The sequence below is a fragment of the Electrona antarctica genome, assembly GCF_951216825.1.
Source record: "Electrona antarctica genome assembly, contig: scaffold_203, whole genome shotgun sequence".
Classification (NCBI taxonomy): domain Eukaryota; kingdom Metazoa; phylum Chordata; class Actinopteri; order Myctophiformes; family Myctophidae; genus Electrona; species Electrona antarctica.
Genome location: NW_027636945.1, coordinates 162,949 through 235,037, shown reverse-complemented (window position 1 = coordinate 235,037; position 72,089 = coordinate 162,949). Strand labels below are relative to the sequence as shown.

At 42.9% G+C, this 72,089-nt stretch overlaps 2 protein-coding genes and 1 long non-coding RNA gene across 3 annotated transcripts; 1 reads left to right on the top strand and 2 right to left on the bottom strand.

Moving 5' to 3' along the window:
* Window positions 1-12,404: 12,404 nt before the first annotated feature.
* On the bottom strand, window positions 12,405-19,497 carry LOC306919614 (tripartite motif-containing protein 16-like). The gene is made up of 7 exons (XM_079532372.1): window positions 19,182-19,497; window positions 17,119-17,496; window positions 16,231-16,326; window positions 15,683-15,916; window positions 14,689-14,848; window positions 13,378-13,431; window positions 12,405-13,220 (listed from the first exon to the last, which is right to left on the bottom strand). The coding sequence occupies exons 1-7, from the start codon at window positions 19,425-19,427 to the stop codon at window positions 12,700-12,702; spliced, it is 1,689 nt and encodes a 562-aa protein (XP_079388498.1). The 5' UTR covers window positions 19,428-19,497; the 3' UTR covers window positions 12,405-12,699.
* An 18,532-nt stretch (window positions 19,498-38,029) lies between these two features.
* LOC306919617 lies at window positions 38,030-40,495 on the top strand. The gene is made up of 3 exons (XR_013789582.1): window positions 38,030-38,137; window positions 40,180-40,204; window positions 40,469-40,495. It is a non-coding gene; the product is annotated as an uncharacterized lncRNA (long non-coding RNA).
* Window positions 40,496-59,973: 19,478 nt separating this feature from the next.
* On the bottom strand, window positions 59,974-67,673 carry LOC306919615 (tripartite motif-containing protein 16-like). Its single transcript, XM_079532373.1, has 7 exons — window positions 67,345-67,673; window positions 65,212-65,589; window positions 64,329-64,424; window positions 63,676-63,909; window positions 62,508-62,667; window positions 61,149-61,208; window positions 59,974-60,994 (listed from the first exon to the last, which is right to left on the bottom strand). The coding sequence occupies exons 1-7, from the start codon at window positions 67,570-67,572 to the stop codon at window positions 60,480-60,482; spliced, it is 1,671 nt and encodes a 556-aa protein (XP_079388499.1). The 5' UTR covers window positions 67,573-67,673; the 3' UTR covers window positions 59,974-60,479.
* Between the last annotated feature and the right edge of the window lie 4,416 nt (window positions 67,674-72,089).

The following is a 72,089-nucleotide window of genomic DNA, read 5'->3' as shown; positions in this document are numbered from 1 at the left end:
ACACAAATGTTATTGTATTTTACAGACCTGAAGGAACCTCAAGACCGGCGACCTGTTGACGAAACGGGTGAGTGCAAAGATGAATTATTGTACAATCTAGACTAGATGGACTACTAGTTTATATAGTAACCTACTGTCTAGGCCTTCTACTACTACTATCACAGTTACTACTACTAATACTAATATTACTATCGTTGAAACACCGTCTCACTCCCCAAAAGTCATATCGTCGTATTATTGTGTCGTATTCTTGACCAAACATCAAACGGTGACTTGAAGGGGGTACCCTTCTGGTCAAACGGTGAAGGCTAAGTGCAGTTCTCAGACCCAAGACGGTCCGCTAAAAAAAACATTTAAAACGACGGAGGTGCGCTGTCTCAAGTTGACTTGAGCCACGGGAGGCACTGCCGAGCAAGTCGCCGTGCTGAGTGTTGTGCTTGAACCGACTGAGCACCACTCGAGTTATGTCCCGAATCGATAGGGACAGAATCGTCGTAACTCATATTCCCCAAAAGTCAACATGTGCCTTAGTCGACCCCCCATTCAAGTCAACATGTGCCTTAGTCGACCCCCCATTCAAGTCAACATGTGCCTTAGTCGACCCCCCATTCAAGTCAACATGTGCCTTAGTCGACCCCCCATTCAAGTCAACATGTGCCTTAGTCGACCCCCCATTCAAGTCACCGTTTGACCTTTGGTCACATTTGTGACAGCGTTGACCAACACTACTGCTACAGTTCTTTCAGAGCTAAAGACCTGTCGTTTTTGCTTTTGTTTAAATACAGTTTTTTTTTTTTTGCACTCTCTTAACACACTGTGTAAGATCTTCATACTTTTATATAAAGCATCATTTAATTGCCTTTGTGCTGCACAAATAAGTTTGCCTGCTGCTATTTACTACTATAGTTCTGACAACCTGCTGCTATTTACTACTATAGTACTGACAACTTGCTGCTATTTACTACTATAGTTCTGACAACCTGCTGCTATTTACTACTATAGTACTGACAACTTGCTGCTATTTACTACTATAGTACTGACAACCTGCTGCTATTTACTACTATAGTACTGACAACCTGCTGCTATTTACTACTATAGTTCTGACAACCTGCTGCTATTTACTACTATAGTACTGACAACCTGCTGCTATTTACTACTATAGTACTGACAACCTGCTGCTATTTACTACTATAGTACTGACAACTTGCTGCTATTTACTACTATAGTTCTGACAACTTGCTGCTATTTACTACTATAGTTCTGACAACTTGCTGCTATTTACTACTATAGTACTGACAACTTGCTGCTATTTACTACTATAGTACTGACAACCTGCTGCTATTTACTACTATAGTACTGACAACCTGCTGCTATTTACTACTATAGTTCTGACAACTTGCTGCTATTTACTACTATAGTTCTGACAACTTGCTGCTATTTACTACTATAGTGACAACTTGCTGCTATTTACTACTATAGTCTGACAACTTGCTGCTATTTACTACTATAGTACTGACAACTTGCTGCTATTTACTACTATAGTCTGACAACTTGCTGCTATTTACTACTATAGTACTGACAACCTGCTGCTATTTACTACTATAGTACTGACAACTTGCTGCTCTTTACTACTATAGTTCTGACAACTTGCTGCTATTTACTACTATAGTGACAACTTGCATTCACGCCTTTGCTAATCTCTGTGGAGAACATTTACTTTTTACCCTTTTTCTTACGCTGCAAAACAGGAGCAGTTTGACGTAAGAGATTTGTAATGTTTATCAAAATATATGGTGTGCGTGCGTGCGTGCGTGCGTGCGTGCGTGCGTGCGTGCGTGCGTGCGTGCGTGCGTGCGTGCGTGCGTGCGTGCGTGCGTGCCTTAGAGTATATATGAATAGAGACGTCACCCGAGTTCTCCTCCCATCCACTTGCATTAAGTTGCTCAAAAGCGCATGAGGCGATTTCACTCCTCCTTCCTTGTAGGAACAGAGTGCATTCTGGGATTGATTGGGCCAAACTCATGAACGCGCTGCCATTGCACTGAAACCGCGTTCACGTGTCATCATGAACGTGCGCAATGATAGTCAACGGACCAGCGCGTTCATGTGTTTGGCCCACGCTGCAATACCAAATTCGGCCACTATGTCCATTGCGCCTCAGGGTTTCCTCCAGGTGCCGTCTCTATTCATACATACTCTAAGGTGCGTGCGTGCGTGCGTGCGTGCGTGCGTGCGTGCGTGCGTGCGTGCGTGTTTCAGTAACTGCATGTGTATCATATTTCTTCATTGAGTGGTAAAAATCACTGATCTATAAAAGCTATTGATTATTGAGTTGTAACAACAGTTGACCATGGAGCTGTAAGGATGACGGAAGCTCTGATCTTCATCTGTCACTTCTCTCTTCCCTCCTCTTCATCTGGCATTGTATCTCTCAGGGGCACAGGTTCCCTTGTGGGGTGTCCTTCTCATCGTCCTCGGCATCTTCATCATCGTCAGTGTCAGTGTCTTTCTTTATAAGAAGAGACGACGCATTCTGGGGTTTGGACGCAAATTCTGCAGACGTGCAAATCCAGCTGACACCAAGGACAGGTACAGAAAGTTTCATGTTGGAATTGTATTTATTTGTATTTGTTTTATTTATTTATTCAGCACAGTATAAAAAAACAACACAGTGAACGAAGGGTAAAGTGCTAGGCTGAGGCAAAAAAAGCCCAAGGGGCTTATACGAGGCCTCTACCTGTAATGTAAATCACAATGAAACATTGTACAAGAGATATAGAATATCCAGCAAACATGATTGCAGTATATAAAACAACAAAACAACAACAAGAATTCATGATGTCATTTACCTCAACATTTGTTTTTGCAAATGGTAGTTCTACACTTCTACTACTCCTATATCTCCTTTCCATTATTAACCGCCCTCCTTGTCACTCTATCTTCTGTCCAGGCCTATGGATGGTGTCTCTGAGGTCAGTCCTATGAACGGAGTGTCAACAACTATAGTGGACCATGCATAGTCCACTATAGATAGGTGAATGTGCTGTATCTGTCTGTGGGCAGGCATATGCTGTGCCTGTGTGTGCGTGAGTGTGTGCGGATGAGTGAGTAGAGGACTATATATATATATAGGCACTTTTGTTACACTGTGATACTGTTGTCTTTTAGCATCAGTGTATTTTGTAATGTATTTTTGAAATGCAATGTATTTTGTAATGTAATGTAATGTATTCTGTAATGTTAATGATAAAGGTGGGTAAAGATACATTAATTGACTGCATATAAATCAGAAAATGTACCAGATTCAGACGAGGAGCTCAATGAGTGAGTGAAAACCAATGAAATGAGTCGGAAACAGGGATTAAAGGTTAACTGAAACATTATTATTAAACTTCACAGAAAATAAACAGCTTTGAACATTCATGAAAAACAAACAAATGGGGCCCACTTTAAGTTGTTGAATTGAAAAGTCCTAGTTCAGTTCCTATTCAATTCAGGGAAAGCAGTCTCTTTCTCCAATTTGGAGAACCAGATTGTGGGTGAAGGGGGGGGGGGGGGTTCAGAGTGCCGGGTCGGCTCGCCAGGTCTGGGTACCATCCGGTACCAGAACCATCCATGCAAGGGAATCCTTTCAGGACACAAAAAACCTGAACTGAAAGGCCAGGTGTCCAAATCAGTCCTCGTTTCAAAATCACTGTTGTACAACATCAAATAATCTATCAATTCATGAGTAAAGAACCTGATTTGATCAGGATCAAGTTCTTTATACATGTTTCTCACTAAACAAATCAGTTTCTAGCATTGTTACGGCCCTTTAAACTTGGCTCAACCAAGGGCTAACATAAAAGGACACAAAGTCAGATCAAAAGTTTACAAAGATATTACACATTTATTTAAAATCCTGCATTGCAAAACAGGGACTGATGTACAAGAATACTTACGACCAGCCCATCTGAAACTTAACTAATAACAGCAACAAAAAGGGAACACTTTCAGTTTGGGTGTTTGGGAGACAATGAGCTGCTGGCCACAGGTCCACTTATATAGCCTGCAACTAATCAAGAACAGCTGACTAAGGGTGTGGTAGCCAGATCTCTCAGGTGATTGACAGGTGAGGCACTTTAGACCTAACCTGACTCCGCCAGATGGGGCAGCAGAGAGTACACTGGGTTCCCCCCTCCTGCTCCCATCTGGGAACTCTCAGGCAGACTTGATGCCCGGGCACAAAACGGCCTGGCCAATCAGCAGCAGCTAGAGGCGGGATCAATGCAGCACTGTGAATGCCTTGATCCCGCCTCTAGCTGCTGCTGATTGGCCAGGCCGTTTTGTGGCCGGAGCATCAAGTCTGCCTGAGAGTTCCCAGATGGGAGCAGGGGGGAACCCAGTGTACTCTCTGCTGCCCCATCTGGCGGAGTCAGGATACTTTAGACCAGCAGAGGTCAGCAAAGCCACAGGCACTACAACAGAACAAAGTAAAGACAACATTTCACAAAACGGCAATTTTCATTGGCTCATAAAACCTTCATTTTGTTCACTTAAAAAAACGTACTATACTTTCCCATGTCCGTATAGGTCCAAAGTTCACGTGTAGAAGTTTTCGTGCATTTTGATCAAAGATCCTGGGAGATGCATTTTAATTGATTTTCATATAATTCAAAATGGCGGGTGATCTAGAGGTCAGAGGTCAAAAGTAACAGCACTTGTTCGGCATGAGGAGACGCATATGTGTGTCGAGGTTTCATTGCCGACGGTCAAACGGTTCATGAGCTATGCCTGGTCAAAGTTTGCATTGTCAATATAGCGCCACCCTTTGGCCAATGGTTGTGGGCTTCGCATCCTCACCGTTTGGCATGGCCCTCCCCCCATCTCCAAATTTCGCGAAAACCGACTGCACGGTTCAGCCAGAACTGCTATTTTTGGCGGAAGAAAATAAATTGCAGTTTCAAAAAAGGACCAATTCCTTTCAGGAATGCTTGGTCCTTTCATTATTTTTTTTTTAAAAATAAAAATCAAATCGAAAAACAAGGTCATTGATGGAGAGAGACAGACAGAGAGTATGAGGATGAGAGACTCACGCATACACGCACGATGGTGGAAAATGTGTACAGCATACGTCATAGCAGCCACTTCTTTGCGTCTTGCTGAATTGCAGCTATCCCATGTACAGTACTGTATAATGTATGTCACACCCAACATCTTGAACGTGCTAGTTTCCATTGATTCAAATGCATTAATCATTAACATATTAAGTATACATTTCTACAGGTCTACATGGTTTAAGCTTCTCTGATTTCTAGAGTTGCTACTGTCCTCTTATTTATTTTTGTGTTCCCTCCCAAAGGTCAGTACAGTATTTGAAGAAGAGACAGAAAATCACATTTTAAACAGCTTTATAGATGCAAACTATAATCAATGAGAAAATACATGATTAGGTGCTATGAATCTACATGTTTCATATACTGGAGAGAGAGAGGAGAGAGGAAGGGAAGCGTGTGTTCTGTCACGGAGCCGACTTGGGGACCCAACGCTCCTCCAAGGAAAACAAACAAATTAACGGAGCTGAACGTGAATCCCGCCCACCCCTTTTTTCCCCCTCACTGTATATGTTTCTTTTCCCTTTTTACCTCCTTTATGATGAATTCCTGTTCTGTCTATAGAAGTGTCTATTTGTACGTCTCTAAATGTTTTGATGATTTGAACATGGTGGACCCTATTGGAAACAAGTGTAATGCTTAATTGGGTCGTCCACTCACAGTTAACAGCCTTTGTATTGAGTTTGTGCTTGAAATGTACTGTAATTCTGCAAACTGTTAATAAATTCTTCAATCAATCAATCAATCAATAGAAAGTGGTTGTGGAGAGGAGTGTTATTATGAATGGGGTGAGTGGGAGTGTCCATGGAATGACTCAGACATTGTGCTACTGTATTGTACTGTACTGTATGTATTACTTAAGTGCCGTCTGTTATAGCAGGTGGAGTGTCACATATGTAAATACATAAAGCTCTCATAAAGCACTTTAAACAAGGGACACAAATACAGACAGATGGAGAAATGCATAGAACAAATTGCTAGAAAAGTGACAGCATTTGAGTTCATAAAGTTACCATAAGTATAACTAAATGCATTTGAAATTAAATAAAAAATGTAACTTTTCAGGATTCCAATCTAAAAAATATATATATGAAGAAAAATAAATCTGGATTTCAATTCAAATATAGCAAAAACAATAGCAGATCTACAGGCTCAAACCGTGACGCGTTTTGAGCTTGTAGATCTGCTATTTTTGCTGCAACAATATATGCAATGTGGCCCTCTGGAGTGAATGTGGAAATATAGTGGCCCTCCATATTCAAAGTTTCCCACCCCATGGTGTGGACTGTAACTCGAGTGCTCCGAAATATCCAACCGGATCAAAGGGGTTTGAACTGCATGGGGTTGGAGTTGAACTGGGTGATATTCTGGTGGCAGCTAGGCCTGGGTGATTTATGACATGACATCCTGTTTATGTTTTTCACCTTCCCCAATGCCATGGTAACAGTCCAGTTACAGCACAGACAGATTAAAGACAATGATACACACGCACGCACGCACACACACACACACACACACACACACACACACAGACCGTGACAATGGTGAGGAATGCAAAGCAGCCAACTTTCTCTTGTTGAGAGACGGAGGGCATAACAAATAGTTTTTATTGACTATTTGCACACTAACGCATCATATAATGACGTATTTTGCTACACTATAATGCTTTATTCCCTTACTGCATAAGAATAATAAGAACAATAACAATACAATATGTTTTAATGTAATCTTTTAAGAATAGAAAACCGTCACTAAAGGCTGTCTGAAATAACTCCTTGTTTAGGAACACTAATATTATGTATTGTATAGCCTAGTAAGCATAAAATGTAATAGTTTAGCCTCATAAATCCCTACACTCAGAAGACTACTTCCTGTTCCAATGAGTCAGCCACAATAGTGATGTAACCAAAAAAAGAAAAAGAAACACGTGTTTGTTTTCTCCCTTACTTTCACAGTGGTACAGTTGTGGTCATGTGTGTGTGTTGCGTCAATGTGTACGTGAGAGAGAGAGGGAGAAGAGAGAGAGTGGGGGCAGGGGTGAGGTTGGTCAATAATTGCATTGTTTGAGCTGCAGTGATGTGCTGAGGTATACTGTATGTTACATGCGTATATATGGGACTGGCCGTGTCCTCAGGTGACCTGCTATAGCTTGCACAGTTGTCCCAGACGTAGTGTGGTGGAATGTCTGGTTTTGTCTGACTCTTATAAAGGCTGGTATGTTCAACAGGCCAGCACTGCAGAGGAGAGACAGCTATACTGTAGGTGACCCACGAATAACTTAACTTCCACACAGTGTCAATTAAAACCCTTTCAGCCCTTGTGTGTGTTTACTTTAAAATGTCACATACATACACATGTCTTTGATTTGGGCGTGTATGTGTGTAGGGCACGGGCTGCCCCGTGACACTGTTCGTATAGCCGGGCCTTTAGCCTATATAAGTCGGGAAAACTTCCGTAATATAATGCATGTCTGAAAGCAGATGAGAAGACAGAGAAGGGGGACGGGGGACGACGACGACAAAACAACAATAATGACCCAATAATAACGCATATGTTTTATATGGGGTTAGGGTTGGAGTTAATCTGAGACCTGACATGAAAGAAATGCCTCCAACTTTCACTCCAGGCATGATTATTCATCCACTAACATACGGTATTAACCCTAGAACACTAAACATGGGTGATTTTCACCCGGGTGATTATATTTTTGCCATTTTCATACTTTTGCTGATGTCTGAGGTGGGCAGGTCTTTCAGTACCTTCATGATGCTCAGTGACATCATGATGTTGCTGATGTCTGAGGTGGGCGGGTCTTTCAGTACCTTCATGATGCTCAGTGACATCATGATGTTGCTGATGTCTGAGGTGGGCGGGTCTTTCAGTACCTTCATGATGCTCAGTGACATCATAATGTTGCTGATGTCTGAGGTGGGCGGGTCTTTCAGTACCTTCAGTACCTTAGTGGCAGCGGTGGCCGAACGGATAGCGGAGGTGGTCTTGATACCGGAAGGTCGCCAGTTCGAATCAGCGGTCCGACACGTTAAAATTACCACCGCTGAAGTGCCCTTGAACAAGGCATTGAACCACTACGATGAAATGTGTTCTATGAGCAGGGCCTGGCTGGAAACAAGTTCTTGAGCTTAGCCCAGATACCCTGGGTAAATATAGTAATCATTTCATTTCATTTCATGCTCAGTGACATCATAATGTTGCTGATGTCTGAGGTGGGTGGGTCTTTCAGTACCTTCATGATGCTCAGTGACATCATAATGTTGCTGATGTCTGGGGTGGGTGGGTCTTTCAGTACCTTCATGATGCTCAGTGACATCATAGAAGGTAGAAGAAGAGTACCTCAAGGTGCTATGTATTTGCTGTACTTCAATATATTTGGGTGAGAAATATTTGTTATGGAATATTTTACATTGGCTAAAATATACCGGTGTTTAGTGATGGTGTAACAAAAAATCAGACCCGTTTGAAGTGAGTGGTACTGTACTGTACTGTACTGTACTGTACTGTACTGTACTGTACTGTACTGTACTGTACTGTACTGTACAAACCCGCAAAACGGCCGACAGCCGCGCACGTCTTGCGCTGGAAATTAAGCTCCACCTCCGCGGATGTCTTGCGCGGAGGAGAGCGTTTCCGGGAATCTGGCCGTCGCGCAAGTCGTCCGCGGAGGTGGAGCTTAATTTCCATCCACCAGCTGTCTAAAAACCCGGAAAAAGAAGCTGCGCACAGCCGAGAACGTGCGCGGCTCTTTAGATAGTCTGGCAGCACCTACACACACGGCCCAGACCCAGACAGACTATAGGCCTGCGGCCGTAACATGATATAAAACATAAATAATGGATGGGATTATTACCAGTATTGGAAAGTATAACTAAAGTAACTTTTAATGTAATATTATTACCTTTAGTAGGCCTACCTATAGTAATACCAGTAAGACGCCTGAGTGTACTGGCCATATATGGTGTACATGCAGGGTGTGATGAGGTCAGATCAAGATATGGAATGTCAGAACAGGTCAGCTCCATATATGGAGATCTAAGGTTGGCAGCGGGTGTAGTGTATTGAATGTACAGGGTTTGATGAGGGCCCACGTAGGGCCGGGCCTTCATTTCCGGGCCTGTTGTTTAATGTTTTGATGTTTAATTTACGTCATATTTAGCGTAATTATCAGCTCTTATCATCATACATCATCATGCATCATCTCATACTGGCCAACATGGAATGAATTCTGTACTTCCCATATAAGGAGCATGTCTTGAGTGTACAGGGTTTGATGAGGTCACATCAACATATGGAATGTCAGAAGAGGTCAGCTCCATACAGCATATGGAAATCTAAGGGTGGTAGCGGGGACATTCTCTTGAGTGTACAGGGTTTGATGAGGGCCCAGGTAGGGCCGGGCCTTCATTTTCGGGCCTGATGAGAACTCTAGTTTTCGCCGGCTGCACTAATAACTTTTGGGCAGACCCGTCTAGAGTTTAAATGGACAGGTATAAGTCAAAAGGGAGACATCGAAGAGGAAGGATGGATGAAGAACATTATGGAATGTCAGAAGAGGTCAGCTCCATATATGGAGATCTAAGGGTTTGAGGTTTTTAGGTGAGACGTAGAGTTGCTGGCCAATAGGGATCTCCATATATGGGCTTAATATTGATGACATGCATGAGTGATTGACATATCACTCAGTCACTTAGGCACATAGGCCCGGAGACCCCCACACAGAGTTGCACCACTCACTTCACACAGGTGTGATTTTCAATAACGTGTGGTTGTCTCAAAATCCCAAGTCACACCTGGACCAGTTTGACTTGAGAACACTTGACTTAGTTTTCTGTGAAAGAAAACCTTTATGCAGAGAACTCTCGCTTCTCATGAATTATGTTTAGTGTTAATATACTTGACTTATGTTCATCCCTCGACTTTCTTTTCTTTATAATACTCCTGTGCAGTAGGCACTCAACTGGTCATTGGTCTTTTGGGCCGCTAGAGGGCAGTGTAAACCCATATAATGGTCCAAGTGTACTGGCGTGATGTAACAGGGATAATACTTGGCAGAATGGAATAGTCTTGTTTGTAATACAGCTATTATATTAGCTGAGAAGTATAGTGGCTCAATTCAACATGTCAGCTATGTAAACAATAATCAATAGATGGATGATACTACAAATATTATATAAAGCTACCAACTGTCATTAAGACATGTGAATCCCTTGACTCATTCAAAACCCTCTCAAAGGGCACCTACAGGGCTGCAATTCGAAACTGGCCCCCGTAAAATCTGAATCCCCCCCACCCCTTTTTCCCCCTCACTGTACAGCATATGTTTTTTTCCCATATTAACCTCATTTATGATGATTTCCTGGTTTTGACTATATAGTCATGTATTTTGTTCATCTCTAAATTAATTGAACATGGTGGACCCTCTTGTAAACAAGTGTAATGCTTTATGGTGTCGTCCACTTACAGTTAAGATTTTGTATTGAGTTGTGCTTGAAATGTACTGTAATTCTGCAAACTGTTAGTATAAATACTTCAATCAATCAATCAAAAAAAAGCATTGTGTTTTCTTTCTATTTGGAAAGAGTGGAAATGAAAGCCTACAGCCATCGTTGCCAACAGCAGAACCTTTGGTGAGCCAGCCCATTAAAAAATGCCTTCTCAACCACATTCCACTATTTGAAAAATAGCAGCTCTACAAGCTCGTAGCGCGGCACTCTGTGCCGCGCTACGAGCTTGTAGAGCTGCTATTTTTCAAATAGCTAAAGTATAACATAATGCCTTAAAACACCAAAAGGGGTTCCCGTCCTGAATGGGTTAATAACAGTCTGCACTGTTTCAACAGACACTCGGTCGAGTCAGACATATTTTTATGGCTCCCTTTAGTTTGTGTTTCCTATACATTTAGTTTATTAATTATTATTACTTAAATTGTATTTTCAAAAAAGCTAAAATATTCATGAACTAATGAAGAAATAAACGCAAAATCTAAGAAATCCCTTCAACTAGAAAACACATAGTAAGAAGTAGTGAAAATAGCCGATCTACAAGCTCACAACGTGGCGCAAAGCGACGCGTTGTGATCTTGTAGATCTTGTAGATCTAATTTCCCTTTTGGGTCTCGTCCTGAAAGGTTTGGGAACCACTGTGAGCTACAGCAGTGGTTCCCAAAGTGGGGTCCGGGGACCCCCAGGGGTCCTTGAGGGAGATCCAGGGGGTCCCCAGCTAAATGATAGCTAGGAACCAAATGGACCCTTATGGGTCTGGAACTCTGAGAGTGTACAAATGGAACCAAATGGACCCTTATGGGTCTGGAACTCTGAGAGTGTACAAATGGAACCAAATGGACCCTTATGGGTCTGGAACTCTGAGAGTGTACAAATGGAACCAAATGGACCCTTATGGGTCTGGAACTCTGAGAGTGTACAAATGGAACCAAATGGACCCTTATGGGTCTGGAACTCTGAGAGTGTACAAATGGAACCAAATGGACCCTTATGGGCCTGGAACTCTGAGAGTGTACAAATGGAACCAAATGGACCCCTATGGGTCTGGAACTCTGAGAGTGTACAAATGGAACCAAATGGACCCCTATGGGTCTGGAACTCTGAGAGTGTACAAATGGAACCAAATGGACCCTTATGGGTCTGGAACTCTGAGAGTGTACAAATGGAACCAAATGGACCCCTATATGGGTCTGGAACTCTGAGAGTGTACAAATGGAACCAAATGGACCCTTATGGGTCTGGAACTCTGAGAGTGTACAAATGGAACCAAATGGACCCCTATATGGGTCTGGAGTGTACAAATGGAGTGTACAAATGGAACCAAATGGACCCGCTCTCTGAGTTAAATTTACATTAATTTTACAATATAAATTGGGGGTCACAGAGATAGAAATGCCTTTGGGCGGGAACCCCTTTTGGTAGATCTGCTATTGAAAAATAGCAGATCTACAAGCTCATAGCGCGGCACCGGGTGCCGCGCTACGAGCTTGTAGATCTGCTATTTTTGAAAAATCTCCAAAAACAAACAAACATTGTTCACCTTGTTAAATTATATTTTCATAAGCGACAAAATCAATAGTTTTTGATTAACTCTTTAATTCAATTTAGACATTGAGGAGTAATTACACCTGAGGACCACTGAAATCACCAGCTGCAGCGCACCACATTATTCACATTTGAACTGGAGACCCCACAAACTTTACTTACTTTTACTGCACTACAATTATTTGAAAACTTGAATTACTACTAATTACTTTGTAGATTTAGATTATTATTACAAACCATACATTAACCACTTCAGCCCTACTGTATATACATTTGAATATATCCGATCTACAAGCTCACAATGAGGCATAAAAGGCTCCACAGCCTGACAGAGGCTCTGTAGTGACATGAACAAGATAACAGACATACTGAATAACGATTGATCTGCAAAGAAATGCAATGAGCAGAACACAATCAATGGGTTTATTGATCATGATGGTGACACATCATTCTAACACATGCTTCATCTAGAAGGGAACAACTACAGTCTAAATGAAGAAAACAAAGTGTTCAACTGAACATCCTCATCAGTATTCTTAACATGTCTACCATGTCTTACACAGCTCTGCTGTATCTCCATAGTCCCAGGCCCAAAGCCCTATCCCTGGATAGAGAGGTTGTGTGAACGTGGTTTGAACTGTGTGGAGGAGGGTCATTGTGTCAGAAACACTGTAGAAGGACAGAGTGCCTGCCTTGTGGTCCAGATACACCCCGACTCTGGAGGAGACAGGCCCTGACACTTTAGTCTCAACACTGTTGTGTCTGAACCAGCAGCCGTCACTATGGCACTCTAAAGACCAGGATTTATCATCGCCTCCAAACCAGGCTCGTCTGTTGGTGTCTTTATAACAGACTGCTATAGCAGCCCCTCTAACACTCCTCTCTACTTCCCAGTAACGACGTTCAGACAGACCCTCTGTACACAACACCTGACTGTACTGAACAAATCTCTCTGCATTATCAGGGTAAGGTTGTTGTTGTCGTGTTCTAGTCACCTTCCTCTTCTCCTCTGACAGGGAGAGATCTCTGTTTATTGTGTTGATGTCCAGAGACAGAGGACAGGAATCTGTGAGAACACACGACAAAAGAAAATCCAAACCTCATGAACCTCATTGTGTTTAGAGTTAATATTCTCTCAGATCAAACTCATTATTAGACTGAGCTTCAAATAACATTTCAGGTTGAAACGTCAACGTTCAGAAACAACATCAACATGGACTCACATTGTAAGAAGTCCTTTCTGGTCTGAGGCTCCGCTGGATCATCAACTGCACACACTGGAGACACAAGAAAACAGTAAACGTCATCATTCTGAAGGATGGATTCAACTGAAGGTCCAAAAAGTTAAAGCTATTATAGCTCGATAGTAATCATTGCTTTAGTAAACAGAAAATACATTTTCAGGTGGTTTACAACTTTCAACCAATCAGGAGAGAGAACTCCTGAAGATCATTAAATAACAAAAATATAATAATAACAACAATAATAATAATAATAATAATAATAGATGGTGCATTTATATAATGTACTGGGTGATATGAAACACAGGTAACACAGCACAGTCCCGCTCCTGCGAGGACACCAGGAAATAATTCCCCATTCATTTTCCCCATAGACGTTTCAAAAAGTATTTATTTAACCCATTTAGGCCTGACGTCGAAATTTCAAAAATGTCTTCAAAATCCTGACAGTTTTCTGAAAAACCTTATGTTTCTGTATCAGTGGTGCTCAATATTTCATGTCAAGAACCCCACAAATTATATGTAATATGCCTCCGCCCCCCCATCTGAAAATATGTTCTTCCAGGGACCCCACAGAAGCAAAGATATGAGTTAAAATGTTCACTCTGTAAGTCTGTAATAATATATATTCAAAGATTTGAGGCACATTTTCACAAATTTTCAAAAATAGCAGACCTACAAGTTCGCTGCCACGCTATGAGCTTGAAGATCTGCTATTTTTCCATAGTTAAAACACCAAAAGGGGTTCCCACCCCAAAATGGGTTAAAGACCTTTAAAGCCTCGGACAAAGCCAACAGCCCAGTTGACAAATCATCAACATTAGAAAGACGAAAAAAGGGCAGGGTACAACACTTTTTTTGTTGTTTTTCTTCTTTCTAATTATTTGTTCGTCCCAAAAATATGTGTTTATTGTCCTTATATGTCAACTTGGCTGTTAGCTTTGTACGAGGCTTTTAAGGTTTTTAAATAAATACTTTTTGAAATGTCTATGGGGAAAATGAATGGGGAACTATTTCTGCGACGCTCTATAGACATACTTCCACCTTTATAAAATCCATTCAACCCTTAGAAATGTACTGTGCAGTAGAGGGTGCTTAGAAACACTATAAACCCATTTCAATCTCATCTCTCCTTTGAGTAATATTCTTGCTTAATTCTTATTTTACTGTCCAATCTGACAGACAGCCTACTGTGTACCATCGGTCTGTTTCTAGTTCAAACATCTCCAGTTTCCTTCTGGCTTCATCCATCCATGTTTACTATGAAAAACAATAAACACTTTTAAATCTCACCTCGGTTTGATATCTGTGGCCAAGTTGTCGTCAGGAGGTTGTCTAGTTGGTCTCTCAGACCAGACACGACATCAGTCACATCTGTGAAGGACCTCAGATGACAGACGACCACACTGGGTGAGACTGGAGATCCAGTGGAACTGGAGAGAGACTGGAAACTCTGGAGAGAGACAAGCAGAGAGACCAGTAAACCACTTTAGACAGGGATGATCAATAGATCAGTGCATTGATCACAATATTGTAGAGTTGAGCTGATGTCCTTGTTGTTCAACCAGTTACTTAATGTACGGATTGTATGCGCACGCACGCACGCACGCACGCACGCACGCACGCACACACAATAGTGGAAATAAGCTCACATGCTGATCATTTAGCAACTAAATGGAAAATAAAAGACGCAAGACTGGCTCAGATGCAATTTCTCATGTTTATTTGAGAACGCCGACACGTTTCGGCAGAGCCTTCTTCAGAGAAGACTAAAACGTGATGAAGAAGGCTCTGCCGAAATGCGTCAGCGTTCTCAAATAAACATGAGAAATTGCATCAGTCTTGCATCTTTTATTTTGGGGTGCTGGTTTTTCCATTTAGTTGGTTTATGAGTTATAAGTTATTTTAAAGCTGAGCTCCCACTGCCTTAAACAAAGGACAGTCTCCAGAGGAAGCACACCTGTTTTTTCTTTCTTTATGCTGATCGTTTAGGTCTGCTAGTTTTGGAAAATGTTTGTACATTTTTTTTAAATGGAAACAATTATGCACTTATTGTGATTATCTAAAACTATTGTGATTATGTAATAATTACTGTATACTAGAACTATATTATTATTATTATTATTAACTACCAGCATGAATAATGTCATGTTATGCCATGTCAAGTAATCTACTATAATGTAATAAATCAAATTACAACGTAATGTAATCACTTGATGGAATGGGATGAAATATGAAGCCGATTTGTTCTTTCAAAACCAAAGTGTCAAAAAGCCACGTGTGGAACCTGAATGAATGTGATGATGTCATCGGTGTTGGACAGCTCCTCCAGCTCAGCATGTCTCCTCTCCAGCTGATCCAGGGTCTGTTCCTGCTGTCTCAGGAGAGCCGCAGTCTGAGCCACTGCATTCTGCTGCTGATCTCTGATCAGTTGTTTGAGCTCACCACGTCTTCTCTCAATGGAGACCTTCATCTCACTGAAGATCCTGTCACTGGCCTCCACTGCTGCATCTGCAGACCTCTGCTTAGCACGCACACACACACGCACACATGAGCACACGCACACGCACACGAGCACACGCACAATGATTTCAAGTTCATATCATGTCACTTGGTGCCGCAATATGAGCTTGTAGATCTGCTATTTTCGAAACAATCTTGAAAATGTCTGTAAATCTTTGAATATATTTGTAAAGCAAACATTTTGAACTTAAATCTTTGCTTCTGGAGGTCCCTGGAACAAAATACTTTGAAATGGGGGTCCGGTCAGCAGATATAATATAATAAATCTCATTTTAGGGTCCTTGACATTAAAGAGTTTTGAGAACCACTCACGTTCAGGCCCTCCAAGACCTGTCTCAGGTCTTTCAGCTCCTTCTTTTTCTCCTGGATCTTCTGCTGGACTTCCTCCTGACTTGTCACCAGCTGTTTCTGCAAGAAGCAGGAAGAGAGACAGTTTGGTTGGAAACATTGTGGACTTTTTCATGTCGGGACACCAATTCTATCCAATCAGGAGAGAGGGAACTCATACAGGATACAGGGTAAAACAGGGTGCGTACGCTTTTCCGACATGTCAATAGTCTGACATGCGAAAAACGACCGGATTAAGGTTGGCGAACATGCGCTGCTCTGTGCTTGCAGATATGGTTAGGTTTTGAGGTAGGTCGTCGTTGTCGGACCAATGACTATTAATTTTGTAACTTCTCCAAAATACACTTTTGAAGGGCAAGATTAATGGACGTGAAATATGATTCTGTTTTTTAATTGGGTCCAAAATTAGTGTACTTCATCCTATAATTAAAACCGGGAAAGCATCTGTGCCATTTTAGATTTTATAACATACATCTTTTAGAAAACTCTGTTTTAGAACAGTGGTTTGGAACAAGTGGTTCTCAAGCAGATCTACAAGCTCACAGCTTTGTGCCCTGCTGCGAGCTTGTTAATCTGCTACATTTTAACATTTCTAAAAATATTTTGTTTTGATTTTTGATATTTACTTTCTTTTCTGGGGGTCCCTCGCCCAAAACATTTTCAGATGGGGGTCCGTGGCGAAATATATCTGAATTTGGGGGTCGTTGGCACGGAAAAGTTTGAGAATTAACTACTGTTTTAGAAAGCATTTGTGATGTGTGCTTTTTAATGTCTCTGACAGATATTAAAACTATATTTAGTCTTGCTTCCATCTTTAAAACATGATCCATCTTCAAGTGATGGTGGTGCTACCTGTTTCTCTGCCTTCTCTGCAGCAGCTGACACCGTGTCATGGCCCTTGTGTTCTTCCACGGTGCACAGATAGCAGATAGACTGTTGGTCTGTGCGACAGAACAACTCCATCAGCTTGTCATGACTGGAGCACATCTTCTCCTGCAGTTTGTCGGTGGCTGGGACCAGCTTGTGCTTCTTCAACACAGGAACATTGTAGTGAGGCTGGAGGTGAGTCTCACAGTAAGAGGCCAGACACGCCAGACAAGACATGAGAGCTTTCCGACGTCTGGCTCCGGTGCAGAAATCACAGGCCACGTCTGCTGGACCGGCGTACAGCGGAGCAGCGGAGGCAACAGGAGACTGCTGAGCTGCTGTACTGCTCAGCTTCATCACCAGCTGGAAGTAAAGAGAAGGAGAGCTCACTCACTGAGGAGAAATACAACACAGCCATTTTGAGCTTCATGGTGATAAACGCATTGTAACATTATCTTATTTATTTTATTTGGCTTTTCTGCCTTTATTGATAGTCAAGTCAACATAGACATGAAAGAGGGAGAGAGAGAAGGGGAGAGACACGCAGCAAAGATCGTCATGAATGGGACTCAAACACGCAACACACTGCCAGGCCAGAGCCTACAGTATGTGTGGCATGCACCTGCACCACTTGGCCAGCAGGCACCCACAACATTATCTTAACATCTAATTATCTTGTTCTGAACTTTGCATTTCATAAAGTTAGAGTTTCCTTTTTAAAAATGTAGCCTACAATGTGAGCAGACATTCTTAACCACTAGGACTAGAACTTGCCTAAACTGAATAGACAGGAACAGTCAGGTATACGGAATCAAATAACTCGGTTCTAAACGATATATCAGGTTAGCTTAGTAGAGTATATTGAAAAGCAATTAATTTACAGAAAATGAAGAGATGCAGCCTCCGGTCGCACTACCAAAAAGGAGCCCCGAGCTCTTTCTCAGAGCTTTTATAGCATTCTGAACCACATCTTGCCTTGAACTTTATTAATAAATTGTACCCATTCTTCTTGGTCATTTTTCATTATTTTGTGACCGTGATTTTCATATCTGGCAACCTTGTGGTACATCTCTGGCAACTCTGTGGTGCACAATGGCTGGGAAACAAACATGTCTCATGTTGCCCATCTGGCTCTGGGCTTTGTCCCAAACACTTGATGATCTGTGTTTTAATAATCTGTGCACTTCTTGAGAATGTATGCTTGTGGCCTCGAACTCATTTGGTTGTAGACAGATGAGTGATCGCCTCTCCCTAGCTGTGTATGAGAGATCCCTCACTGTGTACTAGTGAATCACAGTGCGCGTGCATGTGTTCTCACATGTGGGACACGTGCATTATTGTGGTTGTCTTTCGGGTGTGCCTGGCCTGCTTTGGGAGGAGTTGATCATTTCTCTAGTACACGTATTGGTTGCCATCTTCAGAAGGGAGGAGTTTCAGACGGCATTACGATGTAGGCCCAGATCATTCTTTTTCACCCCTACAAAAGGCTTAATGATTAACCAGTGACTAACAAAGTCAAAGATCAGAGTAAATTACCCTAGTCAACAAAATGACAGAATAAAGTACTAGAATACCATCAAACCTTATACCTAGCATCTGTTTAAACCAGTGGTTCTCAAATGAATATGCATTTGTCCACAGACTCCCCTCCCATCTGAAAATATGTTGTGCCACAGTGCCAGGGACACAATATTGCACATCATGTTTAGATGCATTGTGAGCTTGTAGATCTGCAATGTTCAAATAGCTGATGTATACTGTAGGTTTACAGTGGTTAAACAGACTGTGATGCTCTATAAACTCTTTTTATGGACCCCCTTTAACCGCCTCATGGACCTCTGGGGGTCCCCAGGCCCCACTTTGAGAACCTAACACATAATAAATAGTTATTCTTAATGGACAAACAATGTAGCCTATATCATTATCAACACAAACATACAATGTGAACAAATAACCATATAGCCTACAGCATGTGCATATAGTAGAACTGCTGTGGCAGAACATGTAGTTTCATGTATAGTTAATTGTATCTTGTAAGGTCATCTTACCTCAGCCAGCAATGTGTTTTTCCTCAAAACAGGTCTAGGACTGAAGCTCTCTCTGCAATGGGGACAGCAGTAGACTCCAGTGTCCTCATGGTCCCAGTAACCCTTGATACAGCTGCTACAGAAACTGTGTCCACAGTTTAGAGTCACTGGTTCCTTCAGAATGTCCAGACAGATAGGACAGCATAACTGGTCCTGGTCCAGCTCACATCCCTGTTGTTGTTCTGACATTTCACTGACAAAACACATTCACAGTGAGAGAATAAAAACACACGACACAACACAACACAACACACAACAGCTCTGATATGAGTTTCGTTTCTTCTGAAGAGAACTGGCTAAGAGGGTGTGGCTTCCTGGGTATTTGCAGATAGCAGCACTTGGTTTTAAAGAGACAGTGAATGAATGTGTAGCACAGATAAGTTCACAGACAGGTTCAGCAAGGAAGCCTGGTGACGCTGCCATTATTTTTTAAATATGTATTTCCCAGGAAAAACATGAAACATAATTATTCTAATGATTACATATTGCATTACATAGGCTATGTCACCTTCTTCATTAGTTATCTGCTCATGTTAGTCCCCTAGTCTATCCTGGTGTTATTGTCATGTCAGGTTTTAGTGTTGTCTCTCATACAGTGTCATTGTTGTCACAGCCTTGTATTCAGAGAGAGAGAGAGAGAGAGAGAGAGAGAGAGAGAGAGAGAGAGAGAGAGAGAGGAGGGAGGGAGAGGGAGAGGGAGAGAGAGAGAGGGAAAGAGAGAGGGAGGGCACGTGAATGGGAAGGAGAGACACACACGCGCTACACACACACACACGCACACGCACGACACACACGCACACATGCGATGCACACGACACACACACACACACACACACACACACACACACACACACACACACACACACACACACACACACACACACACACACACACACACACACACACACACACACCACAATGGGGGGGAAAACAACTTTCTCTTGTTCTCTTCACATAGAATGAGTCACATATATAGTTGTCAGAGACGGAGGGTGTTTTGTGAATGTATTGACTATTTGCACACAAACACATCATATAATATGCTTTATGCCTTAATGAATGAGAATAAGAACAATAATCATAAGAATAGAAAACTGTCACTAAATGCTGTCTGCAATAACTCCTTGTCTAGGAACACTATAATAAAGTACAGTAAGCATAACATGTAATAGTTTAGCCTCATAAATCCCTACACTCAGAAGACTACTTCCTGTTCCAATGAGTCAGCCACAACAGTGATGTATGAAAAAAATAGAAGAAACACACATTTGTTTTCTCCTTTACTTTCACAGTAGGCTTACAGTACATGGTACAGTTGTGGTCATGTGTGTGTGTTGCGTCAATGTGTACGAGGGAGAAGAGAGAGGGGGGGCAGGGGTGAGGTTGGTCAATAATTGCATACTTGAGTTGCAGTGATATGCTGAGGTATACTGTATGTGTATATAGGACTGGGCAGTGGACGTGTCCTCAGGTGACCTGCTAGCTTGCACAGTTGTCACTTGTCACAGATGTAATGTGGTGAGATGCCTGGTTTTGTCTGACTATTATAAACCCAATTAAATCAAACCTGGCTGAGTTCAGACAGACGTCAACCAAAGTGGAAGTGGTTTTGAAACATATACATAACGTATCTGTTGACATGGTCTGATTTGTTTGTCTCTTTATTTGTCACAGATTATTTGCGCGTGCGTGTGTGAGCGTGCGTGTGCAACTGTATGCGCGTGCGGATACGTGTGTATCTTTACAACCCTGTGTGAGTCATTCACAGGAGTAAAACAGGTTTGACTTCACTAGTCTTGGGGTTGGGAGGAACTACATGTTCGCTTATGTTGTATTGACGTCAGCGTTCACGTGTGTGTGCGCGTGTGTGTGTGTGTGTGTGTGCGCGCGCGTGCGTGTGTGCATGCGTGCGTGTTCTCATGTCAATGGGGTGATGATGCTGTGTTGTTACAGGTCAGTGGGTTGGCATCTTGAGCAGCCATTTTACATTGTATTAACACATTCTATATACCCGTATTGTGCCGTTTTTTTCCATTTGTGGAAAAAGAATGTCAAGTAGTCTAGCCCCCGATTATAATATGACTCACAATCACGGTATCGTCTATTTTCAAATGGCATAAATGTATATAGGGTTGAAGTGGGTAATGTATGTTTTGTAATAATCAAAGTAACTACCAACTAACGTTTTCAAAAAAATTTAGTGGAGTAAAAGTACAATATTTGCCTCTCAGAAGTAGTGGAGTAGAAGTACAAATACCTCTAAATGGTACTTTAAGTACAGTACATAAGTAAATATGTACTTGTGTGTGTCCACAACGGCACACACACACACACACATACACCCGCGCAGTGCAGTAAGAGCACTAACAATTCTATAGAAGTGTGTGCACATGCACCGTCCACCGTGCACACACTTGCTGCTCCTTACTGTAAACCAGGTGGTTTAGGACAGGTCGTTAACACACATGGTGAAGCTGAGACGTCTGACACACCTGATATGTCTGAAGTCAACAATGAGACGTTAATCCACTTTCACCCCTTCAGTATCCACTCACTCCCTTCAGTGTCCACTCACTCCCTTCAGTGTCCCCTCACTCCCTTCAGTGTCCCCTCACTCCCTCACTCCCTTCAGTGTCCACTCACTCCCTTCAGTGTCCACTCACTCCCTTCAGTGTCCCCTCACTCCCTCACTCCCTTCAGTGTCCACTCACTCCCTTCAGTGTCCACTCACTCCCTTCAGTGTCCCCTCACTCCCTCACTCCCTTCAGTGTCCACTCACTCCCTTCAGTGCCCCCTCACTCCCTTCAGTGTCCCCTCACTCCCTTCAGTGTCCCCTCACTCCCTTCAGTGTCCCCTCACTCCCTTCAGTGTCCCCTCACTCCCTTCAGTGTTCCCTCACTCCCTTCAGTGTCCCCTCACTCCCTTCAGTGTCCCCTCACTCCCTTCAGTGTCCCCTCACTCCCTTCAGTGTTCCCTCACTCCCTTCAGTGTCCCCTCACTCCCTTCAGTGTCCACTCACTCCCTTCAGTGTCCCCTCACTCCCTTCAGTGTCCACTCACTCCCTTCAGTGTCCCCTCACTCCCTTCAGTGTCCACTCACTCCCTTCAGTGTCCCCTCACTCCCTTCAGTGTCCACTCACTCCCTTCAGTGTCCCCTCACTCCCTTCAGTGTTCCCTCACTCCCTTCAGTGTCCCCTCACTCCCTTCAGTGTCCACTCACTCCCTTCAGTGTCCCCTCACTCCCTTCAGTGTCCACTCACTCCCTTCAGTGTCCCCTCACTCCCTTCAGTGTCCCCTCACTCCCTTCAGTGTCCCCTCACTCCCTTCAGTGTCCACTCACTCCCTTCAGTGTCCACTCACTCCCTTCAGTGTTCACTCACTCCCTTCAGTGTCCCCTCACTCCCTTCAGTGTTCACTCACTCCCTTCAGTGTCCACTCACTCCCTTCAGTGTCCACTCACTCCCTTCAGTGTCCACTCACTCCCTTCAGTGTCCACTCACTCCCTTCAGTGTTCACTCACTCCCTTCAGTGTCCACTCACTCCCTTCAGTGTCCACTCACCACTCACTCCCTTCAGTGTCCACTCACTCCCTTCAGTGTCCACTCACTCCCTTCAGTGTCCACTCACTCCCTTCAGTGTCCACTCACCACTCACTCCCTTCAGTGTCCACACAAGACGTGTCACCTTTTACCCTGTTTAATGAAGATTAGATCAACTATGTGTTTGTGCTATGTGTTTTGTAATAATCAAAGTAACTACCAACTAACGTTTTCAAAAAAACTTTAGTGGAGTAAAAGTACAATATTTGCCTCTCAGAAGTAGTGGAGTAGAAGTACAAATACCTCTAAATGGTACTTTAAGTACAGTACTTAAGTAAATGTACTTGTGTGTGTCCACAACTGCACACACACACACACACACACACACACACACACACATACACCCGCGCAGTGCAGTAAGAGCACTAACAATTCTATAGAAGTGTGTGCACATGCACCGTCCACCGTGCACACACTTGCTGCTCCTTACTGTAAACCAGGTGGTTTAGGACAGGTCGTTAACAAGCTGAGACGTCTGACACACCTGATATGTCTGAAGTCAACAATGAGACGTTAATCCACTTTCACCCCTTCAGTGTCCACTCACTCCCTTCAGTGTCCACTCACTCCCTTCAGTGTCCCCTCACTCCCTTCAGTGTCCACTCACTCCCTTCAGTGTCCACTCACTCCCTTCAGTGTCCCCTCACTCCCTTCAGTGTCCCCTCACTCCCTTCAGTGTCCACTCACTCCCTTCAGTGTCCCCTCACTCCCTTCAGTGTCCCCTCACTCCCTTCAGTGTCCCCTCACTCCCTTCAGTGTCCACTCACTCCCTTCAGTGTCCCCTCACTCCCTTCAGTGTCCCCTCACTCCCTTCAGTGTCCACTCACTCCCTTCAGTGTCCACTCACTCCCTTCAGTGTCCACTCACTCCCTTCAGTGTCCACTCACTCCCTTCAGTGTCCCCTCACTCCCTTCAGTGTCCCCTCACTCCCTTCAGTGTCCCCTCACTCCCTTCAGTGTCCCCTCACTCCCTTCAGTGTCCACTCACTCCCTTCAGTGTCCACTCACTCCCTTCAGTGTCCACTCACTCCCTTCAGTGTCCACTCACTCCCTTCAGTGTCCCCTCACTCACTCACTCCCTTCAGTGTTCACTCACTCCCTTCAGTGTCCCCTCACTCACTCACTCCCTTCAGTGTCCCCTCACTCCCTTCAGTGTCCACTCACTCCCTTCAGTGTCCACACAAGACGTGTCACCTTTTACCCTGTTTAATGAAGATTAGATCAACTATGTGTTTGTGCTTCTTCTGCTTTATTGTAAATCTATTAAGATTATATTGTAGATTATTGTAAATCCATTAAGGACCCTGAGGCATGATCACTTGCAGTGTGTGTGTGTGTGTGTGTGTGTGTGTGTGTGTGTGTGTGTGTGTGTGTGTGTGTGTGTGTGTGTGTGTGCGTGCGTGTGTGCGTGTGGGTGTGTGTGTGTGTGTGTGTGTGTGTGTGTGTGTGTGTGTGTGTGTGTGTGTGTGTGTGTGTGTGTGTGTGTGTGTGTGTGTGTGTGTCCAAGGCGCTTTACAGAGATTGTGCATTACATTAACACACACACATTCACACACCGATGGCGGAGGAAACCATGCAAGGCACCAACATGCACACCCGGGAGCAATTTGGGGTTCAGAGTCTTGTTCAAGGACACTTCACCGCCGCCCCATTGTCGTGCATGTTGGCTCACTGGAAACACTCTGCTACACACACTACTAGTGGGTCTCAAAGTGTCCTTGAGTGGGTTCCAAATGGCCCCGTACGGGGCGTGTAACTCTTAACGGTGTGTGTGTGTGTGTGTGTGTGTGTGTGTGTGTGTGTGTGTGTGTGTGTGCGTGCTTCACACACCTGGGATCAGTTTCACTGCTCATTATCTCTCTATTGGACCCAGCTGTGGGTCTCAGGGACACTTCACCAGGCCATGTAGTGGAGAATGGAACCAGGGACTCTCTGACCCAGCTACAGGGACTTATCAGCCTCCCCCGAACACGGGCCGGTTGTGTTTGTGTAGAACACGTGGTAGGATTCACCACGGTGGATTTGAACCCACAACCTCCATACAGTGGTGCATGGGCAGCTATACGTTGCCACTGCACCACCCGAGGGCCTAGACTTCACTTGTTACACACAACATTCTGTTCTCCACTCTATCAAACACATCCTATCTCTCACTGTCTACAAGTCTACAATGAGCTGAGGTTTGAACCTCCTAGCTATAGGCCCTGTTTGTCTATAGGGGTCTAGAGGGCATAATGTTACTGCTTGTTGCTTGTATAGAGCTTTGATTCTCTACTCTAACTCTCTCGTTCCTTCTGACACGTCAGGAGGTCATGTTTCAGAATTAAGAATAATAAAGTGACACCGGTGAGCAGTTTCATAGTTAGACATATGCATGTATGTGTGCGACGCTGTGCGTGTGTGTGTGTGTGTGTGCGTGTGTGTGTGTGTGTGAGTTTGAGTTTAGCATTCACCAAAAGCAGACCTTTTTGGAAACGTTGATCAAAGTAACAGTTATTCTACAATCTAGATTCTCTAATTCTTCTTGTAAATTTAGTCATAATAATAATAATAATAATAATAATCTTTATTTATAGAGCACCTTTCAGACACAAGTGTAGTTCAAAGTGCTTTACATACAAGTAAAAATAAATTCACATAAATGCAAAAATGTAACAAGGGTAAAAACAAAAGTAATAGCTTCAAATCTGGTCAGTAGAATTCGTTGAAATTAAAAGTAAATTTAAGATAAGGAATGCAGATGTTTAACCATAATGTAACTCTTGAGAGCGTAGCATTTTACACTCTCTAGAGTTACAGATCTATAAGGGTCCATTTGGTTACCAACCTCTCCCTCATTTAGCTGGGGACCACCTGGAACCCCCTCAAGGACCACTGGTGGTCCCCGGACCACTGGTTGAACACCACTGGTATAGGACAACCCCAACATGACAGATGAGGAGGAAAGTCACATCACCAACCAATCAGCAATCACCAAAGCCATACTGTAACTAGAACTGCACTCTGCCGAGTGCCTACTTGCGTGTTGCACTAGTGCGCAAGCAGAGCGTTCAAGTACTGTAGACCGCTACAAACTTTCAAATCTCAGCCTCTCTGTGAAGGAACGTTTGCAATATTGAATTACTAGGTTTAGCTATTTGCTACGTACCTTGCTTTTGGAGGAGAAAAAGTAGTATTTTTAAGTATGGTAATGATTACTTATGCCTGTTATGGCAGTGGTGTCAGATTACATACAATGTATACATAGGGGCATTACCTTTAGTCCACCCGACACTGAAACATGTCATCGTTACGTCACCATCGATAACCAATTATACCCTGGCATTGGTACATATATTCATCACGTCATATGCTCATATGTCTATATATGTGTATATGTCTATATGTATGTACTGTATATGTAATTTCTGAGATGATTAGTGGTATAATGTGGTTACTCGGGTGGTTTGATGCGTATGTCCCTTTTTTTTATCCACCCGACACTGCAACATATCATCATTACGTCACCATCGTAAACCAATTATACCCTAAAAGGTCATAATCATTTCAATATACACAGCTGGATTAGAGATTATTTGTATTGTGTTATCTGTGTAGTCCAAATTAAATGAATGATCTAGCATATTATAGTAATAGCCCATTGAGACAAAGAGTCATTGTTTTGCCTTCATCTCTTATTTATATTTGTGTTTTGTTTTAACTTGTATTCATGTACACATGTCCTCTAGGCCGGAGAAAACATGGTAGGCTACAGTAATGGACTGGTCTATCAACTGTACATTATAATGTTGTAATCACTGTAGCCTACTAGGGCATGTATAGCTACTGTAGGCCTATATGTGGTATGTGGAGAAAACATGGTAGGCTACAGTATTGGACTGGTCTATACAAGACCATGATGGTAAGAATACATATTAGGCAAACTGTATATTTTTATGTTGTAATCACTGTATGCTCCAGGCCTCAGCGTGTGACACGCCCCCATGTGACCACTGTTTGCTGTCAGTAAGTGCATAGTATACACAGGAAGCATGCATCATATGTTTGAAGTGTTATTATATGTCTAATTTCATGTTTATGTTTAATGTTGTTATTGGGGACTCTCTAGGTCGTCCTCAGACGAGCCCTCCGTCGTTGCTTCCAGTCACCCCGGTTCTCCGTACATCTGGCCAGCTCGTTGGTGCTTTGCGCTCCTTTGCGTCGTTCTTGAGTACATCCACATATGTTAATGTAGGACGTCCCATGGTGACCGGTGCCCGTGTGTTGGTTCCCACACCACTAGTTTGCTGGCTGGCAGCTCCTGGTGTTTTTGGCAGTGTCCTGCTACTACTCTCATTCTCCTGGCTGCTATATTTTTTTGGCTCACTTTTTTTTGTTGGCATTCCATCATACAGATTCTTGTTGGTAACATGTGCACTCTTGCTGATGTTAATTACTGCATGCACGCAGCATTCTGGTGTAGCACCCATCTAGAGACTTCTGCAGGGTTGGCTTCAGGGGTCCAGCATTCACTGCCGTAATAGGAGAACAGACTCTACCGTTGCACAGAAGATGCCGAGTTCGGTTTTGACGGGGGATCGAGGTTGGAGTTCCATAGTGGTGGATAATTATGCTCCGATGATGGGACACATGAAGATGAAGAGGCATAACAAATAAGCAACAGCTGAGAGCAATGCCCAAGCCCTTGGACAAAGTTCATAACTAGCCACTTCTGTACTTGTCAGGACAGGAGTGGGTGCATACGTTGGTTTGGTCCGACATACCAGTGGCGTGCACAGATAGACACTAGGGGGTGCTAGAGCACCCCCTGCCCTTTTGGCAATGTGCCCTTTTGAAAAAAGGGCACATTGAAAAAAGATTTTTCAAAAATAGCAGACCTACAAGTTCATAGCGCGCCACTCGGTGGCGCGCTATGAACTTGTAGATCTGCTATTTTTCAATAGCTAAAGCATAACATAATGCTAACACCAAAAGGGGTTCCCGCCCAAAATAGATTAAGGCAACCGGCCGGTTCCACGCGCTGCACAAGGTGCCCTTTTTTAACTTGAGCACCTGCCCCTCTAAATGTCTGTGCACGCCACTGCGACATACTAACATTCCAACATGCATGTCCAACAGTTCGACACATGCGTGGCTGGTTATTAAGACTCACCCGTGGCATCCCTGTGGGGTTAGGGTTAGGTTATAGGGTTTTAGGTAGGGGGTGTCGGACTAGTAGTACGTTAAACAAAACACCAAGCACCCGGACATGAGAGTTTTGTTACTTCATCAATGTCCTATGTTTAAGCTTTAAGGAGCCATACCTAAATAAATAAATAAGATATTTTTAATTTTTTATATAAGCCTATATGATTCCCGGGCTGAATTAGAGGCCAAATCTCTGCCACCATTCATCGGTTAGTTCGTTTCTTTTCCTTCTTTTTTCCCGTGCGGTCGAAGGGCCTCTCCATTGTCTCCAACTCCATTTCCCTGGCTGAATTAGAGGCCCAACATGTCCCTGAGTCATACATGTACATGTGTGTTTATTGTAATGGTTGTCTTATGTGTATAACCCCTCTAAAATGAGATGCTGAATCTCAAAGGGCCATCCTCTCAATACAGTCTGAACAAATTATGATTGTATGCATAACGTCTTTAATAGTGTTAGGCCTGCTATATGCCACTGAATACCAGTAACTGTACATTCAACATTCTGTAACAATGTTTATTTTTTGAGTGGTGTAAACCACTCCTACAACTGGCTTTTGTGTGCAGAAAAAATGAGCATGGTTGCTATGTTCAAAATAATTTCTGACGTAATTAAATCACACCCGGGTGAACTGGATGACCGTAGCAACCATGCTCATTTTCTCTGCACAAAAAAAGCCAGTTGTGAAATCACATCCAGGTGTGATTTCATTACGTCAGATCAGAGCTGATCAGGCTATATAATACCTTACCTTATATAATACCTCACATCGGACAAAAACTCCAGCTGAATCAACTTCATGGTCACAAATCATCACATCAGAAGACGAGTCTACCTAGTTTTCCTACAACTGGCTTTGTTAGTTTACGTGTCTGTTCGTACCAAAAAATGAGCATGGTTGCTATGGTCACCCAGTTCATCCGGGTGTGATTTCAGCTTTGTTAGTTTACGTGTCTGTTCGTACCAAAAAATGAGAATGGTTGCTCACGGGTGTGATTTAATTACGTCAGACATTACGTCAGACCACAGCTGATCAGTCTATAATAAGACCTTACACCACTCAGTTCACACGGGTGTGATTTTTTTTTTCATATAAAAATGAAAAAAATACATCCTCTGTGTCAGAGCTGTTATTGTACAGATGCACTGTATTAATTTACTTTATACCACATTCCATCCTGTATGTAATATTGATTATTGACATTTCAACTCTAGACAATGGTTGCATCTCATTTCCATACTAGAGTGGTCCAGGCATGACACATTTTCATATAGGCTATCCCAGAAGTTGGCATCCTCCTGGTTCTCTTGACAAAAGGGCATTTTTGCATTAGTATTTTTCATTATTGTTTTGCTGAAAATAATCTCTGTGGAAAATAAAAGTTATTTTTTTCTCTTTTTTTGTATGAACTTTTCACAATAATGTAAATGAGTAAAATAAAAGGATACAAAATAAAAACAAACTAAACAGGCAGTCCCATATAAAAGGTGTCTCCCATACTAAATGGAACTTTCCTTTGACATTGTTCTTTCTGGAAATCCAAACTCATACGATGCAGAATCGATGCAAAATAGTGTGGTGGTATGAAAAAAAAATATATATACTATAATATACTATACAAGTAGGGAAGTGACAGCATCCTGAATCAAGTTTTTGAAACAAAACAAACAAGACAACACAACATGGCATGGTCACCCTTCAGAGCAGAACATAAATAATGGACATAGCCGTGCACCCACACATAGTTCCTCATAATAAATATGTGAACACGGAACACGGTCACGAGCTCTTCCAGTTTCTCAATATGGCTGCAGTGACGAGGCCTGCAGTCACTAATGCCATGTTGTGCCTGGGAGACCCCTTGTGGCAAAAGTGTGCACTTGTTGAGCAAGGTGATCTTGTTACTGCTTGCTTGCTTCCTTGCAAAAAAAATCAGACCTGTCTGAAGTGAGTGGTGCTGTACTGTACAGGCCTCACAGCTTATCTTTCCACAAGTCCTGCACCTACTTTTCCCCTACACACTGCGGCCACATGCCCGTACTCTTGACAGCAGAAGCACCGCAGTGGTGCTTCTTCGAACGGCCTCACTCTGTATAGCTGATGTATTCAACATATATTCTCTCCGGCATCTCTTCCTCGAACGTCAGACAGATTGACTTGCTGTTCTCCTTCCTTCCATCCCTGCTATACCATAATATTGACCAACGAGCCACACCACACTGTTGTGATGTGATGTGACATTCTGATTCCTGCCTCAGTCCAGACCACACATCCCAAATGTAGTTGTTGTTAAGAGATCATAGCTTATTATCACCTTCCTGATAATAATCCAAAAGAGCAGTTGAGACGAATAACCATCTAAGTCCATAGTAACGATCCATAATGTATATTATAGATAAAGGGTTTGATTGATTGATTGATTGATTGTTAACTGTGAGTGGACGACACCATAAAAGCATTACACTTGTTTACAATAGGGCCCACCATTTTCACTTCATCATAACATTTAGAGACACACTTAATGCGTTCCACATTTTGGTGGCATAGGAGCGAAATTAATTTAGTCCCTTGTTAGTGCCGAATCTGGGTTGTACATGGTTTGTTGAACTCCCTCTTGTGTTGTGGGTGTGGACTTCATTGACATTAAGGAAGTATTTAGACAGGTACATGGGTGGTGTATCAAATCTTGTGGACCAGACCCATTGCAAAAAGATGCTGTGGGTCAGGACAGATAGGGAGCACACGTTTTAGATTCACTCAGTTTGACAACTTTCTGAATATAACATGAGATGCAGACTGAGTAGGGTGAATCAACTTTAAGATTGACGCATAATATAAGGCCAGTAGGCCTATAAGAAACACAATAATGAAAATAGCTGTTACAGTGAATATAATTAATAATAAACACAATGAATTGGTTTCTGGTTGTAAAGTACATGGTATTGAGAGTATAAATCCAGTATGCTTCTCTGCCTGGTATAGACTATAGTTCCTAAAGGATATCAGCACATCGTTGCATGGCAGGGATTCTTTCCATTCCCCAGAACGTTTAAGGATGTTGGGGAGCCATGGTTGGCTTGAATTTGGAATCGTTATCAGTGTTGTCTTCTTCACCCACAGTCCAAGGAGATAAAGTAGATTTTATTTTATTATTTTTTTGTCAGACCTGAGGTACAGTTGGAGGCCATCGATATTGTCCTTTTCTTTTTGCTGAGGTTTGCGTGATCTGCGCAAAAGGACAGTTAACCCATTTTGGGCGGGAACCCCTTTTGGTGTTTTAAACATTATGTTATAATTTAGCTATTAAAAAATAGCAGATCTACAAGCTCATAGCGCGCCACCGAGTGGCGCACTACGAGCTTGTAGGTCTGGACATAAGACTCACTGTGTATGGACAGACAGGGACATCAGACTCACTGTGTGTGGACAGACAGGGACATAAGACTCACTGTGGACAGACAGGGACACATAAGACTCACTGTGTGTGGACAGACAGGGACATAAGACTCACTGTGGACAGACAGGGACATAAGACTCACTGTGGACAGACAGGGACATAAGACTCACTGTGGACAGACAGGGACATAAGACTCACTGTGGACAGACAGGGACATAAGACTCACTGTGGACAGACAGGGACATAAGACTCACTATGGACAGACAGGGACATAAGACTCACTGTGGACAGACAGGGACATAAGACTCACTGTGGACAGACAGGGACATAAGACTCACTGTGGACAGACAGACAGGGACAAAAGACTCACTGTGGACAGACAGACAGGGACATAAGACTCACTGTGGACAGACAGGGACATAAGACTCACTGTGGACAGACAGGGACATAAGACTCACTGTGGACAGACAGACAGGGACATAAGACTCACTGTGGACAGACAGGGACATAAGACTCACTGTGGACAGACAGACAGGGACATAAGACTCACTGTGGACAGACAGGGACATAAGACTCACTGTGGACAGACAGGGACATAAGACTCACTGTGGACAGACAGGGACATAAGACTCACTGTGGACAGACAGGGACATAAGACTCACTGTGGACAGACAGACAGGGACATAAGACTCACTGTGGACAGGGACATAGGCCTACAGTAAATGACTAGACTAGCTGGGCAGGCACAGTTCACTATACGACAGTGTGTCAGGCAGGTGTACCAGACCAGTACCAAACAGACTTGACCTACAGTAAGTCAAGGCCTATAATAAAGGACTTGGTTCTCTGAGTCTATTACAAGGTCAGGGACATAAGACTCACTGTGGACAGACAGGGACATAAGACTCACTGTGGACAGACAGACAGGGACATAAGACTCACTGTGGACAGACAGGGACATAAGACTCACTGTGGACAGACAGGGACATAAGACTCACTGTGGACAGGGACAGGGACAGGGACATAAGACTCACTGTGGACAGACAGGGACATACGACTCACTGTGGACAGACAGGGACATACGACTCACTGTGGACAGACAGGGACATAAGACTCACTGTGGACAGACAGGGACATAAGACTCACTGTGGACAGACAGGGACATAGGCCTCACTGTGGACAGACAGGGACATAAGACTCACTGTGGACAGACAGGGACATAAGACTCACTGTGGACAGACAGGGACATATAAGACTCACTGTGGACAGACAGGGACATAAGACTCACTGTGGACAGACAGGGACATAAGACTCACTGTGGACAGACAGGGACATACGACTCACTGTGGACAGACAGGGACATACGACTCACTGTGGACAGACAGGGACATAAGACTCACTGTGGACAGACAGGGACATAAGACTCACTGTGGACAGACAAGGACATAGGCCTCACTGTGGACAGACAGGGACATAAGACTCACTGTGGACAGACAGGGACATAAGACTCACTGTGGACAGACAGGGACATATAAGACTCACTGTGGACAGACAGGGACATAAGACTCACTGTGGACAGACAGGGACATAAGACTCACTGTGGACAGACAGACAGACAGACAGACAGACAGACAGACAGACAGACAGGGACATAAGACTCACTGTGGACAGACAGGGAGATAAGACTCACTGTGGACAGACAGGGACATAAGACTCACTGTGGACAGACAGACAGACAGACAGGGACATAAGACTCACTGTGGACAGACAGGGACATAAGACTCACTGTGGACAGACAGACAGGGACATAAGACTCACTGTGGACAGACAGGGACATAAGACTCACTGTGGACAGACAGGGACATAAGACTCACTGTGGACAGACAGGGACATAAGACTCATTGTGGACAGACAGGGACATACGACTCACTGTGGACAGATAGGACATAAGACTCACTGTGGACAGACAGACATGGACATAAGACTCACTGTGGACAGACAGGGACATAAGACTCACTGTGGACAGACAGACAGGGACATAAGACTCACTGTGGACAGACAGGGACATAAGACTCACTGTGGACAGACAGACAGGGACATAAGACTCACTGTGGACAGGGACATAGGCCTACAGTAAATGACTAGACTAGCTGGGCAGGCACAGTTCACTATACGACAGTGTGTCAGGCAGGTGTACCAGACCAGTACCAAACAGACTCGACCTACAGTAAGTCAAGGCCTATAATAAAGGACTTGGTTCTCTGAGTCTATTACAAGGTCTATTTATTTGTAAAGGGACATTGGAGGGATAACTTGTCATGTAATGATTATTAGCCTATAACAAAACAGAAGAAGATGTAAGTTGATGTTGCAGACGTGTGAATAGGCTTGGTCAGTGGTTCTCAACCCTTTCAGGCTGTGACCCCCAAAACAGTCAACAATTATTTATAGGGACCCCCACCTCACCAATAAGCACTTGGTAGCCTATAGGAGAGGTGCATTCAGGTTCCACACAGATAGGCTACATATTGTGAAAATAGCAGATCTACAATTTGTTTTAGCCTAAAACAAATTGTATCTTAGAGAGGTCTTAAAAGTCCTTCAAAATTGTCACTTCACTGTCATCTGAGGACCCCCCCCCCCCAACATCATTATGGGGACCTCCTGGGGGGTCCCAACCCACAGGCTGAGAACCACAGCTGCAATGTGGGACGTCCTCCTCGGCTTGGCATCGCAGAATGCAGACTGCACAGAGCTCAGTCAGTATACCGTACGGTAGCCTGCTCTACACAGACACCTGCTGCTGTTTCCGTGGTTCTTTTGCAACAACCAGTTACTTAATAATAAGAATAAGAATAGGTCTACAACAATGGCAACAGGACTCCTCGATTACAAATGGATCTTCACCATATTCATATTCGGTAAGTGACGTTTCTTCATTCTTTATCCCTTTGAATTCAGAGTTCAGGCTTTTTATGATTTATGAAGAAAAACATTAAGAGCTATTAACGCGACTTTATAGAGTGATGTTGTTTCCCCTTCCAAGTTAATGATTAAATCGTCTTTTGGAGGTACTGGGTAAAGGCCTAATTGTTTTATTGTGCTAGCCTATTTTCTAAGTCGAGTAATGCATTACGCATTTAACCTGTCTATACCGTTTGGAACCAGCTAAGCGGAGGGTGGTGAGGTTCGGGCGGGGGGTTTCCAGCGTGCGCGCAGTCATGCGCACTTGATGATCTGGGAGAAAACTCAGAGAAGTAATTAAGTAAAGTGACTATAGACTATTGCATTTTAATAGGCCTAATAGGCTACACTTTTGAAAAGGCAATATATGTAAATCAGTGGCGAAGAACTTTAACATTGATTTGTTACCGACCACTGCGGTCCAGAGCAGATCTATGCCTCCCAGGCTTTGACATGTGGATCTTTTAGATTGGCCAATAAACAGTATTCTACCGCAAGCATGATTTGCGTGTAGTCAAGTGGAGTAATTGTAATGCTAATGTTCAAGCTAGATGCAGGGTTGCTTGCACATTTCATAAACCATGGTGGCCCCAGAATTTAATTTTATTGTTTTTTTTGTTTTTTTGAGGGGCACTATATTCAGTAGTGTAAGAGCGCCCCTCACTTCACAAGGGTGTGATTTTTAAATAAACTATAACTCTATGAACTTTTCTTTCTTTCCAACCCACCACCACACACTAGTTTAATTTGACAACTGAAGATCACAGACTTGGTATAATCAGTGCAGACTGCAGAGGAACACAACACACCACTCCAGCAGATGATCACATATTATACTCAACACAATGATGACTTCCTGAGGCTGTTACATAAGCACTATAGGAATAATGACTCACTCACTTTTGCCTTTTGTTTTTGGTTGCCTGCGAAGGCAAACGGCTGTTGTTGTTGAGGCGCCAGCCCCCTACTATCTTAGAGTAGGCCTATGCTATATATATATATATATTCATATATACTCTATAGCCTACTGTACTACTAAGCCTACTGTAGGCTACTCAAGGTACGGCCACTGAGCCGACTTGGGGACCCAACACAAGGACAACACAAGAGATGGTCACGGCCACACAGCCAACTCAAGGTACGGCCACGGAGCCGACTTGGGGACCCAACGCAGCTCCAACAAAGGAAAACAAACAAATGAACGGAGCTGAACGTGAACCCCCCCCCACCGCCCACCCCTTTTTTTCCCTCACTGTAGGCTATATGTTTCTTTTCCCTTTTTACCTCCTTTATGATGAATTCCTGTTCTGTCCTTTGTCTATATAGAAGTGTCTATTTGTACGTCTCTAAATGTTTTTGATGAATTGAACATTGTGGACCCTATTGGAAACAAGTGTAATGCTTAATTGGGTCGTCCACTCACAGTTAACAGCCTTTGTATTGAGTTTGTGCTTGAAATGTACTGTAATTCTGCAAACTGTTAATACATTTTTCAATCAATCAATCAATCAGTAACCAAAATGGAAACACGCACATCTCAAAAAGTTGACAGGTGCTGAACAAAACAATCACACCCGTGTGAAGTGAGGGGCGCTAATATATTAAAGTCTATCTCATGTTGATCAGGTGATGTAATGGTGATGTAAAACAAACGGTGCCAACGCAAACATTACATTCTCTTTATTGTTAATGGAATTTAACGTTTGTGTTATAGGGACAAGATGAAATACATTTTCCCTTCATTGTCAATGGCGTTTTTTAAACAAACATTGAACTAAAAACAAACATTAAACCTGTATATAGGAGGGGCTAGCGCCCCTCAAAAATACACATAGGCCTACAGAAAGAAGGACACCATTCTTAATGCTCCCAGTAGTATTTTTTAAGATTCAACGTTTCGACCCTGTCGGGTCTTCATCAGGAATCAATGCTCAGCTTTGTGTGCACTGGCGGATTTTAGCAATGATTTGATTGACTGATCACCCCATAGCGATGATTTGATTGGCTGATCGCCCCATAGCGATGATTTGATTGGCTGAGCAAAGTACATATCGAGGATAAAAAGTGAGGACAGAAAATTGAGGACGCCAATTGTGATTGGCCGGAATGTGATGATGTATGATGATAAGAGCGCCCCTCTTTCTGTGGACACACACACACACACACACACACACACACACACACACACACACACACACACACACACACACACACACACACACACACACACCTCTTTCACGGTGTGCTCGTGCTATTACCAGCCCCACTTATGCTAAACAGTGTAACTATATCCAATTATAAATATCAGTATCATGTATAAGTATCATGTATCCGCTGTGGATTGACTGTACACTACAGGGGATAGATTAATTATTCATTGTGTACAGTTTGACTGCATTTATATTTACACGTGATACCAGTGCTGCTGGTGGTATGACAACCATGCATTTCCCTCAAAGGTTCCATAAAGGTCTGTCTATCCTCTATTATATGTTGTTGTACAGCTGACCTGCAGGTCGCAGCAGGTCCAGTCAGAACCGGTGTCTTGTGTGTGACCCTCTGTCTATGTGTTGTTGTACAGCTGACCTGCAGGTCGCAGCAGGTCCAGTCAGAACCGGTGTCTCGTGTGTGACCCTCTGTCTATGTGTTGTTGTATAGCTGACCTGCAGGTCGCAGCAGGTCCGGTCAGAACCGGTGTCTCGTGTGTGACCCTCTGTCTATGTGTTGTTGTACAGCTGACCTGCAGGTCGCAGCAGGTCCAGTCAGAACCGGTGTCTCGTGTGTGACCTCTGTCCACCCTGACGGTTCGGCCTCCTACCAGCTGTCCCGGCCTCCTCCCTCCCATCACTGTGGCACCACCTGGGAAGATGGCAACGTGAGTCTAGCTGGTCCTTTAACTGCTCTGTCACTCTGTTGAGTTGAAGGTGTCTGTGGCTTTGGCTTTTTTACTATGTAGCAGTGGCTATGTGTGTGGTGTGACTTTTCAAAAGTGTTAACAATGAAAAGGGTATCTTTGGCCTGGGCCATGGCTCAGTGGTCCAGGCACCTTGGCTGGTAATCCAGTCTGGCAGTGTGCCGCGGGTTCGACTCCCAATCCCGACGGCCTTTACTGCATGTCTTCCCACCATCTCTCTCCCCATTTCCTGTCAGCCTACTGTCTGTCCCTCCATAAAAATATAAAATAAAGGTGAAAGCCACAAAAAAATCATTAAAAAAAAGAAAAGAAAAGGGACAAAGAAGAGGTCCCGCACACTGTCAGACACGCCAAAAAAAAACATTGTCTGTCTTGATGAAGGTCTAAGCGACCGAAACGTTGACCTAATAAAGAGCAACATTTTTTTGGCAAGTGCATGTCTGACCTCTTCTTTGTCTCTCAATTATATTGAAAGACAAATATATTATATATATATTATATATATAATATCATATGTTATATTATATGCTCTATTCTATTGCCCTAAACACCTGTCTTTTGAGGCCTCTTGCTATAAACATTGCAATGATAACATAACGTTGACTAAATGTAACCCCCTGTCTGTCTGTCTGTCTGTCTGTCTGTCTGTCTGTCTGTCTGTCTGTCTGTCTGTCTGTCTGTCTGTCTGTCTGTCTGTCTGTCTGTCTGTCTTGTCTGGTCTGTCTACAGAGGATTGTCATCGCCAAAAGACCTTGAGGGCGACCCATCGCGAGTCACACATCTCACCAATCAGAGCATCACCCTGAATGTCTGTGTGGAGCATGTCATTCATGGAGTGGAGTGCCTTTCTTCAGGGGTAAGAAAAACGTTTCTCAAAATATCATCACATTCTATAGCCTTCATAACAGGCTCCATTTTGTCCTTTCTTCTTCTTCCCACAATGCATCACTCTGTCACTCCCTGTCTGAAGTGATGACATGATGTTAGGATGATTAAATAATAATGTTAAATAAAACTGTATAAAAATGCATGCATTGTGTCCCTGGTGGAGACAACATGATCCTAGTTCTAATCTGACTCCTGTCATATCTTGTCTCCTCTCTGTCTGTCCTCCGACAAAATAATCAAAAGTGTGAAGGGTGAATTATCACTTAACTAGTGACAAACAGGACTAAAAAAACAATAATTCTGACAGTAGACTGAACTGGAAGATAGAACGCCATGTTTACAATTAGGGGTGCACGATTATGAAATTATGACCGATCTCCGATTATTTGCAGGGTCATATATCTGTCAATACGGATTCTGACCGATTCCGATATTATCCAAATATCTGTGAAAATAATCCTGATTATTTTGAGACCGATCCGATATGGCATTTTTATGGCCGATATGGTCGATTCCGATACTATTTACAATCTAGACAGACAGTATAGTCTGTAGTAGATGTAAGGGGATGAAAGAAGAGGACCCTTCAATTCAACAGCAATTATGACTTGACAAGATAGATTAGATAACAGTACTATTGTAGAGCTGCCAACTGCTTTAACGTTGCATATCGTCGCTGTCAGGTGGAGAAACCTCATATGTCCATAACCATTCCCTTTTAATCATCATTTATTTTAAAATTGTGAAAATAGATCTACAAGCTCGTAGATCTGCTATTTTCACTACTTTTCTTATATGATGATGAAGTAGGCCAGTATAGGGCTTTAACCCATTCTGGACGGGAACCCCTTTTGGTGTTTTAACTAAGCATTATGTTATACTTTATCTATTGAAAAATAGCAGACCTACAAGCTCGTAGCACGCCACTCAGCATTTTTGAAACATCTTGAAAATGCGGCACAAATCTTTGAATATATATTCTTTCAGAAGACTTTTTTTTTATTTCGACGTCAGGCCTAAATGAGTTAATTTGTGTTAAAGAAAAACATGTTCGTCACGACAGAGACGATATGGAATTTTTGCTCTCTGCCACGTTGCTTTCTACGTTCAGATTATAGGGATGCACCGAAAGGGAGATTCTTGGCAGTGTGAAACAGTGGTCCGAAAACCGAATACCGAATATAGGAAACAGTGGTCCGAAAACCGAATACCGAATATAGGAAACAGTTGTCCGAAAACCGAATACCGAATATAGGAAACAGTGGTCCGAAAACCGAATACCGAATATCCGAATATGATTAATATTATATATCTTTTTTCCTCCCATTGCTGTCATGGCCGTATCTTAAAGGTAACCTGATTTATGGCAAAATAAATGGTTACGGCAAAACTTAACTTAAATAATAATCACTATTATGGGTCCATAAAACATTTATTCAGCTCATTTGAATGCATTAATTGCATACACTATTCGGTGATATATTTTATGCCTATTCGGGCCGAAACCGAATAGGCCGAAAATGCATTTTTAGCCATTTTCTGCCGAATATTTTCTGCGGCCTAATATTGGGTGCATCACTAGTTCAGATGTTACGACCTGTACTGTACAGCACAGGGAGGACAAACACTCAAACACCGAACACTGGCTCAGTGAGAAACATTAGTTATAGCCAGTTCATTAATAGCCGTTTCAGTTCTTGATGTACAGTAGATGTGAGCCTATCACTGATTGAGTTGTACAGTTTGACTTTAGTTACATAGACACGTTAACTATATTATTCTGTGGTGTTTTATTTTTCAATGAACCATGTCCATGTCCATAATAACATGCCTGGACATGTTCAGCTGTCAAATCTGTCTGCATACAATTCCTATTGCAGTTTGTTATTGGCAAAACGTAGGAAAAGTAATGGTGAAAAGTTACAAAAATAATACCATATTTGAGCTAAACACACACAGTAGCCTGTACTTCTACATCTTTATATTTAGTAATGACAATCTCTCTTCCAGGTGTCGTATAAGACAGAGTGCAGAGGTAAGAGTTCAATATGATCATTATATTACTTGAAATTATTTTAATTACCTTCATAAATTTTACTTTATTTAATTCGGTCTATGAGTAGCATGACTTGCTTACTGTGTGACCTACTTAAATTAATGTATCCCTTTCAAATCGATTCATTGCACTTCCACATGTAATTCTCTGCAGAAACCAGTTATTCCAGTATTAAATATTGTCATTGTTTGTGTTGTCACTCAACGATAACTTCAGCAACGTCTTTCTTGTACTCTTGTACAGCTAACTGTGCAGCGAGAGAGAACAAAGGTGAGTCACAGAGTTTAAGGTATTTTCCATGCCTGCCGTGATGAAGCAACAACCCTTTCCTTCCTTGTTTTACTAGAGGTGTAGGTCACTTCTAGCCTGGTTTTTAACCACTCCCCCTTGAAATCGCATCGCATCAGGCGATTTCTGGGAGGGGGTGGTTTATGAGGCTAAGTCACTTCCACTTTTTGACCGACAGCCTCACACACAAACACCTCTGCAAAAAGATCATGTACAAGTTTAGTGCAAGTGTGCTGGAGAGACTGCTTGCCTATAATACGACTCGCCTCTAAAAGACTCAGAGCACTTCTCTCTCTCCTTGTATCTTTCTATCCTTGTATCGCTTCTTCTCACCTTTCCTAACAGTCGCCAGTCCCCCCCCCCCCCCCCCTCTTGTGACCATTTTCGATACGTTTGTGTTTTATTCATCACAAATGTTTTGTGATAGCAAAACATTGTACATTTTTTAGATAGCATGTTGTCACAAGATGTGGATTGTTACTAAATGTTTGACATGTAGTCATGTTATGAATATGGGATGCTTGGTCAAATGAAACATTTTCATACCAATACAGTAATGGTTATAAAACAGAAAACAAGTTGTAGTCTCAGGTATGCAATGTCTGTATAAACAGCTTAGGCATATTTCTTGCAGCAGAGTTAGTTTAGTTTACTCAGTTAGTCAGTTAGCAGCAGCGTTAGTTAATTAGTTTGTTTCTTGCAGCAGGCTGTGTCCCCTGCCAATATGGCAGCGATGTTGTTGACCTATACGATCCTGTGGCCAATACTTATATAATGTCAATATGTCTACAGTAACAGCAGGTCCAGTAAGAAGTGTGTCGTGTGTGACCTCTGTCCACGCTGACGGTTCGGCCTCCTACCAGCTGTCCCAGCCTCCTCCTCCCTACCATAGCTGTGAAGCGACCTGGGAAGATGGCAACGTGAGTGACACTCTGACCTGTTCACTGGCTGCTCGGGGGCGCCCGGCTAAAAGGGACGTGGAATTATAGGTTGTTGTTCCTCAATGTGTAAAAGTATAGCCTACACTGGATGATCCGAATACATATTTCAATTTGGTTTCATTATGGGCCAGTTGTTTAGTTTCTTTGGTATGTTCCTTCTTCATTTATAAAGTTGACACCGTCTCAAAGGTGTGAGAGCCTATAGTGTTAGTGTGCACACAGAAGGACACCTTGTTTTCGTCAATTGTCCGCTCAATTATACCAGCGAACACAGGAATGCTGTCAGAGCCTCCCTAATACACCCTGGACAACGCTCCACACGTCCTAGACTCTCCTCCCTTCCCTAAAACACCCTGGACAACGCTCCACGCATCCTAGACTCTCCTCCCTTCCCTAATACACCCTGGACAACGCTCCACACGTCCTAGACTCTCCTCCCTTCCCTAAAACACCCTGGACAACGCTCCACGCATCCTAGACTCTCCTCCCTTCCCTAAAACACCCTGGACAACGCTCCACACGTCCTAGACTCTCCTCCCTTCCCTAATACACCCTGGACAACGCTCCACACGTCCTAGACTCTCCTCCCTTCCCTAAAACACCCTGGACAACGCTCCACACGTCCTAGACTCTTCTCTCTTCCCTAATACACCCTGGACAACGCTCCACACGTCCTAGACTCTTCTCCCTTCCCTAATACACCCTGGACAACGCTCCACACGTCCTAGACTCTCCTCTCTTCCCTAATACACCCTGGACAACGCTCCACACGTCCTAGACTCTTCTCCCTTCCCTAATACACCCTGGACAACGCTCCACACGTCCTAGACTCTCCTCTCTTCCCTAATACACCCTGGACAACGCTCCACACGTCCTAGACTCTTCTCCCTTCCCTAATACACCCTGGACAACGCTCCACACGTCCTAGACTCTCCTCTCTTCCCTAATACACCCTGGACAACGCTCCACACGTCCTAGACTCTTCTCCCTTCCCTAAAACACCCTGGACAACGCTCCACACGTCCTAGACTCTTCTCCCTTCCCTAATACACCCTGGACAACGCTCCACACGTCCTAGACTCTTCTCTCTTCCCTAATACACCCTGGACAACGCTCCACACGTCCTAGACTCTTCTCTCTTCCCTAATACACCCTGGACAACGCTCCACACGTCCTAGACTCTTCTCTCTTCCCTAAAACACCCTGGACAACGCTCCACACGTCCTAGACTCTTCTCTCTTCCCTAAAACACCCTGGACAACGCTCCACACGTCCTAGACTCTTCTCTCTTCCCTAAAACACCCTGGACAACGCTCCACACGTCCTAGACTCTTCTCTCTTCCCTAAAACACCCTGGACAACGCTCCACACGTCCTAGACTCTTCTCTCTTCCCTAAAACACCCTGGACAACGCTCCACACGTCCTAGACTCTTCTCTCTTCCCTAAAACACCCTGGACAACGCTCCACACGTCCTAGACTCTTCTCCCTTCTCTAAAACACCCTGGACAACGCTCCACACGTCCTAGACTCTTCTCCCTTCTCTAAAACACCCTGGACAACGCTCCACACGTCCTAGACTCTTCTCCCTTCTCTAAAACACCCTGGACAACGCTCCACACGTCCTAGACTCTTCTCTCTTCCCTAAAACACCCTGGACAATGCTCCACACGTCCTAGACTCTTCTCCCTTCCCTAAAACACCCTGGATCTCAGCCATCTGATTATTAGCTTCCTCAAGGCACTACACTATTCTCTCTGCACTGTACCTATGTTACTTATGACCATTTACTCTGCATATTCCCATCTCACACTTGTAAATCGCTGGATTAGAGGGTCTTCTAAATGCCTAAATTGTGAATTGTACAAATGCACGCTTTCATGCACGCACACACGCACATGCATAGGAGAGGTGTGTGTGTGTGTGTGTGTGTGTGTGTGTGTGTGTGTGTGTGTGTGTGTGTGTGTGTGTGTGTGTGTGTGTGTGTGTGTGAGTGTCTTTCCCCTTTTTCTGCTGTTTAAAGGAGCATTCAGTGATTTGAGTGATTTGGAAAACCACCCAGTCCGCCCCGGTAACAAAATGTGCACATGCACGCTCTACAGTGGGGGGAAGTGCAACAGGCCAACAGCATGTGCACCAAGGCCCGCCCCCACTCGATCATGATCGGAGGAAGGCCCCTCTCATCCTGATTGGATGAAGGCTTTGCCACCCGCCACCAAAACTGAAACTAGGGTTTTTTGACCCCAGGGGCTCACTGGGGACAGGGAGGAGCTCCTTATATGGTCAGCACACTCTATAGTAGGGAGGATTATCCAGAAAAAAAGAAAAAATAAGTGATATTTAGATTAAGTCAAATCACTGAATATACCTTTAACAGTTTGAGAAGTGGGTGGTGACACATGACTGCTGTGGTCTGGGCCACAGACTCTGTGGTGACAGACCACAGCTCTTCCTATAGCATTACATCTCTAAAAATTGCTTGTTAATTCCAAGAATTAACAAACAACCTCCACTGATTCATCATAACTGTTGTCTAAGACACACACACACACACACACACACACACACACACACACACACACACACACACACACACACACACTCACACACACACTCTCACACACACACACACACACACACACACACACACACACACACACACACACACTCACACACTCACACACTCACACACTCACACTCACACACACACACACACACACACACACACACACACACACACACACACACACACACACACACCACATTATGCTTCGGACGTATGTTTGCCTTTATTTATATACAGTATACGCTACTGTCTGTCTGTCTGTCTGTCTGTCTGTCTGTCTGTCTGTCTGTCTGTCTGTCTGTCTGTCTGTCTGTCTGTCTGTCTGTCTGTCTGTCTGTCTGTCTGTCCATAGAAGATTGTCATAGCTGCTGGTTCTGATCGGAGCCAATCACGAGTCTCACACGTGACCAATCAGAGCATCGCCCTGAATGTATGTCTGGGTCATGTGACGTATAGAGTGGAGTGTTTTTTGGAAGGGGTAAGGACATCTTTCTCACAGGACCCATAACACGTTTCACCTTGTCTTCCTTTTTGGTTCAAATCAACAAGTTGCAACTACATGATTTGGCTCTCTGCTAGGTTATTATGTTTTTCCAGACCAAATCCACAGTGAGAAACATGGGTTCAATTGAGACAATGTAGGAGAGACAGGCAGTATGAGAGCTGATAGGGAGACAGTGTATGATGAGAGACAGACTGTAGGACAGCCCTACCCCCTTAGACAGCACTTTTTAGACTTAGATAGCATTTGAAACAGACTTATAGCATGTCATGTAGACAGCACAATAACAGTACAGCATAGTATAATATATATGTATAGCTTATACGTATAGTGTCATTATATATAGATATGTTCTAGTTACGTTCTTAGCTTACGCATGTTTCTTGATAAATGCTTTTTATATATGTGATGTATTCCCATGCTTTTTGTTCTTGCTTAATGTAAATCGCTCTGGATTAAGAGCGTCTGCTAAATACCTAAATTGACAGCTGAGAGGGAGACAGTGTAGGAGAGACAGACAGTAGGACAGCTGAGAGGGAGACAGCGTATTATGAGAGACAGACAGTAGGACAGCTGAGAGACAGACAGTGTAGGAGAGACAGACAGTAGGACAGCTGAGAGGGAGACAGTGTAGGAGAGACAGACAGTAGGACAGCTGACGGGGAGACAGTGTAGGAGAGACAGACAGTAGGACAGCTGAGAGGGAGACAGTGTATGATGAGACAGACAGTAGGACATCTGAGAGGGAGACAGTGTAGGAGAGACAGACAGTAGGACAGCTTAGAGGGAGACAGTGTAGGAGAGACAGACAGTAGGACAGCTGAGAGGGAGACAGTGTAGGAGAGACAGACAGTAGGAGAGCTGAGAGGGAGACAGTGTAGGAGAGACAGACAGTAGGACAGCTGAGAGGGAGACAGTGTAGGAGAGACAGACAGTAGGACAGCTGAGAGGGAGACAGTGTAGGAGAGACAGACAGTAGGACAGCTGAGAGGGAGACAGTGCAGGAGAGACAGACAGTAGGACAGCTGAGAGGGAGACAGTGTAGGAGAGACAGACCGTAGGACAGCTGAGAGGGAGACAGTGTAGGAGAGACAGACAGTAGGACAGCTGAGAGGGAGACAGACAGTAGTACAGCTAAGAGGGAGACAGTGTAGGAGAGACAGACAGTAGGACAGCTGAGAGGGAGACAGTGTAGGAGAGACAGACAGTAGGACAGCTGAGAGGGAGACAGTGTAGGAGAGACAGACAGTAGGACAGCTGAGAGGGAGACAGTGTAGGAGAGACAGACAGTAGGACAGCTGAGAGGGAGACAGTGTAGGAGAGACAGACAGTAGGACAGCTGAGAGGGAGACAGTGTAGGAGAGACAGACAGTAGGACAGCTGAGAGGGAGACAGTGTAGGAGAGACAGACAGTAGGACAGCTGAGAGGGAGACAGACAGTAGGACAGCTGAGAGGGAGACAGTGTAGGAGAGACAGACAGTAGGAGAGCTGAGAGGGAGACAGACAGTAGGACAGCTGAGAGGGAGACAGACAGTAGGACAGCTGAGAGGGAGACAGACAGTAGGACAGCTGAGAGGGAGACAGACAGTAGGACAGCTGAGAGGGAGACAGACAGTAGGACAGCTGAGAGGGAGACAGTGTAGCAGCTAGTGCTAAACAAAACCTTATCTTCTATCACATACTGTAGGTCAGCATCCATATTGCATCATTTTATTGGCATGACAAAATATACACTGTATTGTCAAACATAGCAAGGTAATGATGACACTATTTGAGTTAAACAGGCAGGCATGCACGCCCTCGCACACGCACACGCGCGCACACACACACACACACACACACACACACACACACACACACACACACACACACACACACACACACACACACACACACACACACACACACACACACACACACACACACACACACACACACACACACACACACACACACAAACACACACACACACACACACACACACACAGTATTGCATGTACTTAATGTATACTAATTATGAAACCTCTCTCTCTCTATTCCAGATCTTATACAAGACAGAGTGCAGAGGTGAGAGAGCCCAATATGAACTTTACATTCCTAGAAAGCTTTCAGTCTGACTCGTTGTGGTTTCACATGATTGATTCTGCTCTTTCCAGTAACTCTCAGAACCAGTTATTCAAGTATAAAATATCTGTTTTTGTTGTCATTCAACGATAACTTCAACAATGTATCTTCTCATACGCAGCTAATTGTTCAGCAAAACCCAATAAAGGTGAGTCGCAAGCATGTGTGTGTGTGTGTGTGTGTGTGTGTGTGTGTGTGTGATTTGATGTATTTGATAAATTCCTGATACTTCTACATTTCCTTTGTGATCCCACGCAAATAATTGCGGCGTAGGTATGGTATCTCACTGATAAAACATGTGTTAGTCTAATATAGTGAACAAAAAAAATCACATATAAATAATAATAACACACAGGTGAAGTAATGACCTTAACGGTGCATAATACATGTCAATACCTACTGTTCACAAAGAAATAAACATCAACGTGGACCGCTCAGCGTACTGTAAAAACAAACCTTATTAAGCTTAGTAAGACAACCCTGAAATAGAGTCAAAATACGATGTCCTTATCACATTGTGAAGTGGGAATCTACAATATCACAGAGAATCATCTAGGAGGAGAACAACATAGAATCTGAAATCCTGGAATCAACCTGTTAAGCAGGTCTGTAGCTTTTTACAACATAGTTATTCAAAACACTTTATATCATGAAGGATTTTAAACGTTGCATTTTAAACACGGTATTCAGCAATATATGAAACAATGTCAATACAAAACATCACACTAACATGGTTGATAATGCTTATCCAAGTAAGTGTTATCACCCGCACAGCAATTATTATTATTATTATTACGTACGCGCATACGTACGTACAGTCAGGCCACTACGCGTGTGTGCGTGTGCGCATAGCCTATACGTTATTTCAGTTCAAGTTCTATAAAAAAAAAAATGATATAGAGGGTATGCGCGTGACATGATGACATCATCATCATCCCCGGAAGTTACCCGGGCTTTCTACTCTTGCTTCTGAAGAAGGCGGTCGCTTTTTCTTTTTCTGCAAGTGGAGAAATCAGTGGCGGCGCGCACAGTCGCAGCGGCCCAGTGCACTCCCAGCACATCATAATTTCGTTATACTTGTACCTGTAGTCCTGTACCTGTTATGACAATAAAGTTCTATTCTATTATGCGAGAACGCCTACTGAGTGGCAAAAAATTCTACTTTCTGGCCTTGACAGCCTACATCCACACAGAAAAGTCCTATCTGATAGCATTAAATTACATTAAACAATGTCAAACTCACTTTGCTACTCACTTTGCCACTCGATTTGCCATTCACTTTATGCATGCGCATACCCTCTATAGTAGAATTAACAGTAAATGTAATCTCTTCTATTTCGAACAGGCCCAGCTCTGACCCGTCTTGGTACGTGGTGTACAACAGAGCTATGGAGAGTCGTGCTGGCAGTGGTCCTTCCCCTTGGAGCCGTCGTCCTGGTGTCCTGTCTTGTCTACCGTCTATGGGTCCACTGCATCTCCAAGCGGAGTTTCAGTGTTGTCGGTGAAACCTGCGACGACGGGCCTGCATACAAGGTCTCCTACAGTGCTGTGGCAAGTCTGGCAACATTGAGCGTAGACGCTGCAGGAGAGGACGCTAAACCTTCAGAGGACAGAGACACAGGGTTCTGACCATAGAGTATAAAGAAGGATAGAGACTGAACTGGCAACAAGTCTGGCAACATTGAGCGTAGACGCTGCAGGAGAGGACGCTAAACCTTCAGAGGACAGAGACACAGGGTTCTGACCATAGAGTATAAAGAAGGATAGAGACTGAACTGGCAACAAGTCTGGCAACATTGAGCGTAGACGCTGCAGGAGAGGACGCTAAACCTTCAGAGGACAGAGACACAGGGTTCTGACCATAGAGTATAAAGAAGGATAGAGACTGAACCGGCGCAAAGCTCCGCCCATCAGGTGCGATTCATCTACATGATTCATACTTCTATATACCATTATTCATGATTATTGTACTCAAAGCTGTGTATTTATGCACTGTGCCATATACAACAGACAACCTCGCAACACCTGTTACCATCCAGTTCACACAGGGAAACCATAGCTTTGTAGAAGTGAGCCTTTAAACCTCACATCTCAGCCAGTTGACCACGATTAGTCAACCGTGGTGTTTATCTCAACCACGTTAAGTCAACCATGGTGTTTATCTCCTACAGCTAACCACGATAAGCTTCATTACTGGGTTACATTTTCACACCCATTTAAAAACCAGCGTAAACTCAGGATTATCTCACAACTGTATCGTCTAGGGCAGCGGTTCCCAAACCCTTTTGGCCATGCACCCCCTGTTACCTCCTGACCTAGCTGACGCACCCCCTACATACAAAATAGAAATGGCATAAGCTATATATTTCCTATATAACACATATGAACCTGAATATGGCATATATATGCAGCACCAATATGTTAATATATAAATAATAAAACCATAGCACCACCATTAGCCTTTTCATGTCGCGCACCCCCTAGAAGGCGCTCGCGCACCACAAGGGGTGCACGCACCACAGTTTGGGAACCACTGGTCTAGGGGTCTATCAACACTCAGATATGTCCCAGAGTATCTCCTCAACCAGCCCAGGCTTTAGTGTTGTAAATAAACAGCCTATACCTCTGTATTTTTAGGGCATTGTCTCACATGTGTGTGAAGAGACCACTCCAGACCTCATTACCCCTATTTTTTGGGGGTGGCCGTATAGTGAATAGAGAGGTCATCTGGTAATCAGAAAGTCACCAGTTCGCCTCCCAGTCTGCCAAGTATATGTATATGTGTCGAAGATTAACATGCATTTCCCCGATGAGAAACAATGAGTTTCTAGTAATGTGGGATATCCTACAACCTCGTCATTTATAATTATAACTAGTCTTTCAGCTGTGGAAGTTGAAATACATAATATACTATGAGTTACATCATATAAAAACTAAACTAAAATGGCATTTTATTGAATGTATTATATCTTCCAATATATATATTATATGTATGTACATTTAACTATATAGTTTAATATTAAATAATGATATAATGAATATATCAGAATACATATTGTGCATGCTTGCACTATAATGAGGAACATGATTGTGTGGTTAGTGCAATACAGCGTGCAAACTAAAACACATTTACATGTAGTAAGCTCTCAGAGAATATGGATGAACAAACTCCACTATAAAATGTAGAGGCTATGAAGTGCAGAAATAGGGATATTTATGTGAGATGTTTGGGTCACCTTTTATGTAATTTACTTACATAAATGTGAAATATTGTCATGTACTATACTGTAGGTGTTGGCCTAGTATTTAACCAGGCCAATATATTATAACATATTCCCTCTCATACACTCCTGTTCGATACTGTAATTCAAATTGTATTGTATGTATTGCATATGGTATAAATGTTTTATGTATGGTTGATGTATCTGTGAGGTGACCGAAAGATCAATTGTCTATTGTTCATTTGTTCTGTCAAGATTTTTTTACTTCATTATATCCTACAATATTGTGACTATTATAACAAAGTGTCCTTAATCATGGATGATTGGTAGAAACTTCTATTCTCGAATGAAATACTATTTTTACTATATGATCCTAATTATGATGAATAAATTATATAAAATTAAAGAAGTGCTGACCACCTCTGAATGTTTTCTGTTTACGATACTTTTTTGTTTGTAATGTGTAGGCCTACGGTGTGGTGTTGTCCCTGTCAGGTGAAACCTAACTGTATGTCCAAAATTGTATATATAAAAAAGAAAAAAAAATCAGGAAATGGGGGGAAAATAGATATAAATATGTGTTTCCAATGGATCTATAACTTTCATTAAAATAGTTAAAAAAAATAGCAGGTCTTCAAGCGTTGTGAGCTTATAGATGGGCAATTTTTGCTATACTTTTGACACTAAAGTAGCATAAAAAACAAGCAGATAAATTATGACGATATGAGGTTTCTGCAAGACAACGAATTACGCTATAGCTCTTTATAGGTCAAAGGATGAAGTGATCATAGTGGGTGTCATGCCTATAGACTCTGCACTGTCCACTAGCATCGCCATATTGGCATGGGGCAACTTGCCGTACAAAAATACGCCAATATTACAATTTCAATACAGCCATTCTTCCATCGCATATATTATGATGATGATTACAGTTTACTCTTTGTTGCCAACTTGCCATATATGCTATTTGCTTTGCTTCTGCTATTTTGATTTGATATTTTGACCTTATTGTATGCATTGTTGTCCATACTACTGATGCAGTTCTGAATAAGAATTTGTAAAATTGCAGGCAGTGCTGCAATGATCGTGCATGAGACAAAGAAAGCAATGGACCTTGAGACACGCATCAGCCAAAAACAAGTGGTTGAGAGAACAAAGACACTGTATAACTAACTCCAATAGAATCTATCTAGTCAATAAGATGATTATTTACAGTTGCCCATATCATATGGACACAGGAATCAGGAGCCTTGACAAACTAACCCAAACCCAGTGTCATCTGAGGTAGGCTACCTGTCCAGCGTATTGTCTTTGGCACTGAGTCAAGTGCTGTGAATGAATGAACCAGCCACACCTAATTTAAACACATAAGCCTTTGTTTACAGAGACAAAGTGTGGTGTGATTATGACTTAACCACTTTATAATAGCGCAATCTCTGCTTTAATGTGTTGATACTAGGTTTAATTAAGAGCACTGCACCATCACGGGGGAGGCATACTTTGGTTAGACATAGCATTGGTTAGACATAGACACCACCGCGCTCAGGGCCGGATGGTAACCGCAAGGTTGCCAGTTCGAACCCGGGCTCCCCCAGAGTTAGTGTCGAAGTGTCCTTGAGCGAGACACTGAACCCCAAATTGCTCCCGATGTGCTGGTTGGTGCCTTGCATGGTTTCCCCTGTCATCGGTGTATGAATGTGTGTGTGAATGGGTGAATGTAATGCATGGCTGAGGGAAGTAGGGGTGCTGGGGGGGCTGTAGCACCCCCTTCCCCCAGGCACAGCCCCCCCTCGAACAGGAGGGGAAGAAAAAAAAAAGATAAATAAATCTTATCCTGGTGAATTGCCTGTGTCAGTTCGTTCATATAACTTGCGTGTGGAGAGGGAAAGTAAAGGCCACGTTTGCGCGTGAAAATGCGCAAAAATGCGCGTGCATGATGCGCGTGCACGCGCATTTTTGCGGCGCGCGCTATGCGCGCGCACCCCCTACTAGACGCTCAGCCCCTGCAAGTGTAAAGTACTTCCCGCGGGCCTGATGTAATGCACAATCTATGTAAAGCGCCTTGGATAAAGGCGCTATATAAATGCACCATTTACCATTTACATAGCATTGGTCTGACTTGATTAAGGTTGGTGAGGGGTGCGTTAAGACGACCGGATTAAGGTTGGTGAGGGGTGCGTTAAAACGACCGGATTAAGGTTGGTGAGGGGTGCGTTAAGACGACCGGATTAAGGTTGGTGAGGGGTGCGTTAAGGGTTGGGAGAGGGTTAAGGTTAGGTTTAGGTGTGCTGCCCCGTGGGAGGTTAGGGTTAGGGTGAGGGTTTGAGATATCAGACCAGTCTGGGGCAAATTCCGCGAAAGGGTTGTAATTTTGTAAAGATACACACACACACACACACACACACACACACACACACACGACAATGGTGAGGAATGCAAAGCAGCCAACTTTCTCTTGTTGAGAGACGGAGGGCATAACAAATAGTTTTTATTGACTATTTGCACACTAACGCATCATATAATGACGTATTTTGCTACACTATAATGCTTTATTCCCTTACTGCATAAGAATAATAAGAACAATAACAATACAATATGTTTTAATGTAATCTTTTAAGAATAGAAAACCGTCACTAAAGGCTGTCTGAAATAACTCCTTGTTTAGGAACACTAATATTATGTATTGTATAGCCTAGTAAGCATAACATGTAATAGTTTAGCCTCATAAATCCCTACACTCAGAAGACTACTTCCTGTTCCAATGCAGCCACAATAGTGATGTAACCAAAAAAAAAGATAAAGAAAAAAAAGAAGAAAGAAACATGTGTTTGTTTCCTCCCTTACTTTCACAGTACATGGTACAGTTGTGTGGTCATGTGTGTGTGTTGCGTCAATGTGTACGTGAGAGAGAGAGAGGGAGAACAGAGGGGGCAGGGGTGAGGTTGGTCAATCATTGCATTGTTTGAGTTGCAGTGATATGCTGAGGTACACTGTATGTATGGATATGGGACTGGCCGTGTCCTCAGGTGATCTGTTAGCTTGCACAGTTGTCCCAGACGTAGTGTGGTGGAATGTCTGGTTTACTTTAAAATGACAGATGCACATGCATACGTCCTTGATTGTGTGTATGTGTGTAGGGCAGGGGCTGCCCCGTGACACTGTTCGTGTAAGGGATTTATGACATGACATCCTGTTTATGTTTTTCACCTTCCCCAATGCCATGCGGTAACAGTCCAGTTACAACTCTGTTTAAAGTCTGGAAAACTTCCGTAATATAATGCATGTCTGAAAACAACTAGATAGACAATAATAATGTATGTTTTATAATGGATTTAATCTGAGACTTGACATGAAAGAAGTGCCTCCAACTCTCACTCCAGGCATGATTACTCATCCACTAACATACATACAGTATAAATGTGATTACCTGCTTGATCATAATACTGTACACATTGTCTTGTGATTACAATACAGATTGACGGTACTTCTGTTGTTTTCAGTAGAATTAGTCAAACCCACATAAGTGGAGTTCAAACAGACGTCATGCAACCAAAGTGGAAGTGGTTTTGATACATACGTATATGAGCTGTAATTGTGACATATGGTCTGATCTGTTTGTCTCTTTATTTGTCACATCAGATTTGTGTGTGTGTGTGTGTGTGTGTGTGTGTGTGTGTGTGTGTGTGTGTGTGTGTGTGTGTGTGTGTGTGTGTGTGTGTGTGTGTGTGTGTGTGTGTGTGTGTGTGTGTGCGTGCGTGCGTGCGGCGGATACATGTGTGTGTGTATCTTTACAAAATTACAACCCTGTGTGAGTCATTCAAGAAGTAAAACAGGTTTGAGTTCACTAGTCTTGGGGTTGGGGGGAACTACAGTATGTTCGCTTATGTTGTATTGACGTGTGTGTGTGTGTGTGTGTGTGTGCGTGTGTGCGTGCGTGCGTGCGTGCGTGCGTGCGTGCGTGCGGCGGATACATGCGTGTGTGTATCTTTACAAAATTACAACCCTGTGTGAGTCATTCAAAAAGTCAAACAGGTTTGAGTTCACTATAGTCATCGGGTTTGGGGGGAACTACAGTATGTTCGCTTATGTTGTATTGACGTGTGTGTGTGTGTGTGTGTGTGTGTGTGTGTGTGTGTGTGTGTGTGTGTGTGTGTGTGTGTGTGTGTGTGTGTGTGTGTGTGTGTGTGTGTGTGTGTGTGTGTGTGTGTGTGTGTGTGTGTGTGTGTGTGTGTGTGTGTGTGTGTGTGTGTGTGTGCTCTCACGTCAATGGGGTGATGATGCTGTGTTGTTGTTTTCAGTTTGTTTTACATCTTGACCAGCCATTATATTAACACAAATCAAAATGGAGTGTCTGAGTTTAGTGTTTGCACGTCAGTGCTTTTATTTATTTTATTTTTCTGTATTGGAGAGGAAACCAAACACAGGACATTTATCTCCATCTTTAAGAAGCCTCTTCTCAGTGTATTCAAATGCCTCCAGAGACTAATGCTCACAGACACACACTACAGAACTACAGAACTACAACTACCATTTTGCAACCCATTTTTTCACCCAGTGTCAATTATCTAATGTAATCCTGGGCGCTACACTTCCTCAGCGGACTGGGGGGCAGCGGACATGGAGGGCAGCGGACTGACCTCATGCTTCCTTCTATGCATGAGGGGCAGTATTATGCGTGTCTTAAGTACCAGGTGTTGTTACTTAACGTAAGACCTGGTCAATGCTGTTTGGCCACTCAGAATAACCAAATGGCATTGATCACGCCTCCGGGTCTTAAGTTAAGTCATAACACCTGGTACTTAAGACACGCATAATACTGCCCGAGGAGTCCAAGCTGCTTCTTTTCACCTGACAGGGGAGAGTTTCCCCGGCCGGATGTAACTCGTGGAAGGAACACGTTATTTACAACCAGTAACATTCCCCTCCATCAGGCGCCCCAGCTGGCCAGGGGGAGGTAGTTTAGAGACCAGGATTACTGTACCTACCCTAGGGGACACGGGGAGAACATGAGAGCAGAACATTAAACCAAATGTTCCTGTTCATCCCCTTCAAAGACCCCTGGGGGTCCCCGGGCCCCACTTTGAGAACCACTGACGTACTGTAATCAATGTTAGCATGCAGAGAGTTTGGTGCTAAAGATGAAATATGAGGCGACTGTTTTCAGTAGGACTGAAACCTGAGATGAAATAACTTTTATAAGTTGCACACACGCCACACACACACACACACACACACACACACACACACACACACACACACACACACACACACACACACACACACACACACACACACACACACACACACACACACACACACACACACACACACACACACACACACACACACACACACACACACACACACACACACATCCGCTTTTGTACTGTAAACCACGTGGTTTACAACTGTCTTGAGTCAACAATGAGAAGCACTTTCCATCGGCCAGCTTTATCAGGGCACTCGCCTCAGTGCCGACACACGACTTGTCACCTTTCACCTGTCTAATCAATAGTTAATTAGTCATAGTTATTGTAAATCTATTAAGCACCCTGAGGCATACGCAACGCGTGTCCAGTGCCCACGGGCGTGGCTGGTTCACGCACACACACACACACACACACACACACACACACACAATGTGTGCGTGTGTCTGTAATGTCTGTAAAGTCTGTAATGTCCAGAGACAGTAGACAGAACACCAAGACGATGACCAATAGCAGCACAAGCTCTCCAGGTACCAAGAAAGGTCAGAGTTGAATTATTTGGACTTGTTCAAAGACAAGTGATTACATTCAAAGACAAGTGGTTACATTGACTATTTACAGTATATGACCCTTTAACAGCACGTTGACTGTGTGAACTGAAATGACTTGTAACGCCTGTCTTTATTTTATGGAGAGATCAAGGTCAGTCTGCTTATATTTGCATACAGATATACTGTCCGTCAGTATGAATGGAAGTGAGTGAGTCAAGTGTCCTTGAGCAAGACACTGAACCCCTAATTGCTCCCGATGTGCTAGTTGGTGCCTTGCATGGTTTCCGCTGCCATCGGTGTATGAATGGGTGAATGTAATGCACAATCTCTGTAAAGCGCCTTGGATAAAGGCGCTATATAAATGCACCATTTACCATTTATTTTATGTTTGGGGTCATGAGAGCACTGGTGTTTCATCACAGGAATGACACAGTTTAGAGAGAGAGAGAGAGAGAGAGAGAGAGAGAGAGAGAGAGAGAGAGAGAGAGAGAGAGACTTTACCACTGCACCACCCGAGGGCCTAGACTTCACTTGTTACACACAACATTCTGTTCTTCACTCTCTATCAAACACATCCTATCTCTCTCTATCAAACACATCCTACCTCTCTCTATCAAACACATCCTATCTCTCTCTATCAAACACATCCTATCTCTCTCTATCAAACACATCCTATCTCTCTCTATCAAACACATCCTACCTCTCTCTATCAAACACATCCTATATCTCTCTATCAAACACATCCTATCTCTCTCTATCAAACACATCCTATCTCTCTCTATCAAACACATCCTCTCTCTCTATCAAACACATCCTATCTCTCTCTATCAAACGCATCCTATCTCTCTCTATCAAACACATCCTATCTCTCTCTATCAAACACATCCTATCTCTCTATCAAACACATCCTATCTCTCTCTATCAAACACATCCTATCTCTCTCTATCAAACACATCCTACCTCTCTCTATCAAACACATCCTATCTCTCTCTATCAAACACATCCTATCTCTCACTGTCTACAGTCTACAATGAGCTGAGGTTTGATGTTTATATGTGCTGCAGCACGGCTGATAACTGACAACTGTCACACGTACTGCCCATTATAGGTTCATAGATTTTGTGTAAAACAATTTATATGCATTTCCAATTATGTCCAAAGTAAGATAGATGGAGTAACAAGAATTACATCACTTGAGTGGATGAATATTTCTCTCAATTGAACACATAGAACTTAGCATATTAGTAATAGCCCATTGAGACAAAGAGTCATTGTTTTGCCTTCATCTCTTATATATAGTTGTGTTCGCACACTGTGCGCACCAAGGCAGTGTTTCCACACCTAAGCGCAAAACGGCCGACAGCCGTGCACGTCTTACGCTGTCCGCAGCTTATTTTCCGAGTTTTTAGACAGCTGGTGGATGGAAATTAAGCTCCACCTCCGCGGACGACTTGCGCGGAGGAGAGCGTTTCCGGGAATCTGGCCGTCGCGCAAGTCGTCCGCGGAGGTGGAGCTTAATTTCCATCCACCAGCTGTCTAAAAACCCGGAAAAAGAAGCTGCGCACAGCCGAGAACGTGCGCCGCTCTTTAGATAGTCTGGCAGCACCTACACACACGGCCCAGACCCAGACAGACTATAGGCCTGCGGCCGTAACATGATATGAAACATAAATAATGGATGCGATTATTACCAGTATTGGAAAGTATAACTAAAGTAACTTTTAATGTAATATTATTACCTTTAGTAGGCCTACCTATAGTAATACCAGTAAGACGCCTGAGTGTACTGGCCATATATGGAGCGTATCTTGAGTGTACATGCAGGGTTTGATGAGGTCAGATCAACATATGGAATGTCAGAAGAGGTCAGCTCCATACAGCATATGGAAATCTAAGGGTGGTAGTGGGGACATTCTCTTGAGTGTACAGGGTTTGATGAGGGCCCAGGTAGGGCCGGGCCTTCATTTTCGGGCCTGATGAGAACTCTAGTTTTCGCCGGCTGCACTAATAACCTTTGGGCAGACCCGTCTAGAGTTTAAATGGACAGGTATGTATAAGTCAAAAGGGAGACATCGAAGAGGAAGGATGGATGAAGGATCAACATATTATGGAATGTCAGAAGAGGTCAGCTCCATATATGGAGATCTAAGGGTTTGAGGTTTTTAGGTGAGACGTAGAGTTGCTGGCCAATATTGATGACATCAGGGATCTCCATATATGGGCTTAATATTGATGACATGCATGAGTGATTGACATATCACTCAGTCACTTAGGCACATAGGCATTTAGCAGTGCCGGCCCCCTAGGTGCGTTCCTGGGGGTCTTGATGTTCCGGGGACCCCCCCGGAGACCCCCACACAGAGTTGCACCACTCACTTCACACGGGTGTGATTTTCAATAACGTGTGGTTGTCTCAAAATCCCAAGTCACACCTGGACCAGTTTGACTTGAACACTTGACTTAATTTTCTGTGAAAGAAAACCTTTATGCAGAGAACTCTCGCTTCTCATGAATTATGTTTAGTGTTAATATACTTGACTTATGTTCATCCCTCGACTTTCTTTTCTTTATAATACTCCTGTGCAGTAGGCACTCAACTGGTCATTGGTCTGTTTGGCCGCTAGAGGGCAGTGTAAACCCATATAATGGTCCAAGTGTACTGGCGTGATGTAACAGGGATAATACTTGGCAGAATAGAATAGTCTTGTTTGTAATACAGCTATTATATTAGCTGAGAAGTATAGTGGCTCAATTCAACATGTCAGCTATGTAAACAATAATCAATAGATGGATGATACTACAAATATTATGTAAAGCTACCAACTGTCATTAAGACATGTGAATCCCTTGACTCCTTCAAAACCCTCTCAAAGGGCACCTACGGACAGCTGCAATTCGAAACTGGACCCAGTAAAATCTGAATCCCCCCCACCCCTTTTTCCCCCTCACTGTACAGCATGTGTTTTTTTCCCATATTAACCTCATTTATGATGATTTCCTGGTTTTGACTATACAGTCATGTATTTTGTTCATCTCTAAATCTTATGATGAATTGAACATGGTGGACCCTCTTGTAAACAAGTGTAATGCTTTATGGTGTCGTCCACTTACAGTTAAGATTTTGTATTGAGTTGTGCTTGAAATGTACTGTAATTCTGCAAACTGTTAGTAAATACTTCAATCAATCAATCAAAAAAAGCATTGTGTTTTCTTTCTATTTGGAAAGAGTAGAAATGAAAGCCTACAGCCATCGTTGCCAACAGCAGAACCTTTGGTGAGCCAGCCCATTAAAAAATGCCTTCTCAACCACATTCCACTATTTGAAAAATAGCAGCTCTACAAGCTCGTAGCGCGGCACCGAGTGCCGCGCTACGAGCTTGTAGAGCTGCTATTTTTCAATAGCTAAAGTATAACATAATGCCTTAAAACACCAAAAGGGGTTCCCGTCCTGAATGGGTTAATAACAGTCTGCACTGTTTCAACAGACACTCGGTCGAGTCAGACATATTTTTATGGCTCCCTTTAGTTTGTGTTTCCTATACATTTAGTTTATTAATTATTATTACTTAAATTGTATTTTCAAAAAAGCTAAAATATTCATGAACTAATGAAGAAATAAACGCAAAATCTAAGAAATCCCTTCAACTAGAAAACAAATGTTTAAGAAGTAGTGAAAATAGCCGATCTACAAGCTCACAACGTGGCACAAAGCGACGCGTTGTGATCTTGTAGATCTTGTAGATCTAATTTCCCTTTTGGGTCTCGTCCTGAAAGGTTTGGGAACCACTGTGAGCTACAGCAGTGGTTCCCAAAGTGGGGTCCGGGGACCCCCAGGGGTCCTTGAGGGAGATCCAGGGGGTCCCCAGCTAAATGATAGCTAGGAACCAAATGGACCCTTATGGGTCTGGAACTCTGAGAGTGTACAAATGGAACCAAATGGACCCTGATGGGTCTGGAACTCTGAGAGTGTACAAATGGAACCAAATGGACCCTTATGGGTCTGGAACTCTGAGAGTGTACAAATGGAACCAAATGGACCCCTATATGGGTCTGGAGTGTACAAATGGAGTGTACAAATGGAACCAAATGGACCTGCTCTCTGAGTTAAATTGACATTAATTTTACAATATAAATTGGGGGTCACAGAGATAGAAATGCCTTTGGGCGGGAACCCCTTTTGGTAGATCTGCTATTGAAAAATAGCAGATCTACAAGCTCATAGCGCGGCACCGAGTGCCGCGCTACGAGCTTGTATTTCTGCTATTTTTGAAAAATCTCCAAAAACAAACAAACATTGTTCACCTTGTTAAATTATATTTTCATAAGCGACAAAATCAATAGTTTTTGATTAACTCTTTAATTCAATTTAGACATTGAGGAGTAATTACACCTGAGGACCACTGAAATCACCAGCTGCAGCCCACCACATTAGTCACATTTGAACTGGAGACCCCACAAACTTTACTTACTTTTACTGCACTACAATTATTTGAAAACTTGAATTACTACTAGTTACTTTGTAGATTTAGATTATTATTACAAACCATACATTAACCACTTCAGCCCTACTGTATATACATTTGAATATATCCGATCTACAAGCTCACAATGAGGCATAAAAGGCTCCACAGCCTGACAGAGGGCTCTGTAGTAACATGAACAAGATAACAGACATACTGAATAACGATTGATCTTGCAAAGAAATGCAATGAGCAGAACACAATCAATGGGTTGATTGATCATGATGGTGACACATCATTCTAACACATGCTTCATCTAGAAGGGAACAACTACAATCTAAATGAAGAAAACAAAGTGTTCAACTGAATATCCTCATCAGTATTCTTAACATGTCTACCATGTCTTACACAGCTCTGCTGTAGCTCCATAGGCCCAAAGCCCTATCCCTGGATAGAGAGGTTGTGTGAACGTGGTTTGAACTGTGTGGAGGAGGGGCATTGTGTCAGAAACACTGTAGAAGGACAGAGTGCCTGCCTTGTGGTCCAGATACACCCCGACTCTGGAGGAGACAGGCCCTGACACTTTAGTCCCAACACTGTTGTGTCTGAACCAGTAGCCGTTACTATCGCACCGTAAAGACCAGGATTTATCATTGTATCCAAAGCAGGCTCGTCTGTTGGTGTCTTTATAACAGACCGCTATATAAGCCCGTGCACCACTCCTCTCTACTTCCCAGTAACGACGTTCAGACAGACCCTCTGTACACAACACCTGAGCGTACTGAACAAATCTCTCTGCATTATCAGGGTAAGGTTGTTGTTGTCGTGTTCTAGTCACCTTCCTCTTCTCCTCTGACAGGGAGAGATCTCTGCTTATTGTGTTGATGTCCAGAGACAGAGGACAGGAATCTGTGAGAACACACGACAAAAGAAAATCCAAACTTCATGAACCTCATTGTGTTTAGAGTTAATATTCTCTCAGATCAAACTCATTAGACTGAGCTTCAAATAACATTTCAGGTTGAAACGTCAACGTTCAGAAACAACATCAACATGGACTCACATTGTAAGAAGTCCTTTCTGGTCTGAGGCTCCGCTGGATCATCAACATCAACTGCACACACTGGAGACACAAGAAAACAGTAAACGTCATCATTCTGAAGGATGGATTCAACTGAAGGTCCAAAAAGTTAAAGCTATTATAGCTCGATAGTAATCATTGCTTTAGTAAATACATTTTGAGGTGGTTTACAACTTTCAACCAATCAGGAGAGAGAACTCCTGAAGATCATTAAATAACAAAAATATAATAATAACAACAATAATAATAATAATAATAATAATAATAATAATAATAGATGGTGCATTTATATAATGTACTGGGTGATATGAAACACAGGTAACACAGCACAGTCCCGCTCCTGCGAGGACACCAGGAAATAATTCCCCATTAATTTTCCCCATAGATGTTTCAAAAAGTATTTATTTAACCCATTTAGGCCCGACGTCGAAATTTTTAAAATGTCTTCAAAATCAGACAGTTTTCTGAAAAACCTTATGTTTCTGTATCAGTGGTGCTCAATATTTCATGTCAAGAACCCCACAAATTATATGTAATATGCCTCCGCCCCCCCATCTGAAAATATGTTCTTCCAGGGACCCCACAGAAGCAAAGATATGAGTTAAAATGTTCACTCTGTAAGTCTGTATATATATTGAAAGATTTGAGGCACATTTTCACAAATTTTCAAAAATAGCAGATCTACAAGTTCATAGCGCGGCACTCGGTGCCGCGCTATGAGCTTGAAGATCTGCTATTTTTCCATAGTTAAAACACCAAAAGGGGTTCCCACCCCAAAATGGGTTAAAGACCTTTAAAGCCTCGGACAAAGCCAACAGCCCAGTTGACAAATCATGACATAAACAAATTTTTTGTGCGGAACAGAACATTAGAAAGACGAAAAAAGGGCAGGGTACAACACTTTTTTTGTTGTTTTTCTTCTTTCTAATTATTTGTTCGTCCCAAAAATATGTGTTTATTGTCCTGATTTGTCAACTTGGCTGTTAGCTTTGTACGAGGCTTTTAAGGTTTTTAAATAAATAATTTTTTAAATGTCTATGGGGAAAATGAATGGGGAACTATTTCTGCGACGCTCTATAGACATACTTCCACCTTTATACAATCCATTCAACCCTTAGAAATGTACTGTACAGTAGAGGGTGCTTAGAAACACTATAAACCCATTTCAATCTCATCTCTCCTTTGAGTAATATTCTTGCTTAATTCTTATTTTACTGTCCAATCTGACAGACAGCCTACTGTGTACCATCGGTCTGTTTCTAGTTCAAACATCTCCAGTTGCCTTCTGGCTTCATCCATCCATGTTTACTATGAAAAACAATAAACACTATTAAATCTCACCTCGGTTTGATATCTGTGGCCAAGTTGTCGTCAGGATGTTGTCTAGTTGGTCTCTCAGACCAGACACGACATCAGTCACATCTGTGAAGGACCTCAGAGGACAGACGACCACACTGGGTGAGACTGGAGATCCAGTGGAACTGGAGAGAGACTGGAAACTCTGGAGAGAGACAAGCAGAGAGACCAGTAAACCACTTTAGACAGGGATGATCAATGATGATCAATAGATCAGTGCATTGATCACAATATTGTAGAGTTGAGCTGAGCTTGTTGTTCAACCAGTTACTTAATGTACGGATTGCACACACACGCACGCACGCACACACACACGCACGCACGCACAATAGTGGAAATAAGCTCACATGCTGATCATTTAGCAACTAAATGGAAAATAAAAGATGCAAGACTGGCTCAGATGCAATTTCTCATGTTTATTTGAGAACGCCGACACGTTTCGGCAGAGCCTTCTTCAGAGCAGACTAAAACGTGATGAAGAAGACTTTGCCGAAACGCGTCAGCGTTCTCAAATAAACATGAGAAATTGCATCAGTCTTGCATCTTTTATTTTGGGGTGCTGGTTTTTCCATTTAGTTGGTTTATGAGTTATAAGTTATTTTAAAACTGAGCTCCCACTGCCTTAAACAAAGGACAGTCTCCAGAGGAAGCACACCTGTTTTTTCTTTCTTTATGCTGATCATTTAGGTCTGCTATTTTTGGAAAATAGTTTTTTTCAAAATGGAAACAATTATGCACTTATTGTGATTCTCATACATAAGAATAGTAATTAACAATATAATTTGTTGTTCTAATCTACGAACAACAATTGCTCTAAATTGCAATTATTTCATATAATTCTACAATGCTAACATATACAAATTTAAATGTATAGTGGAAATAATAAGCTCACATGCTGATCATTTAGGTCTGCTATTTTTGGAAAATGTTTGATTCTATTTTTTATTTGTATTGTTAATTATTTAAATGTCAATTACTGTATACTAGAACTATATTATTAATAGTAACCACCAGCATCAATAATGTAATGTTATGCCATGTCATGTAATCTACTATAATGTAATAAATTACATTAGAACGTAATGTAATGGGATGAAATATGAAGCCGATTTGTTCTTTCAAAACCAAAGTGTCAAAAAGCCATGTGTGGAACCTGAATGAATGTGATGATGTCCTCAGTGTTGGACAGCTCCTCCAGCTCAGCATGTCTCCTCTCCAGCTGATCCAGGGTCTGTTCCTGCTGTCTCAGGAGAGCCTCAGTCTGAGACACTGCATTCTGCTGCTGATCTCTGATCAGTTGTTTGAGCTCAGCACGTCTTCTCTGAATGGAGACCATCATCTCACTGAAGATCCTGTCACTGGTCTCCACTGATGCATCTGCAGACCTCTGCTTAGCGCGCGCACACACACACGCACACACGCACGCACGCACACGCACGCGCACACACGCACACACACACACACACACACACACACACACACACACACACACACACACACACACACACACACACACACACACACACACACACACACACACACACACACACACACACACACACACACCTTTCAAGTTCATATCATGTCACCGCAATATGAGCTTGTAGATCTGCTATTTTCGAAACAATCTTGAAAATGTCTGTAAATCTTTGAATATATTTGTAAAGCAAACATTTTGAACTTAGATCTTTGCTTCTCGAGGTCCCTGGAACAAAATACTTTGAAATGGGGGTCCGGTCAGCGGATATAATATAATACATCTCATTTTAGGGTCCTTGACATTAAAGAGTTTTGAGAACCACTCACGTTCAGGCCCTCCAAGACCTGTCTCAGGTCTTTCAGCTCCTTCTTTTTCTCCTGGATCTTCTGCTGGACTTCCTCCTGACTTGTCACCAGCTGTTTCTGCAAGAAGCAGGAAGAGAGACAGTTTGGTTGGAAACATTGTGGACTTTTTCATGTCGGGACACCAATTCTATCCAATCAGGAGAGAGAACTCATACAGGATACAGGGTAAAACAGGGTGCGTACTCTTTTCCGACATCTCAATAGTCTGACATGTGGAAAACGACCGGATTAAGGTTGGCGAACATGCGTTAAGGTTGGCGAACATGCGCTGCTCCGTGCTTGCGGATATGGTTAGGTTAGGGTTTGAGGTAGGTTGTCGTTGTCGGACCAATGACTATTAATTGTGTAACTTCTCCAAAATACACTTTTGAAGGTCAAGATTAATGGACGTGAAATATGATTCTGTTTTTTAATTGGGTCCAAAATTAGTGTACTTCATCCTATAATTAAAACCGGGAAAGCATCTGTGCCATTTTAGATTCCATAACATACATATTTTAGAAAACTCTGTTTTAGAACAGTGGTTTGGAACAAGTTGTTCTCAAGCAGATCTACAAGCTCACAGTGCGTCGCTTTGTGCCCTGCTGCGAGCTTGTTAATCTGCTACTTTAACATTTCTAAAAATATTTTATTTTGATTTACTTTCTTCTTTTCTGGGGGTCCCTGGCCCAAAACATTTTCAGATGGGGGTCCGTGGCGAAATATATCTGAATGTGGGGGTCGTTGGCACGGAAAAGTTTGAGAACTAACTACTGACACAGATATTAAGACTATATTTAGTCTTGCTTCCATCTTTAAAACATGATCCATCTTATGATGTGTCTTCAAGTGATGGTGGTGCTACCTGTTTCTCTGCCTTCTCTGCAGCAGCTGACACCGTGTCATGGCCCTTGTGTTCATCCATGGTGCACAGATAGCAGATAGCCTGTTGGTCTGTGCGACAGAACACCTCCATCAGCTTGTTATGACTGGAGCACATCTTCTCCTGCAGTTTGTCGGTGGCTGGGACCAGCTTGTGCTTCTTCAACACAGGAACATTGTAGTGAGGCTGGAGGTGAGTCTCACAGCAAGAGGCCAGACATGTCAGACAAGACATGAGAGCTTTGCGACGTCTGGCTCCAGTGCAGAAATCACAGGCCACGTCTGCTGGACCGGCGTACAGCGGAGCAGCGGAGGCAGCAGGAGACTGCTGAGCTGCTGTACTGCTCAGCTTCATCACCAGCTGGAAGTAAAGAGAAGGAGAGCTCACTCACTGAGGAGAAATACAACACAGCCATTTTGAGCTTCATGGTGATAAACGCATTGTAACATTATCTTATTTATTTTATTTGGCTTTTCTGCCTTTATTGATAGTATCAAGTGAACATAGACATGAAAGAGGGAGAGAGAGAAGGGGAGAGACACGCAGTAAAGATCATCATGAATGGGACTCAAACACACAACACACTGTCAGGCCAGAGCCTACAGTATGTGTGGCATGCGCCTGCACCACTTGGCCAGCAGGCACCCACATTGTCTTAACATCTAATTATCTTTTTCTGAACTTTGCATTTCATAAAGTTAGAGTTGCCTTGTTAAAAATGTAGCCTACAATGTAAGCATTTAGCAGACATTCTTAACCACTAGGGCTAGAACTTTCCTAAAATTAATGACAACCAAGAATAGGGGCACTTAGGCTGTTGTTGAGAGATTTCGATAGACAGGAACAGCCAGGTATACGGACTCAAGAACTCAGTTCTAAATGGTAGATCAGATTAGCTTAGTAGAGTTTATTGAAAAGCAATTACAGAGGATGAAGAGATGCAGCCTCCGGTCGCACTACCAAAAAGGAGCCCTGAGCTCTGTTTTTCTCAGAGCTTTTATACCATTCTGAACCACATCTTGCCTTTAACTTCACCGAAACCCTTACAACTTTATTAATAAATTGTATCCACTGTACTTGGTCATTTGTTGGTCATTTTCCATTCTTTCCATTCTTTTGTGTTATTTTCATATCTGGCAACCTTGTGGTTGCACGATGGCTAGGAAAAAAACATGTCTCATTTTGCCCATCTGGCTCTGGGCTTTGTCCCAAACACTTCTCTATTAGTAGTATAATCTGTGCACTTCTTGAGAATTTATGCTTGTGGCCTCAAACTCATTTGGTTGTAGACAGATGAGTGATCGCCTCTCCCTATAGCTGTGTATGAGAGATCCCTCACTGTACTAGTGAATCACAGTGCGCGTGCATGTGTTCTCATGTGTGGGACATGTGCATTATTTAGTGGTTGTCTTGCGGGTGTGCCTGGCCTGCTTTGGGAGGAGTTGATCATTTCTCTAGTACACGTATTGGTTGCCATCTTCAGAAGGGAGGAGTTTCAGACGGCCTTACGATGTAGGCCCAGATCATTCTTTTTCACCCCTACAAAGGCTTAATGATTAACCAGTGACTGACAAAGTCAAAGATCAGAGTAAATGACACTAGTCAACAAAATGACAGAATAAAGTACTAGAATAGCATCAAACCTTATACCTAGCATCTGTTTAAACCAGTGGTTCTCAAATGAATATGCATTTGTCCACAGACTCCCCTCCCATCTGAAAATATGTTGTGCCACAGTGCCAGGGACACAATTTTGCGTATCATGTTTAGATGCATTGTGAGCTTGTAGATCTGCAATGTTCAAATAGCTGATGTATACTGTAGGTTTACAGTGGTTAAACAGACTGTGATGCTCTATAAACTCTTTTTATGGACCCCCTTTAACCGCCTCATGGACCTCTGGGGGTCCCCAGGCCCCACTTTGAGAACCTAACACATAATAAATAGTTATTCTTAATGGACAAACAATGTAGCCTATATCATTATCAACACAAACATACAATGTGAACAAATAACCATATAGCCTACAGCATGTGCATATAGTAGAACTGCTGTGGCACTGGCAGAACATGTAGTTACTAGTTTCATGTGTGGTATCTTGTAAGGTCATCTTACCTCAGCCAGCAATGTGTTTTTCCTCAAAACAGGTTTAGGACTGAAGCTCTCTCTGCACTGGGGACAGCAGTAGACTCCAGTGTCCTCATGGTCCCAGTAGCCCTCAATACAGCTGCCACAGTAACTGTGGCCACATTGTAGAGTCACTGGTTCCTTCAGAATGTCCAGACAGATAGGACAGCAGAACTGGTCCTGGTCCAGCTCACATCCCTGTTGTTGTTCTGACATTTCACTGACAAGCACCACATTCACACCAAGAGAAAACACACAACACTTTGGTTTACTCCGAGAACAAACTGGGAGAGAGAAAACACAGCTATGAGTTTCGTTTCTTCTGAATTGGGCGAGGCTGACTTCCTGGATATTTGTAGGAGGCAGGGGTTTTAAAGAGACAGTGCATGAATGTGTAGCACAGATAAGTTCATAAACAGGTTCAGAGAGAGAGAGAGAGAGAGTTAATATATAACACAGCTCTGTTTACACGTTTATTGTATTGTTTTATCTTGATTGTTTTGTTCCACTTTTGCTTAGGCAATGTAAACGTATGTTTTCTCATGCCAATAAAGCTCTGTTGAATTGAACTGAGAGAGAGAGAGAGAGAGACAGAGAGACAGAGAGAGACAGAGAGAGAGGGAGGGAGGGAGGGAACGATAAAGAGGTAGAGAGAGAGAGGGAAGGAGAGAGAGAGAGAGAGGGAGGGAAAGCGAATGGGAAGCAGAGAGAGAGAGGGAGGGAATAAGAGCGTGCACTCTCTCTCACACGCACGGCGCACACACACCACAATGGGGAGAAGAAAACGACTTTGTTTTTGTTCTCTTGACATTGAGTCACATAGTTGTCAGAGACGGAGGGTGTTTTATAATGGTTTTTATTGACTATATATTTGCACACTAACACATCATGAACAATAAAAATACAATATTTTAATATAATCTTTTAAGAATAGAAAACCGTCACTAAATGCTGTCTGAAATAACTCCTTGTTTAGGAACACTAATATGTATTGTTTTTGTAAGCATAACATGTAATAGTTTAGCCTCATACATCCCTACACTCAGAAGACTACTTCCTGTTCCAATGAGTCAGCCACAACAGTGATAAGAAAAAAAAGAAGAAACACACGTGTTTGTTTTCTCCCTTACTTTCACAGTAGACTTTAATGGTCCAGTTGTGGTCATGTGTGTGTGTTGTGTCAATGTGTACGTGAGAGAGAGAGGGAGAAGAGAGGGGGCAGGGGTGAGGTTGGTCAATAATTGCATATTTGAGTTGCAGTGATATGCTATACTGTATGTGTGTGTGTGTGTGTGTGTGTGTGTGTGTGTGTGTGTGTGTGTGTGTGTGTGTGTGTGTGTATATATATATATATATATATATTTATTTAAGTGTGCGTTTTAGGGTAAACGCGCACAAAACAGCGCGAAAAGCCTGGTGTAGCCCGGCCGACAGATGTAATATGTGATGGAATGCCTGGTTTTATCTGACTATTATAAAGGCTGGTATGTTCAACAGGTTACATTTGACTCCCGGTATTTATACTTACAGCTTGTGTTGTCACGGACGGACGGACGGACGGACGGACAGACAGACAGACAGACAGACCGACCATATCACACGATCAGTAAGTGGTATTGGGAGATTAATCGGCAAACATCAGTATCAGCCGATTCTAGTTATTTTTAGATGAATCGGCATCGGTTCGATTAATCAATCAGCCCGATTAATCGGTCTGTCTTTACAGATAAACAAGCCCAGCTTGAACAGATCTACAAGCTCACAATATTAAATATAAAGGTATTTAAATTAAATCTGACTTGCCTAAGCCTGCAGTGCAGATACCCTGTTACATGTATTTTTCAGAATGGACAATGTTATTATAATTTTTTCAATACAGAATGAGATCACATCGACATCGTTAATATCGGTTATCGGCCATAACACCAATTCATTATATCGGATATTGATATCGGCCAAAATGTCTCATCATCCCTGACAACTGTCACACTGCCCATATAGGATAAAAGATTTTGTGTTAAATATTTTATATGCATTTCCAATTATGTCCAAAGTAAGATAGATGGAGTAACAGGAATTACATCACTTGAGTGGATGAATATTTCTCTCAATTGAACACATAGAACTTATTCATGGGAAGGTGAGGACAAAAGGTCTTAATCGTTTCAACATACACAGCTGGATTAGAGATTATTTGTATTGTGTTATCTGTGTAGTCCAAATTAAATGAATGATCTAGCATATTATAGTAATAGCCCATTGAAACAAAGAGTCATTGTTTTGCATTCATCTCTTATTTATATTTGTGTTTTGTTTGAACTTGTATTCATGTACACATGAATACAAGTAGGCCGAAGAAAACATGGTAGGCTACAGTAATGGACTGGTCTATCAACTGTACATTATAATGTTGTAATCACTGTAGCCTACTAGGGCATGTATAGCTACTGTAGGCCTATATGTGGTATGTGGAGAAAACATGGTAGGCTACAGTATTGGACGGATCTATACAAGACCATGATGGTAAGAATACATATTAGGCAAACTGTATATTTTTATGTTGTAATCACTGTATGCTCCAGGCCTCAGTGTGTGACACGCCCCCATGTGACCACTGTTTGCTGTCAGTGAGTGCATAGTATACACAGGAAGCATGCATCATATGTTTGAAGTGTTATTATATGTCTAATTTACAACAATATGTTTAATGTTGTTATTGGGGACTCTCTAGGTCGTCCTCAGACGAGCCCTCCGTCGTTGCTTCCAGTCACCCCGGTTCTCCGTACATCTGGCCAGCTCGTTGGTGCTTTGCGCTCCTTTGCGTCGTTCTTGAGTACATCCACATATGTTAATGTAGGACGTCCCATGGTGACCGGTGCCCGTGTGTTGGTTCCCACACCACTAGTTTGCTGGCTGGCAGCTCCTGGTGTCTTTGGCAGTGTCCTGCTACTACTCTCATTCTCCTGGCTGCTATATTTTTTTGGCTCACTTTTTTTTGTTGGCATTCCATCATACAGATTCTTGTTGGTAACATGTGCACTCTTGCTGATGTTAATTACTGCATGCACGCAGCATTCTGGTGTAGCACCCATCTAGAGACTTCTGCAGGGTTGGCTTCAGGGGTCCAGCATTCACTGCCGTAATAGGAGAACAGACTCTACCGTTGCACAGAAGATGCCGAGTTCGGTTTTGACGGGGGATCGAGGTTGGAGTTCCATAGTGGTGGATATGCTCCGATGATGGGACACATGAAGATGAAGAGGCATAACAAATAAGCAACAGCTGAGAGCAATGCCCAAGCCCTTGGACAAAGTTCATAACTAGCCACTTCTGTACTTGTCAGGACAGGAGTGGGTGCATACGTTGGTTTGGTCCGACATACCAGTGGCGTGCACAGATAGACACTAGGGGGTGCTAGAGCACCCCCTGCCCTTTTGGCAATGTGCCCTTTTGAAAAAAGGGCACATTGAAAAAAGATTTTTAAAAAATAGCAGACCTACAAGTTCATAGCGCGCCACTCTGTGGCGCGCTATGAACTTGTAGATCTGCTATTTTTCAATAGCTAAAGCATAACATAATGCTAACACCAAAAGGGGTTCCCGCCCAAAATAGATTAAGGCAACCGGCCGGTTCCACGCGCTGCACAAGGTGCCCTTTTTTAACTTGAGCACCTGCCCCTCTAAATGTCTGTGCACGCCACTGCGACATACTAACATTCCAACATGCATGTCCAACAGTTCGACACATGCGTGGCTGGTTATTAAGACTCACCCGTGGCATCCCTGTGGGGTTAGGGTTAGGTTATAGGGTTTTAGGTAGGGGGTGTCGGACTAGTAGTACGTTAAACAAAACACCAAGCACCCGGACATGAGAGTTTTGTTACTTCATCAATGTCCTATGTTTAAGCTTTAAGGGGCCATACCTGTTTTAGTAAAAAAAAAAAATCTCTGCCACCGTTCATCGGTTAGTTCGTTTCTTTTCCTTCTTTTTTCCCGTGCGGTCGAAGGGCCTCTCCATTGTCTCCAACTCCATTTCCCTGGCTGAATTAGAGGCCCAACATGTCCCTGAGTCATACATGTACATGTGTGTTTATTGTAATGGTTGACTTATGTGTATAACCCCTCTAAAATTAGATGCTGAATCTCAAAGGGCCATCCTCTCAATACAGTCTGACCAAATTATGATTGTATGCATAACGTCTTTAATAGTGTTAGGCCTGCTATATGCCACTGAATACCAGTAACTGTACATTCAACATTCTGTAACAATGTTTATTTTTTTTCATATAAAAATGAAAAAAATACATCCTCTGTGTCAGAGCTGTTATTGTACAGATGCACTGTATTAATTTACTTTATACCACATTCCATCCTGTATGTAATATTGATTATTGACATTTCAACTCTAGACAATGGTTGCATCTAATTTCCATACTAGAGTGGTCCAGGCATGACACATTTTCATAGGCTATCCCAGAAGTTGGCATCCTCCTGGTTCCCTTGACAAAAGGGCATTTTTGCATTAGTATTTTTTATTATTGTTTTGCTGAAAATAATCTCTGTGGAAAATAAAAGTTATTTTTTTCTCTTTTTTTGTATGAACTTTTCACAATAATGTAAATGAGTAAAATAAAAGGATACAAAATAAAAACAAACTAAACAGGCAGTCCCATATAAAAGGTGTCTCCCATACTAAATGGAACTTTCCTTTGACATTGTTCTTTCTGGAAATCC

Coding starts and splice junctions, on each gene's coding strand:
- LOC306919614 (XM_079532372.1), bottom strand. CDS start 19,427: ATGTGTTTTGTCAGTGAAATGTCAGAACAACAACAGGGATGTGAGCTG. Junction 16,327..17,118: donor CAGAGAAGGCAGAGAAACAG/GTAGCACCACCA, acceptor TGCTTCTTGCAG/AAACAGCTGGTGACAAGTCA. Junction 15,917..16,230: donor AGGTCTTGGAGGGCCTGAAC/GTGAGTGGTTCT, acceptor CGTGCTAAGCAG/AGGTCTGCAGATGCAGCAGT.
- LOC306919615 (XM_079532373.1), bottom strand. CDS start 67,572: ATGTCAGAACAACAACAGGGATGTGAGCTGGACCAGGACCAGTTCTGC. Junction 64,425..65,211: donor CAGAGAAGGCAGAGAAACAG/GTAGCACCACCA, acceptor TGCTTCTTGCAG/AAACAGCTGGTGACAAGTCA. Junction 60,995..61,148: donor CAGAAAGGACTTCTTACAAT/GTGAGTCCATGT, acceptor GTGTTCTCACAG/ATTCCTGTCCTCTGTCTCTG.